The following is a 72,089-nucleotide window of genomic DNA, read 5'->3' on the forward strand; positions in this document are numbered from 1 at the left end:
TGTGTTTTGGTTATTATATTTCATGTGAATGCATCTGCCCAAATAAAATCAAACTAAGATGTATATTTTGAAATAATTAATATTTAAAGATTAGATTAATTATAATATACTAGCCTACGTAATATGAGTTTATACACTTAATATATCTTTCGATCTCATATTTAAGTTAATCAACTCATTTAGCTCGTTGTTCTGTGAACCTTAAAAAACCCTCATATGAACCAATTAATAATAATATCCAATAAAACATAGCTCAAACGTACTTAAAAGTGTGTGAAACATTTATATAATAATATGAATATTTTAGACCACATCAACTATTAACGGTGAACGTAACCGACTTCAGATGAGTTTCTAGCCCCATTTCCTTGTTATGTTTTCGGGGCTGTGTGCATACTCGATGTGATTAGCTAATACACTTATCCTAAGTGATAAGTGTATGTCATATATGTATTATGTGAAATGTATGAATGGTTTCTTGTCGGTACATGAACGATCTTCGGAATTGCATCTACTGCCAGGAAATGATTGATGTTATATGTATGTTGTAAGATAATAAATGAATGATGTATGTATGTGCGAAACTTACGATTATTGTATATAGAAAGTATGTTAAGCAGGTAAGGAAGAAATGGTACCGGACCCTAATAATATCCGAGGATGGAGGGTGACCAGACCCTAATAATATCCTAGGATGAAGGGTACCGGACCCTAATAATATCCGAGGATGCAGGGTACCGGACCCTAATAATATCCGAGGTATGTAGGGCGAATGCTCTTTATAACATAAGGATAGTTATGAATGTGTATGAAAGATTGATGGACAGGTTAAGTATGTAATGCGTACCTTCAGGCATGTGTATGTGTATGTACAGTAAGTTATGTGATTAACTAGAACTCACTCAGCGTAGCTGACTTTTAGTATGCACGCAGGCTAATAGGTTGAGGCAGCTCGCGTGATGGAAGACACATGGCATGGAATCGAAGATACTAGCATCTCGAAGAAATGTTGTGATGTTTTAAAGACTATGTTTTGTTTTAAATGACTATGAATGTTTTATAAGATAAGATTTGAAGGTTATGTAACGTATTATGGTTGAAGTTTAAATGTTCCGCGAATGTTTTTATTAACTCTGATATTAAGAACTGTGTTTATGAGTAAATCCAACACCAAAGTAGGGCTACCGGTAACGAGGCCTTACAATATGTGCGGAATACATAATCAAAGGTGAAAAACACAATAAGATATCTTTAACTCTTCTATTTTATAATTTCAATTAATAACAGTGAAGTATAAAGGAATATACCAAATATCAGTACATGTAGCAATTGGACCTAAAGGTATCAATGCATATGTCAATACCCCTATTTATAGGAAATATTGAACTTATACGGCGTATATGTTATTCAAAGTATATGTTATACGGCGTATAAGTACTTATACAATATGGCGTATAAGTTATACTCTGAAAAACTTATACTCTGGAAAAGTTATACACCGTATAACCATATACATTCAAAACATCAAAATACATTTCGATCACTGCTATTCTAATGCACGACCTACAAGACCTAAGCAATAGACATTATGCACTAACAGAAACTTCTGGTTGATCATGTACAGATGGAGACTGATAAGTAAAAGTACTATGAACAGATAAAATTTCATATTCTATATAAGATCGAACCAAATCTTCAGTTTGTATTTCAACCGAGAAAGAGAGAGAGAGAGAGAATCGAATTGACCATCATAATCAAATATCCAATCATGTCCCTTTCCAGCAGGAGGTGTAGTGTACCTTTGACAAACTACAAGGTACCATTCTTCAACACACCCAGAAGAAAGATTATAAACCCGTTTCTTAGGTGACGCATACCCAAAAAAGTAACCTCCAATGGCCTTTTTTTCAAATTTACCTGCACCTTTCTTCAACATAGTACAAGGACACCCAAATGGTTCTAAGAATTGAAGATTCGGCTTACAGTTAATAAGCAAATCATAACCTGTCTTTTTCAACTTTTTCACCATGAGAACCCGATTCAGTGTGTAACAAACAGTGTTCACAACCATGTTCCGAAATTGAACAGGAAGCTTAGAATATGTTAACATGGTTCTAGCCGCTTCAATTATGGCCATTCTTCCTTTCAGTAACCCCGTTCAACTGTGGAACCTTTGACATTCATCATTTTCTGTTTAACTTGTATTTGTTTTTGTATTGGAAACCCGACTCGTTTTGGTCTTTCAGATCCTTCGTTATTAATAAAATGTTGGGTTTTATGTTCGTTTATGTTACACAAATGTCGGATCAAGAAAACATCATTTTTGGTACGTTAAAATATCTCTTTATGGCTAAAAACGACTTAAAACAAAGTTAAAGGACTAATTGTGTCAAACACCTCTTGTTGTTTTGTGCATTGTTTGACAATTTTTAATCAATGAAATGCTAGTATACCCCTTATGACAAGTTTGGACCGACAAAACCAAACACTCGCTTAACGGACGTCGAGGTTCTTCTTAATAGAACTACACACTTAGTTAAGTTCTTTTGGTTTCATTGAGTTATCTCATAACATTTATTACTTTGAAATCTCAGCTTCGAGCTTGACCATTTATCAAGACTCGAACCGACAAATCTGAACACTCGTAAAATCTCGTTTTGGTATCTATCTAACAAAGGATCTTGCAATCTTGCAACCTTACCCAAATATTTACTTAACAAAGGTTAAGTAAAACAAATGAATATAATACCGAGACCCGATTTCGAGTAAACATACTTTTCTAAAACCATTACTTTAATTCTTATGTGTTTACAAACTTTAATTATTTATTTTACTTGCCAAGTTATTTTACTTTAAAGCTTTTAAAACCATCTACCAGTTCAAGACCCTTTTTAAATCTAGGTCTTGCCCGTTGAACTTACCATTCCCCGTTGAACTTACCATTCCCCGTTTTATCCCCCATTTTCTTTTTATACTTTCGGGGTAACATGCATACTAATTCAAAAACAAGAATGATTTATAACACTCTATCCTCAAACCACAAACTCTAGGGTGTATGATACTTAGAATACTTGCTCTATTGTGTGTTATATGTTTCATATGCTTTACGTGCACGAGTGTTTATTTTTATATTGTTGTGGAGCCTCATCAAGTATGATCATATGCACCTCTAACTACTTTAGCCTTGTGCTAGTAGAATAGGGTCTCATTATCTGAGTATATTGATTGTTACCGATTAGAAAGGATCTGTGACATTCGTTAATTTCAGGTTATCTTGTATTTGTTTTTATGTTGTAAACCCTCCTGATTTATATCCCGAAAATTTCAAATATATAAAATATTGGATTATTATGTTACTAAATCTTTCTCATTTGTTCAATTTGAAAAACCCCTTTCACGGATTCGAAAACGCATTTAAAACACTCAAATTACATCAAAAACGAACTTCCAGGACGCATAATGTAACACCCCGTAACCGCAGCGGAAACGTAAACGGGGTGCGACAGACTCGTCTGATATCAACCACATTGCTTATAAAGAAAACCGAATACATTAATATACTTCAAAATTACATTATCTCGTATTTCATTACCGTCTAGGTGATACACACATCATACAATACGATACATAATTCTATTTATTATAATGTATCCTAACATTCCGCACGCAAATCTTACACACATCAAGCACTTAGCACGTAAGCAATCACTTCATCTTAGTTGTACCTGAAAAGCATGTGAGAAAACGGGTCAACTACGAATACTTGGTGAGTTTCACAATTCGAGTAAACCATGATAAATCATTATCATAAAATAATATTATTATCGATGTAATTATGCTGAGCCCACAAGTGAAACCTCTGACTATCACACACAACCCCCGTGGCATATCCCCCGCCCACGGACCCGTGGCATATCCCCCGCCCACGGAACTGCCCCAAACCGCTATGTCTAACATTACATAGCAAAATAAATAACAACAAAATAGACATGTGCAACTGGCTGGGAAACATCAGCAAATCCATGCCGGACCAGTTGGGTTTGTCAGACCAATAGTACTATCCACACTCTACCGGCTTTCAGTTAATCACTCGTGTTCCGGGGCCTTAGAACGTTAGCAACTCAGACAATTACCATCTTAGTACATTTCCGTACGATTCCCGTACAATAAAATATATATAAATCCACGCAAATCCATGCGTTCAGTATGTACTTAAACATTTCAGTAGTAACATGCTTCCGCCCCGGGAAAATATTTGAAAACAATTCAGAAAAAGGGGCTCGTGAAACTCACCTTAGCACATGCAAGCAGGTAACAACAATCATTATCAGTTAACACGTCCAATCTGTAATATGATCCCTACGATCGTTACTATACACTCATTATTATTATAACTTTAACCAAGTTAACCGGTACATCTGGGGACACTGTTAACCCAGCACTGTACCGGTTCTGGGGGCAAGGTTAACCCAGAAACACTTCTCCGGACTAAGATTGTGATGTCGTTTAGAGTTCAACAGTCAAATTCTCTAATAGCTTGTTTTCCGCGTTTTGCGTGCCTAGCACGGTTACCCGTTTTTATGTTTCAAAAATGTGTTTGGTCACACACGACCCGAAAATAGTGGTTGACTGATAATTTAATCAAAGATGTGAAATTATAGCTCGGTTTAGATGCCTCGATTGGCCGCGGGACCCGTTTCCGTCTTTAGCGTACCGGAAACTGTTAAATCGGACAAAAATTACTCAAATCATCCGAATTATTTTCGGATGATTTATTTTTACTTGTTTAACTCAATTATATGAAAATAGTTCATTTTTAGGATTTTTATACACCAGTCAGCTCGCTTATGCGAACTTTACCGGTTTACACTTTTTAAAATTTAAAAGTTTGTTTTTGCACAAATAATTATCCGTTTAATCTCGGATCTTGAAATTTTGCACAAATCAATTTTTGACAGTGGGGAATTTTATAAAAATATTTTCAGAATTAATTTCTATATTTAAAATTTATTTGTCTATTTTTAAACACCATTTAAACACTAAATATGTCGTAAATACCAAACGATCTTAGAAAACTCCCAAATTTTTCCTGGATGTCCCCTGCCATCCACATAGTCCCCTGTAATTTTTCCAGAACCAAGATCTTCTTTTACATACCATTTTCACTAAAACCGAGCTAGAAAACCCTAGAACTCGTTTAACCGAAAAGCCTACTTAGACTTCTCCAACTGACCTCAACTTTTGTGTGTGACTTATAAATGATATAAAAAGCTTATCTGCAATTTTCCAGAATTTTTCATGATATTTAACTATTTTTCACCATTTTTGGCCAAAACCGAGCATTAAATTCACCAAATATTCATCCTTTATCCAAAAATTACCAAAAATTCACAGAACTCATATTTTTATATGTAGATCATCCCTGTAAAATTTCATGACCAAACTCTAAACGATCAACAATCTGTCCAAAAACTCCAAAACCGAACATAACGAATATACGTTTCGTTTTCCGCCACTACAAGCTACAAACTCGTCTTTCCGTCTTATCTACCACTAAACACAGAGCCTACAAACAACATACCACAATACCAAGCAAGTTACACTCACGATCAAGCCTCTTACACTATAGTTTCGGTTATGATTCAAAAACAAAGATTTAAACCGTAAAAATTCGTTCTTGGTTCGTTTAACCCCTTTCTTGGACCAAGATCCCCTGTATAACCCGTATACAACACTTGATCATGCAAGAATCGGTTTTCATCTTTGAAACCTCATTTTCTTGCAATTAAACTCAAGAAACGAAGATGGAAACGTGATTAACTCGATTCTTTACCTTGTTTTCTTGCTACAAAAGCTCGGTTTTGGATCATGATCTTGTGGAGAGGAAAGGAAGAACATGGAATTGCTTGTAAAAAAAATAAAATGAAATGGGGTGGATGGGGATTCCGACCGGAAGTAGTGAGGGGGTGGGGTGGGACCCACCTCTTCATTCTTAGCCACATGTTTGGATATCCGCAATCCGGATAATGTTTTGGATAATCTGGTTCAGTTCGTTTTTCGGTTAAATGTTTAATTTGGCTTAAAACGAGGCTAAAACGGTCGTTTTTTCGGCTTAAAATGAAATTTATATAAAAACGATTTAAGAACTTTAAAAACTTAAACCGTGACATTTATTAACTTAAAACATCATATCATTAATTATCGCACATCTTTTTCGGCTTGATCGATCGTCTCTTGCTCGGTTTGGTATTAAAGGTTTCGTTTAACGTACCGACGTACCATTAAATCGAAATTCTTTTTCTGTGCCGTACTTCACTTATCCCGAAGCATGAATGCTTCGTAAAATCACTAAATATTATAGATATCGTCTATAATTGAACCCTCGATTCATTCGGGTTTCAATAACTATCGATCGATTGATCGCATATTCAATGCGATGAATTATATATTCATGTACAATCAATACAGTGAACCATGTATTCTCGTATAATTACTATGGTAATTCATGTACCCGACATCAAATATGACGTAACTATTGTCTACCGGTTAGGGTATACCGGGTTTCGTCGGAATCGTTACATTCTCCCCCCGTTAAGAAATTTCGTCCTCGAAATTTTACACGCCCACTATCCCCTTCCGAGAGAAAGGTGGGGGGTTTTTCCTTCAGAATTCACCCTCGCGTTACTAGGTATAACCTGGTCCTCGCGGTGGATTCCACTTAAGCTTAATCAATAAAGCTTGGTATGTCCAAACTGTTTAGTTCTCCGTCTACTATCTCTACGAAATTATTTATGGTATCAAGCCTGTCTTCTATGAGTACCTCTATTACTAGTGCTTTCGTTGCCTCATCGCTTAGGCACTTTTCAATCCGTATACATGGCAAAACATTATGTATAGTACTTAGCCCCTAGAGTACTTTAATCGATAAATTAAATGACCAATCATGGAGATAGTCTCATGAGGTCCAATATATTGAGGAGCTATTTTCGGTTTTGCCAAACCTCATATCACTTCTCTAAGGTGATGCCTTAAAAATACCTTGTCACCTCTTTCCAGCGACAATGGTTTCCTTTGAATGTTGGCATAAATCCTTTGCCAATCTTGCGCTGCTTTCAACATATCTTAATTATTATAAATCCGATTGGTTGTTTCTCGAATCCATTCAAATCTTATGGCTCGATTGACGCCCATTTTCAATTTAACAAATTGGTGATAATTACCTCACCCATAGAAAGCTTCAAGCTCTCGCTGCTTCCTTCCCCGCCTTCCAATAATGGAAGTAGAATGACTACTTCGATTTGAGATCATTGAAAATGGTACTCCACGACGAGATACCATTTCACCATCAGGAATTTGGGCGAGAATTCATTGTGGTAATCGTCATGGATTGGGATGAAACGTGAGGATTGGTTAATCGATCCGCGATTACCCAATTTACATCATGCCTTTGATATACCTTGGGAATTTGCGTCCCGAAACCCATTATAATTTATTCCCACTATCATTGGCGAATTTTCTGTCGTTGTGGCGTTCCCTAGGGTTTTCGGTGTGCAGCCTTATCTCTTGCATAACTTAAATTTTTACCAACATACGTAACCATATCTTTCTCCACACTCGGTCATTAACAAAATCCTTTCAGATATTCGTATCATCAATGGTCCAATCCGATCCCGGATGTATGAAATATTTCGATCTATGCGCTTCGTCCATGATTAATTCACGAAGGTCATGGAGGGTCGGGATCCAAACCCGATTTTTGAAGTAGAGAATTTCGTCCACGCGCTGTTCGAAATTCTTCTCATTGCCGTAAAGCCCCTCCTTTTCCAATTGTTCCTCTTTCAACGCCTCACGTTGAGCGACTCGAATCAGGTCCGGAAGGTTCGACTGGACTATCATCTCTAGCGCTTTCACTCGCAATGGCTTAACCCGATCTTTCCTACTCAAGGCATCGACTACGACGTTAGCCTTGCCGGGGTGATCACGGATATCACAGTCATAGTCGCTTAACAACTCGACCCATCTTCATTGCCTCATATTCAGTTCTTTCTGATCGAATATGTGCTGCAAACTTTTATGATCGGCGAAGATGGTGCACTTCGTACCGTAGAGATAATGTCTCCAGATTTTAAGTGCGAAGATAACCGCTCCCAGTTCTAAGTCGTGAGTAGTGTAATTTTTCTCGTGTACTTTTAACTGTCGGGAAGCATAGGCTATAACCTTATTATTCTGCATCAACACGCATCCTAACCCTCTACGCGATGCGTCACAATACGCGACAAAACTATCGTCTCCATCGGGAAGACTTAAAATCGGCGCTTGGCACAATTTTAATGGTTTCTATCTTATTTGGATCTTTGTGAAATCCTTGTTGCTTTACAACATGACCAAGGGATTATGCCTTCTTTTTTTTTTCAAAATCACATTTCGAAAACTTCGCGTACAACTCCTCTTGCTTTAACACTTCCATAACTTTCCTTAAACGTCGTTCGTGCTCTTCTTTACGTTGTAAATATATCAAAATATCACCAATGAATGCTATGACAAATTTGTCAAAATAAAGTTTACAGACTCGGTTCATGAGTTCCATGAATGCTGCCGGCGCATTTGTTATCCCGAAAGGCATAACCAAGAATTCATGATGGCCGTAGCGAGTCCGAAACGCTGTTGTTGCAACGTCCTCTTCTTGGATTTTTCATTTGGTGATAACTATATCTAAGATCAATTTTCTAAAATAAATCGCCCCTTGCAGTTGGTTAAACAGATCATTTACTTCGAAGAAGTGAATACCTATTCTTGATCGTCACTTTATCCAATTCTCCCTAATCAATACATATCCTAACACCTCAGTCCTTCATTTCCCAAATAACACTGGTGCACCCCATGGTGACCAACTAGGTCGTATGAATCCTTTATCCAACAATTCTTGTAACTGATTGGATAATTCTTGCATCTTGGACGGTGCAATTCGGTGGGGTGCTTTAGCAACAGGACCAGCTTGAGACATTAAATCGATTCTGAATTCGACTTGTCGGGTTGGCGGTAATCCTGGAAGTTCTTCTGGGAAAACTTGTGGAATTTCGCGTACCATCGGAATATCTTCTATATGTTTTCTTTTAAATACTTTGGCAATCGCGTTTGTTAAATACACCACATCTTCTTGTCGTAAATATTATAACATCTCAAGATGAGATTAGAGTGGTAACATAATACCGTACACTTTTCTTTGTATCTAATCGCTTCATCGTCCGAAAGAGAGCTTCTAATCATCTTCTTTTCATATTTGATTTCAGCTTCATGTTGAGTTAACCAATCCATGTTAACTATTACGTCAAAACTTCTTAATCTTTACGGGTCGTAGGTCAATAAGGAAAGGTTAATCGTTCAGAATAATAGGACAATTCCGAACAATTTAGTTAACCATTAGGGATTTACCGTTAGCGATTCTACAGTATAGAGTTCTATAGTTTCACTAATCGGTATCTTTCCAAATGATAGGAGGTCAATAGGAACTAACTTCTATCGATGACCGTAAAAATATCACTGAAGCCTATTGATTTAAAACTACCACGTACTTAATACCACCTTTGGATCGTGACGGGCTTTATTCGAATTACTCACAAAAGCACGGCTCCTTGCTTGATCAGAGGTTGATGCTTGTCATGAGGTTCGTCTTCTAACGACACCTTGGTTCAACTTTGGGCAATTTCTCTTGAAACGTTCTGTATTGCCACATTCATAGTAGGTACAACTGTTTGGCGTAATTTGATTTCTTTGGATGGATTGTTATTGGAGCTGTTGGGTTTAGAGTGGTTGTACACGAATGGGTTGGGGTTGCCGGTTCACATGGCTTCAATTAATTCTACAATTGGGGCATTATGTCCATCTTTACCACACCTGTGGCCTACTATCACTCGACATTCTTCTTCCTACCGATAACCATATTTTCCACATTTAGGGAAGGACCCTTCATGTGGTTCATGTTTTCACACCAGAACTAGTCTTAGTATAATTCTGGGTTGTAGGATATACCTACTTATTCAAAAGCCTATCTTGCACTATTCCTTTATCATTTCTCTTCTTAACACTCAACGTCTCACCTAACGTCCTTCCATTCCGCTTCCCATAGAGTCAAATATATCAATGCTGGCTTGCGACACAACCCTTCCAAAGGTTGTATATTTTACAGGATTGACTATACTCCTTATCGATGGAGTTAGTCCCCAATATAGTGCTCACTTTGCTTAGTTTCAGGAGTAATTAGCCATGTTACCAGACATGACAATTCCTTCAAACGATTAGCGTGTTCTAAGTGATCAGCACACAACATTTCTATCTGCCATAGCTCAGTTTCCAATCTCTGAACTTAATTACTTGAATAAAAGTGCTCTAGCACAGGGATTTTAAATTCCGACCATGTCCTCTGAGTAATAATTTTCTAACTATAATTTCGTACCATCGTGTTCCATCACGATACAACATAATCTACCAACATATCTGTAGCATATTTCACTACACAATGTTCTAGACTCTTACCAATATCCTTAACCATTTCGATCTTTTCTATCCACTTGCTAATCTATTCCTCCCTTTACCATCAGTAAACTATTAATAATTTCCTTAACACAACCAACAAACATATCCTTCATACCGGATCTAACTCATTACGACTACTATTCATGTTTAGTTTATAACTAATACTTGTAGTCATAATAGTATTCGGTGGGACATTATCACTCTTAGTAATACCACTAAGAATTGAAATATTCATATTCATGTGATTGCTCGATCTATAATTCTGCGATCACATTTGCATCAACACTAGCAGTGATCTGTGATACGACATTCGGTATCATCATCTGCTATCTTTGAGCAATTCATGGAATCATATCAATCTCCATCATTGGAGTTACTCTTTTTATGCCATTCTGCCGTACTCATCCCGTAAGCAGTAATCAATACTAATCTCACCGTATAACTCGTTACCAGCTCAATCATAACAGCAGGTACACATACACACCAAATATTATCATACAAATTACACATACCAGTATCTAGTATATATATATGTCCCACAATATAATAACATACGGACTTAACCTGACGTCGGTTAACGTTTAAATATGTTTCATAACCCTTGTCACCAACCGACATATAAATCTTTCTCAACAAAGATTAATGTTTAATATACTTGATTTCAATATCCTTCTGCATGTCAGCATAACCGATACATGCTCGCCGTGAGCACCAAACGACTACGTACCACGAGTTATAATATCCGTGTCCATTCGTATATTCGGCATACACGGTATACCACCTACGAACGAACAACCAACTATGCTATAATGATTCCAACACCTCTTTGTGTATGGGTAATCATTCTATTCGAGTATACATGGGTATAGGCATCTAACGGATGTAAGGTTAGCATAGGGAGTTGCAAGGTTCAAGGTGATCGCGCACATGTGTTACCTTCAAATATTATCAATTACTATTATGGGAAATTCTATCACTTGCTCAGTCAATGTCCTCATGCGTTTTAGGTTCGCTAAAATCGGTAATTCTCGATCTGGAGGTGGTATGTCCCATATGTTTGAGAGTGAGCAATACATATATATATTTCTATATATTATTTTTATCTGCTCATTTATTATCCATTTTATTATTATTATTTTATTTATTTATTTATTTATTTATTTTAATGGAACAAGAATGGGTTCAGGTACGGATCCATCCGTACGTAAGGGTCGGCGGTTCGGGTGAACATAGGGGGTTATTAGGATATACGGTACCGGTGTTGGTAGGGTAAGGGATTTATCACTTTTGGTTGGGAGTGACGGTTACTAGATATTTCTGGTTAATGTCAAACGGGAAATCTAACTTGGTACTATCATAACTTTGGCCCGATAAGTCAGACTCATTATCAACCGATGCTCTAGGAATTTCAGCATCCTCGGTACTTTTATTATTTCATCCCCCCGGTTCCTTATCCGAGTCCTATTTCTCAATACATGTACCCATAAGATACGTACATATATATATATATACACATTAGCACGTATAAATAATATTATATACTTTACACATATGTTGCCATTTTTACCTATTAATGTACCCCGTGACTTCCCCTGAATTCCCTCGTGCGGACAAGTCTGTTATTATGTTCCGGACCATAATAACTCACTTGTCCATCCAAGTTCATCCAGACCTCGTCACTATAAATTATTAGTTGATATTCAGATCCTATAATACTTGAGCTACTGGTTATATTTTAGGTATCTTTTAAACACATCCAAAATCTTTATAACCAATGGCTCTGATACCAACTTCTGTAACACCCCGTAACCGCAGCGGAAACGTAAACGGGGTGCGACAGACTCGTCTGATATCAACCACATTGCTTATAAAGAAAACTGAATACATTAATATACTTCAAAATTACATTATCTCGTATTTCATTACCGTCTAGGTGATACACACATCATACAATACGATACATAATTCTATTTATTATAATGTATCCTAACATTGCGCACGCAAATCTTACACACATCAAGCACTTAGCACGTAAGCAATCACTTCATCTTAGTTGTACCTGAAAAGCATGTGAGAAAACGGGTCAACTACGAATAGTTGGTGAGTTTCACAATTCGAGTAAACCATGATAAATCATTATCATAAAATAATATTATTATCGATGTAATTATGCTGAGCCCACAAGTGAAACCTCTGACTATCACACACAACCCCCGTGGAATATCCCCCGCCCACGGACCCGTGGCATATCCCCCGCCCACGGAACTGCCCCAAACCGCTATGTCTAACATTACATAGCAAAATAAATAACAACAAAATAGACATGTGCAACTGGCTGGGAAACATCAGCAAATCCATGCCGGACCAGTTGGGTTTGTCAGACCAATAGTACTATCCACACTCTACCGGCTTTCAGTTAATCACTCGTGTTCCGGGGCCTTAGAAGGTTAGCAACTCAGACAATTACCATCTTAGTACATTTCCGTACGATTCCCGTACAATAAAATATATATAAATCCACGCAAATCCATGCGTTCAGTATGTACTTAAACATTTCAGTAGTAACATGCTTCCGCCCCGGGAAAATATTTGAAAACAATTCAGAAAAAGGGGCTCGTGAAACTCACCTTAGCACATGCAAGCAGGTAACAACAATCATTATCAGTTAACACGTCCAATCTGTAATATGATCCCTACGATCGTTACTATACACTCATTATTATTATAACTTTAACCAAGTTAACCGGTACATCTGGGGACACTGTTAACCCAGCACTGTACCGGTTCTGGGGGCAAGGTTAACCCAGAAACACTTCTCCGGACTAAGATTGTGATGTCGTTTAGAGTTCAACAGTCAAATTCTCTAATAGCTTGTTTTCCGCGTTTTGCGTGCCTAGCACGGTTACCCGTTTTTATGTTTCAAAAATGTGTTTGGTCACACACGACCCGAAAATAGTGGTTGACTGATAATTTAATCAAAGATGTGAAATTATAGCTCGGTTTAGACGCCCCGATAGGCCGCGGGACCCGTTTCCGTCTTTAGCGTACCGGAAACTGTTAAATCGGACAAAAATTACTCAAATCATCCGAATTATTTTCGGATGATTTATTTTTACTTGTTTAACTCAATTATATGAAAATAGTTCATTTTTAGGATTTTTATACACCAGTCAGCTCGCTTATGCGAACTTTACCGGTATACGCTTTTTAAACTTTAAAAGTTTGTTTTTGCACAAATAATTATCCGTTTAATCTCGGATCTTGAAATTCTGCACAAATCAATTTTTGACAGTGGGGAATTTTATTAAAATATTTTCAGAATTAATTTCTATATTTAAAATTTATTTGTCTATTTTTAAACACCATTTAAACACTAAATATGTCGTAAATACCAAACGATCTTAGAAAACTCCCAAATTTTTCCTGGATGTCCCTGCCATCCACATAGTCCCCTGTAATTTTTCCAGAACCAAGATCTTCTTTTACATACCATTTTTCACTAAAACCGAGCTAGAAAACCCTAGAACTCGTTTAACCGAAAAGCCTACTTAGACTTCTCCAACTGACCTCAAATTTTGTATGTAACTTATAAATGATATAAAAAGCTTATCTGCAATTTTCCAGAATTTTTCATGATATTTAACTATTTTTCACCATTTTTGGCCAAAACCGAGCATTAAATTCACCAAATATTCATCCTTTATCCAAAAATTACCAAAAATTCACAGAACTCATATTTTCATGTGTAGATCATCCCTGTAAAATTTCATGACCAAACTCTAAACGATCAACAATCTGTCCAAAAACTCCAAAACCGAACATAACCGAATATACCTTTCGTTTTCCGCCACTACAAGCTACAAACTCGTCTTTCCGCCTTATCTACCACTAAACACAGAGCCTACAACCAACATACCACAATACCAAGGAAGTTACACTCACGATCAAGCCTCTTACACTATAGTTTCGGTTATGATTCAAAAACAAAGATTTAAACCGTAAAAATTCGTTCTTGGTTCGTTTAACCCCTTTCTTGGACCAAGATCCCCTGTATAACCCGTATACAACACTTGATCATGCAAGAATCGGTTTTCATCTTTGAAACCTCATTTTCTTGCAATTAAACTCAAGAAACGAAGATGAAAACGTGATTAACTCGATTCTTTACCTTGTTTTCTTGCTACAAAAGCTCGGTTTTGGATCATGATCTTGTGGAGAGGAAAGGAAGAACATGGAATTGCTTGTAAAAAAAAATGAAACGGGGTGGATGGGGATTCCGACCGGAAGTAGTGAGGGGGTGGGGTGGGACCCACCTCTTCATTCTTAGCCACATGTTTGGATATCCGCAATCCGGATAATGTTTTGGATAATCTGGTTCAGTTCGTTTTTCGGTTAAATGTTTAATTTGGCTTAAAACGAGGCTAAAACGGTCGTTTTTCGGCTTAAAAATGAAATTTATATAAAACCGATTTAAGAACTTTAAAAACTTAAACCATGACATTTATTAACTTAAAACATCATATCATTAATTATCGCGCATCTTTTTCGGCTTGATCGATCGTCTCTTGCTCGGTTTGGTATTAAAGGTTTCATTTAACGTACCGACGTACCATTAAATCGAAATTCTTTTTCTGTGCCGTACTTCACTTATCCCGAAGCATGAATGCTTCGTAAAATCACTAAATATTATAGATATCGTCTATAATTGAACCCTCGATTCGTTCGGGTTTCAATAACTATCGATCGATTGATCGCATATTCAATGCGATGAATTATATATTCACGTACAATCAATACAGTGAACCATGTATTCTCGTATAATTACTATGGTAATTCATGTACCCGACATCAAATATGACGTAACTATTGTCTACCGGTTAGGGTATACCGGGTTTCGTCGGAATCGTTACACATAACGAACCACGCAAGACGAGCTCGGCCAACCCACCCCACCCCGAACACGTCACGCCGCGCGTTCAGGAAAGGGGGCTGGTCACACAACGCCTAGTGACATCTGCAACATATCTTCGAATTTTTGTGTTGTTTTGTGTCTTGTCTTGATCCCTTTTGCATGCAAACTCTTGTTATTATCACACATACTTGACCATGACCATTACCCTATATAAACACCACTAATACCTTCATTTCTCCCCTGCTTCAACTCTAAAATCTCTCTCAAATTCAAAGATCTCATGGTTATTTTCTTAGTTGTTCTTGAAGGTTTGACTTCCAAAGTCAAACTGAGTAAAGTCTTACAATCTAATTTGTTTATATGGTCTTATTAATACTTGAATATGGTTGAAAAACATATATTTAATATACACCCCTTGTTACCTTTGGTGGTTACTTCTCCGGTCTCGGTCGGTGAAGTTTCGGGCCTTGTAAGGCAAGGCTACATGGAGGACTTTCGTAGTCCTTGATATATATATACATATATATATATATGACTTGTTTATACATAATAACCATGTTTAACTTCTGCTCATTTTATTTTGTATATCATATTTATGAAGTTCCATGGTTATGGGTTTGAAGAGACTAGCCTCGGTTTAACCGTAAATAGCTCCGAAGTTGTTTACTAGTTTTGTTAAATAGTTGTTTAAACATGCTTTATGTTGGATTTAAGTTTCTAAAATCATTTTTATAAGTTCTATGGCTTTGGGTTTGTAGAATCTTACCTCGGTCTTAACCCGAACCAAGATCCGAATCGAAAACTGAACTTTCGTTTAAAGACTTTATTGTTAACCTTTTGGTTGTAAAACTTAAGTTTCATCATTTAAAATTACTATACAAGTTCTTTGATATTTGAGCATGTGGAAACCATCTATGAACTTATTGTGAAATAGAAACCGAACTAAACCAATTTTCACTCGCTTAAGACACACAAGTGTGTTTTTAGCTATCAAGACTTGTATAATCTTTAAAAATACTTTATAAACCGATTTTAATTATTTTCTTATGTACTTGGAAATGTTGGATCCAAATTGATCTCATAACAAAGTTTGGACTGACAAAACCGAACACTCGCTTAACGTACGTTGTTAGTTCTAAAACAATAGAACTACATACTTGGTTAAGTCTTACTTGATTTTTATGAGTTCTCTCATAACATTTAATATTTTGGAAAGTTAACTTTGGGTTTGACCATTATCAAGACCCGAACCAACAACCCGAACACTCGTTAAAACCCGTTTTGGTATGTATATTATAAAGGGATTTGCATTCTTGCGTTTTTACCCACCTTATTACTTAACATAGATTGAGTAAATATTAATGTTAGATACTTTAACCCGGTTTCGAGCAAACTTATATTTTTAAAGGACTATTGTTATAAATTCCTAATTATTTACATTTTAAACCTTAAACTTTAATTGTTTACATTTCTCATCATTTATATTTATTTAAAGACTTCCAAGACAACTTTTCTAATATAAGACTTTTTCCTTTAGGCTTTGCTCGTTAAACCCGTCGATCCGGTTAAACTCCAAATCATCAATCTTTCAAGTTTATTAATTGAATGTGAGTACTTTCATACCTCGTTTTTCATCTTTTGCTTTGGGGGTGATATTGCATACTTATTCAAACTAAATGCTTTATACTTTAGTCTTAAACCACAAACTTTATTGTATACTTTACTAAAATAAATGCTCGATTTGGTGTTCTATTCCTATATGCTTACATGCTAATGTGTTTACCGCTTTTGAAGAGTTGATTAATAAATCCGTGAACTATCTGGTATTCTCTTATAGCACGGTGTCGTTAATGTATTCTTATTAACGATCTCATTCATAAATCCTTGAAGTATCTGGTATTCTCTTGTAGCACGGTGTCGTTAACGTATTCTTGTTAACGATGTCAGTCACAAATCCGTGAACTATCTGGTATTCTCTTATAGCACGGTGTCACTAATGTATTCTTATTAGTGACCTCATATTATCCAAATTATTGCTATTATTTATTTTTTCGTATACAAGTTGTGGAAATTTCATATTATATACAGATTGTTCAAAACTATGAATTGCTCACCAACCTTTGTGTTGGCAAACTTTATTTTATGCAATGTTACAGGTTTTACTTTAGTTGATCGAGGACTTGACGAAAAACGTTATCAAGACTATTAGGATATTAGCAAACCGAACAATATATATTTGTTTACTTGTATTCAATTTGTTTTGTATGAACAAGATGTGTTGTTTATTGATTTATGAAATAAACGAGTTGATTAAATATTGTCACTACAATAGTGTCTTGTGTTTGGGGCAATTCGTTGCACCCCGGCATGTTCCGCTGCCTTTGGTCGGGGTGTGACAGGATCCTCATTTACATATGATTTATATACCGCAATTGTTTCTTTTATTTATAGTCTCATATACGTTTGTGGATTTCGCCTCATATTATATATATTCAAAACTATGAAATTGCTCACCAACATTCATGTTGACAAATATTATTTTATGCATTGTTGCAGGTTTAATTATTGGTTGATTGGAGTTTGAATATGCTATCTTATTTGAGATCGTTTGAGTTATTAGAAGAATGAACAAAAAAATTCTTATATTTGGTGTTATTTGTATGAACAAGATGTGTACTTTTGGTGATTGAATGAATTTAAATTTAATGAGTTGTTTAAATATTGTCACTATAATAGTGTCTTGTGTTCATGGGAAATCCGTTGCACCCGGCATGTTCCGCCGCCTTTGGTCGGTGTGTGTCAGAACCTATGTAGCAGTATATTCATGATGGATACGCCTTTGAATACAGAAAAAATCCATCATGTTGTTCTTAAACTCAGTGCCATTATTACCTCGATTACGCCTCACTTTCAACCTGTAAGGTGATTATATCTTGTTGATCTAATTTTTCACAAGAACGGTAGTTTTATCCTTCTTGCTCATAAATAACACCCATGAAAATATAGAATAGTCATCAGTAATGACTAAACAGTACAAATCTCCAGCAATACTCGCTCAATTCATATGACCAAACAGATCCATATGAAGGTAGTTTGATCCTTCTTGCTCATAAATAACACCCATGAAAATATAGAATAGTCATCAGTAATGACTAAACAGTACAAATCTCCAGCAATACTCGCTCAATTCATAGGACCAAACAGATCCATATGAAGGCGTTCCAATTGGGTAGATCAACTTTAATGGATGTGACTTCTTATTTTGTTTTCCTTTCTTGCACGAAACACAGTGATAATTATATGAAAGTTCTTCAATGAAACACCATCCACTAAATTATTTTCCATCAGACGAGTCATATTAAGAATGTGAATTTGACTCATCCTTCTGTGCCAAAGAATCATGTCCTTCTCAGTTTCTTTCGATACAAAATATGTTTCTGTTGATGAAGCTGTTGCAGTAGATGTCATGTCAAGACTATAAATATCATTCGATCAAGAACGATAACCATGTCTTCAGGAATAATAAACCCCGGTTCAAAAACACACATTCTTTGTTAGTGAACAAGGTTGTATACTTTTTATCACAAATCTATGAAACATTCAACAGATTCTGATCAACCTCGTCACAATAGTTCACTTTCTCAAATGTGATTCTCCCGTTTGAAACCTCACCCTCTTTAGTAATCAACGCGCCTTGATTACCAGTAAACGCAACATAACCCCCTTGAATATATTTTACATTTGAAAGGAGATTAATATTGCTCATTATATGCCTAGAACATCCCATATCAAATATCCATTTATCTCCTGAAATAGTCTTCGATGAATTCCGTAGATACAAGTAAACGATCAATTCAAAGAAGTAACTGAATCCTCAGTCTTGGGTTGAACTTCTGGTTTCTTTCAACATAAAACAAATCTTGGTTTCCATGTTGGAACAACATCAACATGAACCTTGACACCTTCATGCTTCTTTTTCAACCTGTGTTGATGTAATTTTTGGAATTGGCTATACCTTAAAGTTTCCTTCCTCTTAAACAAATTATGTTCAATAGAAATTACACAAGTGTTAACATTTTTGCAAATAGGTTTAACTAGCTCAACCTTTTTGACTTCAACATCCTTTTCTTATTAATAACCCTAACCACTTTCTTTGGATTAATCTTAGTAAACATTACTTGAGTGTCATCAATCTTGATTTATGTAGGTTATCTTTTCAATATAACTTTAATCATAGGAACACAATCCTTGATTACAGGTTTCTAACACAATCTTACCCTAGATTCACAGACCTTTGCAACATAACCTCGTTTACCATAAGAAAAACATGTTCTCATATCTACCAAAACTTGTGGTGAATGATATTTGTCATATGAATCATCAGGTTGAAAAGTCACAACCTTCGCATTTGAACTTCTAAACTTGGTTTCATGTTTCTTTTTGTAAAACTCCAAATTTGAACACTCAGAAAAACATTGAAGTGAAGCTATCCCAGATGACTTCACAAACTTTATAGGTTTTAGAAAATTTGATTTACTATTCATTTGAAGTTTAGGTTGAATCACTCTTGATTCCACAAAAGACTTTTCAAATTCAGTCAAACTAGGTATCCCATAATTAAACCCTCTCTCAATTAATCAGGTTTCACTAAAGTCAATGGGAATACTTCATCAGCAAACAATTGATTCATCCCTTTGAGTTTGTAATAAACGTCATGGAGAGTGTCCAAATTTGTGTAGACTCATCGCCTCGACGCTCGGGCTTTACCAAAGCCCGAGAGCTTTACTGAGCAACGCCACCTCATTGGTACACCTCAGTTTTTAAATTGTATTTTTAGTTCTGATGCCATAATGCACATAACCAAAACTGACCGAATTTGTGTCGACTTACCGCCTTAAAGAAGGGACGTACAATGTTTGGCTTTTGCAAACGCTCGAGTTTTACCAACCTGCCCGGCGCAACACACCGGGTAAAACACTAGTTATATATAAATAATAAAGTTGTTGGAGTCTTAACAGTTTACTTGTTTAAACCGACTATTTGCAAATAGTTTAGATAGACAAAATAGTCATTCGGACCAAACAACATTTACTGGTTTAGCACTTACTGGTTCAAAATCTTTTAATTATTCAGACCTGTTCCCAGTTCAACATTTAAAGATTCATCATTTATCAAAGAGCCCCTAATTGTCTTCCTCCCACCAATCTGGATCACCAAATGTGACTTGTGAGTTAACTCGAATGAACCGAGTCAAGAAAGGTGATGAAGTGGGATAACATTATCCAAACAAAGGATATGGTTTCCACATGCGACCACCAAATTGGCTAGAGCAACTAAAACAACTTCCAATCTTAAGAAAAAGATGCGAAAAAGACATGCTCCAATTAACTAAAAAAACCTGTCAAATTTCATTTAATTAATTACCTATTCATCATCAAACTAGTACCAGTTTCTTCATACATTTGCAAGGAAAATGGCACGCTGCAGCATGGCATCTGCTGCTATTGGACTTGTGGTGGCACCAAATGTGACATCCAACACAGCCATGGTTATCTCATTCTTCTAAATTTCCAAGGAGTTCAAGACTGGTTGTGAAAGCGGCTGCTGTCAAAGAAGCTGCACCTAAACCACCTCCGATTGGACCCAAGAGGAGCCAAGGTAAATAAATGCACTAGGATAATTAAGTTTTGAACCTACACTAGACATTAGCCGAAGACAGTGAGTTGGGTTGGGTTGGGTTGGGTTGGGTTGGGTTCGGTCCGTTTAACCATGACATTAGTCATTAGTCGTATTGTAGAAAACGATTCGTATAAGAGCTCGTATAAAACCTTATTTTATTTTTCTGCCGGCCCGTATGACCTTATTAGAAGATCATATTTTGTATAAAGTATTTTGTGTATATCCATAAGTAGGCATTGTGAATGACAAACTGTGAAGTATAGATAGAATTACAATTGATATAACAAATATTTTATACAAATTTAATATGTATAACCTGGTCCGTTATTTATAGTTCGAGTTTGCATTGAAGGAATGAATGGGGTTTAGTTTTTTAACAATACCTATGCAGGTGAGAATTTTAAGGAAGGAATCCTACTGGTATAAAGGTGTTGGATCAATTGTGACGGTGGATCAGGTAAACCTAAAATCTACACTACTACATGCGCGGTGTATTTGTGTTGGGGTGCTGGTATTTACAATTTAATGCATATTGCAGGATCCCAAAACTCATTATCCAGTCGTCGTGCGGTTCAACAAAGTCAACTATGCAAATGTATCAACAAACAACTATGCTTTGGATCCCAAAACTCGTTATCCAGTCGTCGTGCGGTTCAACAAAGTCAACTATGCAAATGTATCAACAAACAACTATGCTTTGGATGAGATCCAAGAAGCCATTGTAGAATTACATAATTTCCTTCCGTTACAATCTTTTGCTCATTTTTTTTGCTGATAAATTTGTAAAAATAGTTTTTCCAAGTGCTTAAATTTGATCCAATATATCTGATTATCTGAAACAAGTAAATGCCACTAAAAATGATGTTATTAAAAAAATTGTTCTAAGATTTACTTATTATAAGAATACAAATAATAGTACTTTTTACGTAATTATAAATTATATTTATATAATTAATAGGCTTGCAAGCCTAATCAAGCTCCATTTACAAAACTCAGGTTTGAGCCTAAAATGGGCTTCGATTTTAGTCTTTAATGAGGTGATCTTACGTAGCGGATGAACGGCTCAGCTCCTTTACAACTTTAACTATTTACATTATAATATAATTTGGGTAAGCTTCTGTAATTTATTAGCAGACACCAACAAATTTCAGTTTTGCTACAATTTTCTATAGTTATTTCAGCCAGACCCATTTTTACCTGGTTTTCAGCCCCAGTGACGAAAATTCGTGCCATATATATAGCTTCTTTACTTTTACTAAAATTCACTATAAACATTAGACAAGAAAGATATTATCTCATATGAATTGTTACTACGATAATTTTAGGTTCTACAGAATTCATAATGTAATCTTTCACCTGCTATACAAAATAGTACAAGCAACTGATCTCTCTTTCAGCTTGCAAGGCCGCTGCGTGCGTGCATATAAATTTTGGTTTTTCTGTTGGTTTGAGCCCACCCCGACCCATGCACACCCCTAAATTAGGATATTGCTGAATGAGTCAAGCCTTCATAAATTTAGATAAATATATGATTTTCAAAGTACTCTTCCATCCATGCCATCAAGAAGGCCAGACCACATTCCTTTAACCGGAGGTAACTGTGATACAAAAGCATTCCAAGGTGGGTAACCCACACCACTCCCACGAACCCGACCATCCAGCCGTAGAGATAGATACCTTTAAAGTAAAAACAAACAAAAAATTGTGACATTTGAACATTAAGTTTTAAAAAATAGGTTGAAATTAACGGGCATCCACTAGTCAAAACAAAGTCTGTTTGTATATTAATCGACAAAGTAAATTATATTAGAGAGGGGGAAAGATGCCATTAATTGTCCCTTCAATTAATATATAGGAACAGGGCATATTTCATGAAACAGAAATGAGCTTTAGACTTTTTTCATGATTTTAGCAACAAGCTTTAAAACTGACAAATATTATAAACCAGGTTACAATTGATTAATTTAGGGTAAATTGTGAAAACGGCTTCATATAAGATTCAAAATTTTTAAATGCAGGCATTTTCTATCTCATTATGGGTAACAAAAGTTCAAATTTAAGCATTACATGGGAACCACTTAAAAAAGGTAAACATGAAATGCAAAATTTAGAAAGGAACAGGCTATACGAACGCTTCTGACACACCGCTGACAACTTATACGACTCGTAAAACCTTTTCTATATAGTTATACTGATGCAGGAGCATCTGGCCCGTTAACTTGGCCCGACCCAAATGTTTATTTTTATTTATAAATAGGATTGTTATTTCTTTTGTTTAGTCAGTTGATTGTTTTTGAATTAAATATTGTAAGCTTTTAAGCTTGTTCACCGAATCATTCGGTTTGAATCGTTTGAATGAAATCAATCTGTTCTTGAGCCATTTGATTGCTAGTCGAAACTGCATCATATACGACATGTATAACCTTATACGGACTGTATGAAAATAAAACAAGGTTTTATATGAGCCATTTTACGAATCCTTTAAGGTGGTCTGAGAAAGTTACACGGCGGCCCTGTATAACGTTATACGACCCATATAACTTTATGTAAAGTGACATATTTGACTGAAGTGTGTTGTGCAAAGGTTATAAAATAGTATTTGAGAGTGCAGAATATTAAAGGCAAAACAAAAGAGAATATGGCTTACACAGGAGATTCAGGTGATACATTGGCAAGCTTCTTCTGGTCATCTAACCAACTGGTGTGTATGAAAGTAAGTCAGATCATGTCTGGTGTTCGTATTTGTATAATCATATTTAGAAAAAAAGAGAAAACGAAGACACATACTCGGACCATTCGGGTGTAAGAACAGGTAGAAGCTGCCAAAGCCTTCTTCTTTTGTTAGTTACCTCCTTCATATCTTCGCTTTCATCAAACTCAAAATCAGGCACATTTCCGTCACTACAAAGAGGCACCACAATCACCCCTCGCTCGACAAGCTGTTCGGTGAACGTCTCACTAAGATAAAAAGCCTCTTTGATAAAAGAAGAGGGTCCAGCCACGATCACAAGACGTGCAAGTCCTCTAAAGTCACCAACAGTAATAACCTTTCTTTCGTCTACACGCAGTTTAAGGTTTGATAGGTTTTCTTCCCTTGATAACCTGGCCATTTGGGGGTTTTTGATATTGTTTTCCCGGTAATATAGGAATGCAAAGAGGGATGCAGCTCCTATGTCTATACCAAGGCCTTTGGCTATGTCGGTAACTGCATCTGCTCTTGATGGGTTAGCTAGAGCGCCAATGAGTTGTGTGATGGCTATGAGTCCACCAAGCGAAGCTTGTGCAATAAAAGCAAGGTAGAAGAACATCCTTACTGATCTAAAAGGTGTTAGAACTTCACTCCTGATTCTGGCTGAAGAACTGAACAAGAGATTATATATATATATATAAAAACATAGAACAGAATAGAATAGAATAGATGATTGATTACCTGATTTCTGAAGAGGATGACGGTTTAGCTGTGGAGCAAGTGACGAGTCGTCGTTTTGATTTGTTCCTGATTGTACCCGTACGGCTGCTGCTGCTGCTGCTGCTGGTGGTTAATTTGTGGCCGTCGATGTGGAAGGGAAGACCTAAGCATTTGGATGTTTGGCGACGGCAGCCGCTGGTAACCACTGCCAGTTGCGCCACCGTGGACATGTCGCCGGAGGTTATGTTACTAAATAATTAAGTTAACTTCCATCAGTGGTCTTTCTTTTTCTAAATAAATATATAAATGTTATTATAGTTTTGACACCAGACTAGATCGATTTCATTTTTGGATATTTATTTAGGATGTAAAATTTCAATTCAGGTAACTCGTTTATTTATTTTCAAAACATCATGGACTTTAGTTTATTTCAGTTACTAAATCTCATTATATTATAATTGTAATTTGATAGGTATTACCAGTGATTTTTAATCATGAAAAAAAATTATAAAATATAACAAAACCTCATACCTAGAAAAACTAGGTTACCATTTAGTTTCCGTAAGGCTACTTATTATGACGACGCTTTAAACGTCAAATTATAGGCAGTGTGCTTTAACTAACATGCCATTTTAACATTACGTTATGGTTTAAAGCCATGTTAAAGCCCCAACGTTTCTTTGTTAAAGCTCCATTACCATTTCCTTGTTTACCACCCAGGCGTTAAAACCCGGTTATCACGCCACATCACTTTTGTCGCCCAGCCCCTATTGAAGCCCCACAACTATCAGCCTATGAGATGGTCATTATCATGCTACTTATCCTTTTAATCAAAATTACAACATAAAATCACCAAAACTTGTATCAAAATTTTTTTATCAAGTTTAACATGCCAACAAAATTTATGAAAATATCATTTTATTTATGTGCATCAAAACAATCGAGCAGTAAATTCGTGAGACTAAAACAATCGAGCAATATCGATTTAGGTGGTTTTTGCCTCGGCCAGCAAAGCTTCAAGTCCCCCGTTCCCATGTAACTTGAGAGTATCTGCACCAGATCACATATCAACATTATACAATCAATTTGGCATATACAAAACTCAACATCCAAAATACCTGCTTTAAAAGAAATAGGTCGAAAACCCGAGTTTATCTAGCCATACAACCTCCTAAGTCGCTTTATTAGACTATTATTAAAATAATACAGTTTTGTAGTCAGGTCAACGCAACACGTAGTAAAACTTGTCTGTTTTATCTAAAAGATTATAGACTATTGTTGTAATAATAACAAATTTGTACTCGTATTACAACGCATAAATAAAAATATATAAAAAAAGTTCAATAAATTGTATCCCCTCGGGCCTCGACCAACCCAACCAGCCTAATTTTGCCACACTAGATTCCCACATTTATTGCAAAAAAATTGCTTGCATAATCTGATAATCAGGCAGAAGGATAGCCAAAGACTGTGAAAACAAAAGAAATGGTAAAGAAGGTACCTGTACAACCGCCTATGTGCTTGCCCCCTTTAACAAAGAATCGCATAAATGAAAAAATTCAAACAAATTAGAAATGGTATAATGAATGTTATCGTAAACCAATTTATTTATATATTTCATTTAATATAAACTTCGTTAGTGTTGTTGATACTGTAAAAAGATGATGGACCGTCAGCACTCACTGAGTTTTTCCAGCAGTAGTCACTCGGTGAGTACTGACCATTCCTATTTGTATAAACTATAACTTCACTCGACCCACTTTTACTAAAACGGCTAAACTTGCCACCTTAGTACATTCTATATCAGGTACGGTTGTGCAGCTTATGCCAGTTCGTTTCAAACTAGAACATGCATAAGTTATCAATAGAAAATTTATGAGACTCTTAATGCATATCCTACATACCAATAAAAACATTTGGAACGGTATGTTGGCCAGTAAGTTGTTCAAGAACCTTCTGTATCTGCGGTCCTTGTTACCCTGAAATTTAAAAAATAAAAATTATAAGTTGCGGTCCATATCTTACTTACTGGGAGATATAGCATTTTTAACTCCAAACATAAAGTGCAACTAACACTGAAAAAGTAATGTATATATGCTAATGGCTAGGCCTCGTTAATTGAGCACGATAAACAACAAGATGAATACGCAGATGGTTGTGACCAACCTGATGATCGACTCTTATTATTAATTAAAATCGTAAACACTTCTGCCAAAATAGCGACCCACTTATAAAGACTCAAAACGAAACCTGATTAAACTCAAAACACCTAATAAATAGATAGCCCGAACTAACCTATGATTATCTTGATCGATTAAATAAACATAAACAACATATAAACCCCAAATAAAACTTAATAAAGTCTAAACTGACCCTAAGAGCTCAAACCCAAATTAAACAAACTAAATGACTCATATGCCCCTAACCCATTCGGTTAGTTCCGTAGCAGCCCTGCAGGCCAAATCCAACCCGTTTTATGTCTTCACATGTGAACCAAACACCAATCAAGTCCAGCAGTATATTGCATCTTTAACTCCAAATCCTAACATGATCACGTTTATGCACCCTTCGACATAAGAGAGAAATGCAGTTACTTTTACCTCGTCACATTGGTTAGCACGGTGTTGTTGGGTGACGAGGAGTTGATCCAATAGTTGGCAAACTCTTATTTGGACCAGTTGGACGAAGAGTAAAAAAGCTGAACGAACCCAAACTTCAAAAAAGCGTAACTTGGACTAGCAGTGGAGTTACACAGGCCATAAACAGCATATGAAAAGGTTTCAATGAGCCTGGTCATCTGACAAACAGCCATATGTGGTTTGGCACAACTGTCATACCCGATTTCCTTCATTTTAAGTCTCTGATTTCCTGACTCAAGATGTTCCCAAATTCTTCAAAACTCACATTCACAACCTAGTTTGAGATCAAAACTCATCTTCACGCCTATTTTGGTTCAAAAAAAAGGGGGGGGGGGGCTAGCTTGGAGGGGACATTTTGGGATTTTGAGAAAAGGGAGGATTAAAAAGGGAATCTCTAACCTGACATGGGCTATTCTCGGAATTTTCCCTATCTAAAATATTATACGAAAAATAAATGCATACTACAAATGGTTTGTTAAAGTGTATCGATACAAGCTAAACAATCAACACAAAAGATCTAAGGAGTAATCGGCATCATAATTCATTGTTTCGTAAGAAGTTGGTTACAAGAAGGAGATGGGAAACAGAATACTATTACAAAGAGAAGGAGATGAGAATTTTCTACAAATTCATTCATGCCTACACTATCCTTCTACTCTTGATTTATATCTTCTGTTGATCCTTCCCGATCCTTTCAACTTGTTTGGGCCTTCTGTTAACTCTTGAAAAGATCTGGTCCATTGTGGCGGTGTTGACATTAGATGGGTATGATTAAAACTTTGCTACTTGACAATTAGCATGGCTGCATCTAAACTGAAGCTTAAACCCTAACTGGATTAACTTTTAAATCCAACTACCTATACAAATCATTCTGATCCATATCACAGTTCAATATAACTTGTAATTTCATATATCAAAAAACCCCCAAACTGAATCACAATCCAACACTTACCAATTTGGTCCAGTTCAACCACAAGCGGCTGCACACCGAGCTGATTGAACAACGATTTCACCTCAGCAGAATACCTGAAATTTAAACATTTTTTTTTAATTAATGCAATATTTATTTCTTAAACTTCATTCATCCCAAACCATCCGTTGTTTGAATAACAAAACCGATCCTACCAAAACCGAAACTTAGGGCCATAAATATAAAAACCCCTAATTAATTAATTAATTAATTACGAACACCAGGTTTTGGAGTAAACAACAACTGGGTTATCAGTGATTGTTTTCTTGACGGTGTCTTCTAAACGAGATTCCAAGGAAACGGACATGGCGTGGATGTTATGATTTCTGATGGTTGTTGGTAATGTTTTGTGATGATGAATATGAAGGTTTTTGGTGATAAACTGAAGGGAAGGAGAGTGTGGGAGAGAAAGATATGTGAAGAAGGTTCTGGTCAGTAGAGAAGTTGCTGCCATGGATGCTGCTGCTGCTGCTGCTGCTGCTTGCATTTTAGTCTCTGTGTTTATGTTCTATTTCATTTCAATTGGTGTGTTCCCTTTGCGTGTTGCGCGAGAAACTCAGTAAATGGCTTGAATTTTTAAAGGATGATATACAAACGCATCACAATTACTATTATTTCGATAAAAAAAAGTTTATCTAAATATATAAAAAACTTGATTGGTATCGGTTCAATTCATTACTATATCAAGATGGTACTGCAATTATATAGCATGCAATACAAAAAATATATATTTTATTGCGAATATAATTTTGTTTTCAACTAAACTTATATACTTTATTGTGAATACAACTTCGTTTTAACGGCACAACTTAGATGAAATAAGCATGTCGTAAGGGCATACTAAAAATCTTTAAAAAAAAAGAACTTATATACTTTATTGTGAATACACATTCGTTTTAACAGCGCAACATAGATGAAATAAACATGTCGAAATGGCATCCTAAAAAATCTAGAATACACGAAACTTATGTACTATACTGTGAATACATATTCGTTTTAACGGCGCGACATAGATAATATAAACATGTCGTAACGACATACTAAAAGATCTAAATAAAACTTCGTATGGTGGTCATTTAAAATGATCAGTAACTTAGTTATACATATATAATACTCTCACCGTCACATTAAAGATATACATATTTCCTTTTTTATTTGTCTCATTATAAATGTCAACTTTCAAAATTTATTAGCCAATTTCCATGTTTACCTTAAACACACACAACAAACATTAATAAACAATATTTATGGACCCAATTTCTAAGGGCATTATTGTCATTTTGTAAGCAAAAAAAGTTATCATTTAATCCACTTTAAACTTTGTGTTTTTCAAATCATGACATTTTTAATGGGACGGGGGAAGTAACAAATTAGGGAGCATATTATTAAAACCATGAATAATTTAGGGGTAAAATTAAACAAAGTTTAGAAAAAAAGAATGCTTTGGATCAAATTAAAAATGTTTAGAAAACTTTGAGGGGGCTAATTTAAAAGAACTTAAAGTTAAGAGACTAAAGTTACAAAAATTTAAAATTTACTGTAGCAATTTAGCTTTCCTTTAATATATAATTGTTGTGAAACTAGCATAATAGCAAAATAATAAGAGATGGACATCTAGGGAGATAAAGAGAGATATCATTAATTAATTAGGTGTGTATTACAAAGAGGTACAATTAGATATATATTTAAAATATGAAAACTTCGAGAGAATGTTAATATATATTTGGTGTTGATTACCATAATATTAATATATTTATAATACCCCCCCTTGGTTATCAACTTAATACGCTTGAAGATATTGTATCATTAAAAAATTTGCTAGGAAAACCCAGTGGGACAAAAACATAGGTAAGGGAAAAAGAGTGCAACGCGTATTGTCTCCCCCTGATTTATATATCCGTTAAAATGGTAAATATCGATCTTCTGTGAAAGTTTACCCAAAACTTTTGTAGTTAATCATTTGCGTCTCCGTCCCTTGACATTTGAATCCTTAAGTTGAATAATGTTGTATTGTAACAACTCGGGTTTTTCGAATTAATATTTTTATTAAATACCCGACCCGTTTCGATGTTCGGGTTAATTTATTAAAATATTGTGTTTATCGAGAAGAGTAATTATTAATATATTATGGTTTAATTAATTATATAAAATATAATTATAACTTTCTTACTTTGGCAAAAATTACCCAAACATAAACTCTTAGCCCTTATTGCTTCCATCCTCAAACCTTAGGGTCTAAAGTGAAAATTATGTTATAATCCATATACAATCTGGTTACCGAAGATCCAACCCAAAATCCAAACCCTAATCCCTAACCCGATTGCAATTGAGATTCCTTGGACCTTAATTCTAGTAGTGTTTATAGAAATTGAATCAAATCACGTATTTTACTTACCTATTGCGGTCTAACCGACAATTTAATTTAGTTAAAACGATCAATTGGATCTTGTTTCCTCGTAATATACATGCCGACCTTAAACCCTAAATTAATACACATATAATCGTTTATATTACTAATACACTGAAGGTTTCCGTTTCGAACACGGGCGGAGCCAAAATTTATGTACTGTCTCTCAGCCTCTCGTTTTTGGTATCTTTTGTGATTCTTGGCATTGCTATTTTTCTGTTTAGTACCGGAACTTGTAATCTAACTATGATGCGCTTCGCAACATGTTAAAGAACTAAACATGAGGCTTACGATTCCCTGAAAATAAGAATAGTAAAAATGATCAGAACTGATTAGATTGTATTTTATTAATGATGAAAGCTTATTACCCCACTAATACTCTGCTGACCAATAAAATATGAGAATAAACAATTTTTTGTTATAGACAAGTATGTTGTTATTGACAATTGACAACTATGTTGTATTCATATGGATTGAGATAATCCTTCCAAGCTAATGTAACATAAGTTGTCTCATCTACAGTTAATGTTGTTAAAGTCGCACCATTATGAAAAAGTTGTTCTATTGGTATACCTTGTTAAACAACCAAATATTATTTACATGTGTCCTTTGTGTTTGAACACCCAACCTCCAATTTATTATTAAACCACATTTGTCACCACATCAAATGATGTGGAAAGTTTGCAGGTTATATCACTTGAACCAAATAATGCAGAAGAGATTTCAACTTGATACATATCTTTATGTTATAATTCAAGCTTGATAGGGATTTCAACTGGTTTACTCATACATTTTCGAGTTTGAGACAACTGAATTGACACTTGATTCTACTCAAACTCGACTCGTCAACATCATTAGATAATACAAATACATCACAATAAACTTAAATTATTGTTTCTCAATATACAAAAATACGCAAAGAAATTATTTCCAAGTACCTTAAAAAAAGGAAAAAGAAAAAAAAGCCTCATCATCCTACATTCAAAATGCCCAAACCTTAACTCTATATTTGGACTCTCTTTAGGAGAGGGCTATCCTACTCTACTCTTCTCTTCTACCTATTTCTTTTCTTTTATATAAAACGCAGTAACACAAAAACTCAAATCGCATATACTATTTTAGGAAAGGTGGAATGCATGCATCCAAACATTCCTTTTTTATTTGACTTAATTCTTGTTTCCAAACATCCCCAATATCTTGTGCTATTTTCATGGCATCTGCAGAAACACCTGCAAGTCCTCTTCTTGTAAACCCTGCAGCATACAACCCATCTCTTCCTTTCCATCCATTTGAATATTGTCTTTTTGGGAATCCGTTTTTGTCAAACAGTTCACTCTCCTGTCAATCCAAAAGTCAAAATTCAGTTAGTCAAATCATAACAATTTCATTAAAAAAAAAAACAGAGCAAATTTCAATCTTTTAACTACGTACCTGTAGCCAATAAGGAACATTGCTGCAATACCCAGTTGCCAAAACAACTGAATCAAATTCTTGAATATCTCCATTAACGAACTCGACTGACTTCGTATGAAATCGCTTAATTCCGGGGACAATTTTGATGTCACCGGAGCGAATTCTTTTGAGCGTACCAATGTCAAGAACAGGGGTCTTCCCATTAGCGTTCTTGAGCTGTAATGGGCCTAAAGGTGGTCTTTTGATCCCATATTTTTGCGTGTTTCCAAACATCAACCATGCTAAGATCAGTAACATGCTGTCTACTAGCCGCAAAGGAAGCCATTTCATCATCATGACTGCCAAGTCGAATGTCGATTTTCCGAGTATTTCTCGTGGTAGTACATGAACCGAGCTTCTAACCACCATGGATGGCTTTGCATTGTGGTTTGAAAGATCAAGAGAGAGTTCCATGCCGGAATTCCCACAACCAACGACCAAAACTTTCTTTTGACTATATTTCTCGCCGGACTTGTAGTCTTTTGCATGGATGACTTCGCCGTTGGTGAACTCGTGTAAGCCTTCGATTTGAGGCATCACCCCTTCGGCGTTCTCCCCGGTCGCAACCACAAGCATCTGGCACATATACTCGGTCTCACACCGGATAGAGCCCCTTGTGGATAACGTTTTAACCCGCCATATGCTACATTGCTCGTCGTATTTTGCGGACTGGACGCACTCGTTAAAATGTGGGTTGATGTCGAATTTATTTGCGTAATTCTCGAGATACGTAATGAATTGTTTTTTAGTTGGGTACTCGGGGTATTCGTCGGGAAAGGGTAGATATGGAAGCTGGCAGAATTTTTTCGGGAGGTGAAGCTTTAGGCGGTTGTAGGTTCGTTTTTGCCAAAGAGAAGCAATGCAGTCAGCTCTTTCGATTACTACGAAAGGGATGCCTTGTTCCCTTAGACAAGCGGAGACTGCTAGCCCTGAAGGGCCAGCTCCAACTATAACCGGGCCGTTGACCCAAACACACCGACGACCCGGTATAGTTTGCTCAGAGAGTCCAAACATTTTGGAGATCACTTGTGATGCGAGAAAATGATATTTGGAGAGAAGCTTGTTGTTGTTAGAATGAAGTTATGAAGAGGAAAAGAAGGTGCATGTATATATAGTATATAGGGCCATGAGGTGGGGGTGGCGTGTGATAAGGGTGGTGGGGGTATTAATATTAATGCACATTAAAGTGGAATTATTAATTGTTCATATGAAAAGTATTACTCTTTATTACTTATAACAAGATAAAGTTAGAAATCACATAAATGATTGAATTCCTATTTATTTAGTTTTCATACTTTTAATACGCAGCTTTTGTTACTAATTATTTATATGATCAAGAATTTAATCATCATATGATTGTGTACTGAACTAATATTCTACCTTAAAGTGATCTTTTGGGATTCTTCGATAATTTATTCTACTTTCTTCCGACGGCGGAAGATATAAATATATACAAAAGTGTATACACAAACAAATCGAATCAAACAAAAAATAGTTTTTCTATGTAAAGCATGCAAATTGTTTTGTGCCGTTAAACTTATTATTTTGATCGTTAAAGTTGTTACTATGATAATATTATTGATAACAATATGTCAATATTGTTAAAAATAGAAAGCTAAAGTGGTCATAAAGTTAAAACTTAAATAGACTTTATCATTGTTTTTTTTTTGGTAATTAGCATGAACGGATGGATCGATTCTAATAGCGCCGTGAATGAATTACCGGCCTATAGCGGTAATTGGGGGAGAAAAGGAGAGGGGGGGGGGGTGGGGGGTTGGTGGCAGCCGATTCTCAGAGAACCTGGAGTGATGGTGGTGATGCGATGGGGGTTTTAATATGAAAAATTAAATGGTAGCAAATTTACCAATATATCTTTACACTTAACGTCTAAATTTTAACGGAGAGATTCAAAGTAGAGAGAAATGTCCGTCATATGGGTGCACATGGCTTAAGTTCGAAAGTAAAGTTGCAAAGTGCATACATATAAAAAATATCTCTTAACTCAACAAACTATCCAATTACAATGGTACATCAAAATCACTACTAATACCACACTTTTATCTAAGTACTCTCTCACTGTAAAATATATAAATATATATACTTGGTATGCACACGAACATATTGATCCGAAAGAGACTGAGATTGAAAGTGATAACTGGCATCTGAAAATGAATATGCTTAGGTGGATAATGAGCAAGATTTGGGGAGCGTGCTCACGTGGAGCAGGAGTAGGTTAAAGATGGACCCTTGACCAGTGCGCCATCTGGTTTGGGGTCCTGGACCAGTTTAGACTTTAGGCTTTGAAAGCGAGTGTTTTTTGATACCCCAATCGAGCCCATTCCTGCCAACTCATGGCCTCATGCACTCCACGTGTGGGGACCCCGGACCACTACTAAACTTGGTCCCTTAGTTTTGATTTTCTAAGTTAGTTCATTATTATTTATTTAATTTTCTACTTAAATCAATGTTCCTTTCTTCATCTAGTTTATTAAACATAGATATTTTTGGTGGTTGATGTTAAAACTTTTAAGTCTTATTTTAAACCGACGTAGTCCATTACAGGTTCCATACGTGTCTAATAACTTCAGGTATTCAATATATACTATTTATTATATTTATTTAAGATTATATAATGTAATATATTTAAGATTATCTAGCTTGTTTAAATGTCTAGAATTTATGAGTTTTGAGTTTGAATATGTTAAATTTATGTGTAACTTGAGCAGGGTTAATATAGTTTATTTTTGTATAACTAGATGAGTTAAGCGGTCATAGTACGTAAGTGTATCAAGACTTATAATAAACATAAAGAGTTGATCTTGGTTGAGATCAAATATCGTGAGCTTGAAGAAGGAATCGTTCACATGATTGTTTACGGGTAAATGGGTAATCAAGAATGGTCTTCTTGATGAGTTTAAGAAAGTAAGAAGGTGGCTAAGAGCCAGATCTTGAAGAAAGAAGTAGTCAATAGCCTAATCTTGAAGATAGAAGATAGATAAGAGCTAGATATCTTGAAGATAGACAGGAGCCATGTCTTCAAAACATAAAAGAAAAGTAGTCAAGAAGCAATTCTTATAGAAAGAAGGTTGAAAGTAAAATGATTTATAAGAAAGAAGTGTTGTTCAAGTTCATTCGTTTATTATATAAATGAACTTCCGTCGAACGATTCACAAACCTTTTGTTGAATGTGTGGTTCATTTATATTCAACTTCGATGTTAGATTGAAAGATTTTTGTTTTAAATTTGTAATTGTAAATGCAAAGCTTCGTTGTACATATCTTATATGTAGTATAAACGTAAATTTATTTTTCCACCTGTTTATGTACCTATTGCTTAAGTTTAACTATATATTTTATTTTTTTGAAGCATGGTGTGTATCATACCGATTCTAAAGCTAGTATAAAATATATGTTCTCTCTCTCTCTCTCTCAAATAACTATTTTTCACATAGGATGAAAATCTTGAGGGCCTATTGTCTTCACTAAGTATTAATTTTTTTACAGTACGGATCGGGTCGGGTCATATATAATAATAAGGCTAAAACCAATTTTCATATCCAACTTTTAATTTGAGAAATTGCTTGTAACATCCCAAAAATTCGATTCAAATTTGACGAATTAGTAAAGTTGAAAGATCAAAAATATTCTCAAGATAAGTAATGAGAAAATTAGATAAGGAAATAAAAGCATCTAATAAAGAATTTCATTCCACATATAAAGAAGAAATAAAGTAGAAACATTTCACATGGGTATAAATAGGAAAGAGAATTTCCTCCTACATGAAAAGATTATAAAACTTAAAAGCTCTTTATAAGAAAAATAGTTTCCATAGTAACATACTTATATGCCAAGATGCACCCAGTGATCCTAGCAGAGGGTGTTTCACACCCGGCGCGCACAGGCGAGAGGCACAATGTGGCACTTTGATGACACATTTTGCACGCTCGCATCGCCGTTTAAGAACCGCCTTAGTATTTTTGAAAAATGAAAGTTAGACCAAACATGACAAGTTACCAAAAGCAAGGGATCCAAAGTGAAAATTTTAATCCATGAACCCATCGCGCTACGTGATGAGCTCGGAACAAGGCCATCGTGATACGCGATGGACCATTATGACTCATCAACACGTGTCGCACCGGGGTGACACGTGGTAGACGCTAGACTAGAGCCAGCATGACACGCACCATTCTTCTGCCATCGTGATACGTGACGGGCCAAGGAAAGGGTCCATCGTGATATGCGATGGAACCCAATTTCAGCTATAGGGGGTTCACGACACATTCCTCTTCACACTAAAACACACATTCACTCACACATAGGGAGTCTCGTTTTGCGTCATGGTTCTCATAGTGCGTGCCAAAGCCCCGACGTTCCGATGGTTTTAACCCCAATTCCAGACATAGAGTAGAAGTGCTGCTCGTACAAGCTTAGGCGTATAAACTCTGATACCCGTGTAAGGTAGGAGTTCTGTCTACGTCATTATTTTATTATTATATCATGGCTTAGACCTTAGTCGGGGTTCTAGCCTAGACCTTGATTAGATTTATAAACGCAAAGGTTATAGTTAAGATAATGTTTCGTCATAATTAAGAAACATAGAATTTTACATACATGAGGATATAGTTAAAATATTGTTTCTTATTTATTAAAACACATAAGCTTTTACTTACAAAAGGTATAGTTGAAATGCCTTTTTACAATTAAGAAACGTAAAAGTTTTTTATGCAAGAGGTATAGTCAAAATAGTGTTTCTTCATGACTAAGAAACACACGAATATACATACAAAGATTATAGTCAAATTGACATTTCTTTTCGAAGAAGAAACTTATCATAGATGTTTCTTCATTAAGATGATACTCAGCACATGATTGGTAAATAAATAGAAAGACTTTAGGTCTAAATATTTTATTTAAACAAATGATCAATCAAGGTTTAAAGTTATTAAAACCAGACTAAAGGTTTGTATCCGAATCAAGAGACGATCCGGGTATTTATAAACCTATTTGTTTATAGGTTAAACATCATTCATTCACAAAGGTTTTCAAACGGGATCACCACATCATTTAGAACACACAAGCACAGGTGAATACGTTAAACCTTTTACAATCAGTCATTAAGATAAATGGGTTGTTTATCTTAACAAGTCAGTCAAATATATATATGAGATTACGTGATCTCTAACATATAAAGATTTAAGGGATTATGCGATCCCTATTTAAATACAAGAGACTCAGACCGAATACACAGATTTAGCACAGATAACAAATAATTAGAGACACTCATTGTGTTGGATGTTTTCTATATGAAGATGGTTCAGTTTTTAATTATTACAATATTGCAAACAAGATCAAACAATATTTGTAAATCAAACACTTGAGTATTTATTATCCGAGAAATTATCAAAATACATTAATATTATATTAATACAACCAAAGTCTTCCGCTAAATAACCCGCAACTCTGATATATTTACAAAACAAGTATCAAATATTGGTTACACTTTTAGACCCTAAGTCGGGGCGTGACATTGCTTCACAACTACTTTTAATTTTAAGACAGAATTACAAATTTTGTCCTTTAAAAAAAGCTAAATTACGGTTCGTGTCCTTTTCTAAGTTTCTTTGCAGACGGTATTCTTTAAACATTTTTTCCTACACGTTATGTCTTTTATGCTAACTGGGTTAGAAAAACGCAGTTAAATACCCCCACATGAGGCGCATGTGAGGGCATTTTTGTCTTTTCGTCTGTACCTGCAAATTGATAATACTTCTCCTCCTTTCTCTCTCTCTCTCTCTCTCTCTCTTTCTCTCCCTCTCTCCCTTTTCGTCTCACTCTCCCATTGAAACACAACCCGTCACTACCATCATCAATTTCTTAAATTCCCCCGATTACTTGTCATATCTTAGTTTCAAATCATGGCCAACACCACCACTGCCTTGAACCATTCCAGCGTCGCCGGAGATGTTGAGTTCCGGTGCTTCGCCGGAGTTTTCTTAAGAACTCGAAAAGCGTGTGCCGGAAAAGCGTCGCTGGTATTGGCAAGTTCAGACGAAATCCGTTGAGCATTATAAACCTCATCCCCTAATCTTCCTTCAGCACTACCATTCCAACCCCATCGACCCCATTCCTCAAATTCGCTCGACAAACCCTAAATTAAACCCTTGGATTCCCTCACTTCTACAATCTAGCCAAAAACCCTATACAATTTTGAATGATTTACCAAAAACCATCAATGGAAACTAAGTTGATATGTTTTTTTAGGGTTTAGGTGTATTTAGAGAGAGACAGAGAGGTTCAGGAGAGAGAGAGAGAGAGAGAGAGAGAGAGAGAAGGGGGGATTTGCAGAGGCGGCGGCGGCGCTGTGTTACTGTGGCGGTGGTTTTCCGGTGTAGAGAAAGAAAGAATAGAGAGTGTATGTAGTTGTGGTAGTGGTTTTGATTTTGGTTCTGGTTCGATTGTGGTAGTGATACAGAGTCGTGGTGAAGGTGAAGGTGAAGGGTAGGTGGATGGTTGGAGATGAAATGCAGAAGAGAGAGAGAGATGAGAGAATGTGTGTTTTAGTGTGTTTGTGTGTGTGAGAGAGAGAGAGAGTATAAACTTTTTGCAGGTACAGACGAAAAGACAAATATGCCCTCACATGCCCCTCACGTGAGGGTATTTAACTGAGTTTTTCTAACCCAGTTAGCGTAAAGGACATAACGTGTAGGAAAAAAATGCTTAAAGGACACCTCCTGCAAAGAAACTTAAAAAATGACACGAACCCTAATTTGTTTTTTTTAAAGGACAAAATTTGTAATTCTGTCTAATTTTAATTTTAAATTACATTAAGGGTTCAAAGTCTTGGAATTGAATCGTCATTTTTTTAGAATAAATTTAAATTCATAAATATAACAAAATGGTATTTTTGTACTAGTGATCCCTCATCCTCTGGCCTGTGTGTGTATATTGGTGTCATAGTTTAATACCGGCTTTGGAGAATTGCTTTACAGCTTGAGTAGAAGGTGGTTCCGAGTTATATATAAATAACTTTAATCGTTGTGGTTGGCGCCGATAAAGCGTGTGTTTGAACACCTACATCCATTTTATTTATATATAAATAATGTAATCTGCTAAATTAAAAATATTAATTCCGAAAGGCTGTGATATAATGTAGTGCATGTCTATGATCACGCGGAGTCACGACAATTAAAATGTTAGTTTTAGCCAAATGTGTTATAGAGCGGTGGAGGTGCCAGATGGTGGTAGTGGTTCAGCCTGCAACAAGAGATCAATGGTGCTGTGCATGAAATCAATGTGTGCTTGTGATAGTGTGTAAAAGATAAATATGAAATATCTCGATATTATCGGAAGTAACATCGGTTTAACAAAAACAATTACTTCTTCGTTTTCTATTTGATTATAGGTTGTTTGGTAGCCTATTAACGAGTTCCATTAAGAGACTATATCTGAAACGGTATTCGTTTGGTTACGTCCTCTTAATGCTGGAGTCTAGTAATGACCAAGTTTTAAAGACATCTTGAATAAAAGGTTATATCTTAATTATTTTTAAGTTTTTTTTAAGTTCTTAGTTATTTAAGCTCTTAATAATTTTAAACAAATTATTAAACAACCCTTGAATAGTTTTTATATACTTTTAATGGAAATTTATATTATTACCTTTTCAAAGAAGATGCCTTCACCAACATGCCATTAACTAATGCATTCCTAAGACTTTGCTAAACTATAAAAATGTATTTCTATACCCGATCTCTTACGTGTTTTCTACAACCATTTTGATTTTATAAAACTGTACAAATTGTATAATGTCACTTAAGCTTAGCATTTTGTATTATAATATTTTTTTTATTAAGCATTAATAAGCCATTCACATTATTATATATTATATATATATATATATAAATATCAAATGTTGGTGTCAGAACTCCTTTTAAGAAACCAACTACTTTAGTATTTATGAACTTAGTTTCATCATTGAAACACGTTAGTTAGTGATGGTGTGTTGGTTGAGGTGTGTTTTGCTAACTTTCTTTAGAGTAAGGTTGCCAAAGTTCAAATCTTAGTGGTTGTTTATATACATGAAATTTTTTTTAACCATTAATTGTTTTAAATTTGGAGGGTTGTGACATATTTTTAAAAGGCCCTTTAACTTAGATTTTTGTAAAGGTTTTTAATTCGAGGAAATTGAGTTTTAGATTTAGTTTCGGTATTGTGACGAATTTAAGCGACGTCAACTAAAAGTGCAACGCCTCATCGCCGCAACACCTGTGTTATTGTTTATTTAGTTTTGGTACCGTAACAAACCTAGCCAATACCGGTATGATAATGAACCTAATCTTTACCAACCCCATGTATGTCGACTCACCACAACACTCGTGTTTGTTTGTGTTTTTTTAAATATGTCAATTTTTCGACATTATATTTTGGGTTTAGTTCCAGTGTTGCGGCGAACCTATAGATACTGACCGAATTTTCGTCACAACGCTTGTAATTTGCCAACCAAATGAACGTCATTTTACTTATATTTTTGTATCATTAGCTATACGTTGATCGTATATGGGTCGCTTTTATCATAAGTTGTACGTGTGCTGACACTATTTTGGACATTCACATAAAATTTATGATTTAGTGTAGGTGTCGTAACGAACTTAACCGATACCGACCGAATTTGCGTCAAGCCGTCGCCACAACGCGACGGGTTTCAAACCTAGTTACTATTAAGTTTAATAGCGTTATTATAGGGTCATTAACATAAGTTTTTTATTGTTTTTTTACAAATATATTTTTTATTCAACTTATTGTTACTAAAGAGGTAAAGAACCAGGGACGGATCCACGGGAGGGTCAGAGGGGTCAGTTGACCCTCCGGTGGCCAGGTCTACGTTAACCTGTATATCTGTATGGAAGAATGATTTTTGGTAGCTTGACCCTTCAAAATGCATCTACAAGATCAATTAATTAAACCAAAGAAAAAAAAAGAGTGAAATAGAAACTTCGAAAAGCTCCGGCGGCGGTTTCCGGTGAAGAGAAGGACCAGAAAGACATGTGAAGAAGAAGAAGAAATGGCTGTATGATTTTAATTTACATATAAAACTATTATTTTATTAATGTGTAGAGACTATGAATATGACTGAATGTGACCCTTCATACCCCTCTAGTTTTTATTCTTTCCATAATGTTTATTCTTTTATTCTTTCCATAATGTTTAATACAAAAGTAACATAAATTTGGTTCTCACAATATTTGAAATTTAATTATTTATCGTTAAGTTTTGATCTAGGATTTTTTTAATAATCAATTAATAAAGTCTGAATATTCATTGAGCTAAAGATATAACTTTCGTCAAATATTTAATTATAAATATATTTTAGTTATAGTTATTTAATAGAGTTCGTCCATCTACGTTAAGTTACATATGTTCGTTTGTGTTCATAAATTTGTCATTTATACTATTAATGAATGGGGATAGACAAAAACGGACACTTTGTTTTCCTAATTAACGAACAAGGAAAAAAACGCATGTCTTGTTCGTGTTTTCTTTTTGTTGGTTTACAAGCCTAATTACGACCCCCAATTAAAAAGTTCTAGTTCCGTCACTGTAAAGAACACTTTAGTGTATACTATTTTTATTTAAACGATTTTACGTTTTCACTTTAGATATATAATAGAATTATTATACTACCTTTGAACTTTAATGATTCTTTTTTTAGGCGATTATGATTTTCCTCTTAACTTCAATATAGTTATCAATTTAATAAAACTTTTATATTCTTTTTATTTTTAGACATAGTTTTCTCTCTTTTGTATAGTCTAATTCTTTTTAGCCAATTCATTTTTTTTATTTAACTTATTATAATTAAAAGCTATTTTTTTTAACTCAAGATGTTTGATTAACAGTGTTTACTTTTTTAATTCACTTATATTGATGAACCACTTACAAATGTATTATACGGTTAAATTAATTTTGTATTGATCATGCTTCTAAACATAATACTATTAAAGTAGCTTGTAGCTTGTTAATAAAACTTGAAAATAGCTCGCTGGAAATGACTTGTTTAAATGGTTTAAATTATTATATTTCAGTCTATTCTTACTCTTTCTCATCCCACATTTTATACGCCAAATGTCATACCCTAAATTATACAGTCTAATTCTCCAACCCTAGTTATGTCATACTTAATCGATTTACTGACGAGTGACCTATTTTCTTTCTACAATATTATTTCACTTATCGTTCATGACTTTTAATGTTTAAATTTATTCCTAAATTCATCTATATATTGCTCGTTTTAATCTACTGCTTGGAATTTCCGTGCTTGTTTTAATCTACTTCGGCTAATTTGTTAAACCTTGTCCGTGTATATATTATGTTGTATCTCAAAACTTTATTTAATCTTAATTAGTTAAATTATATTAAAATGTTATAGAGTAGTTTGTTTGAAGCGTTGTTGTCCACCAATCCAATTTTGTAGAGCTTTATATATTATTAGGTTCAATAATCATGTTAAGTTACGACGGTTCAAACATGATTCTAAAAAGCTAGTTCGATTTAAATGTAGTTGTAAGCAAGTCCGGTTGGAGTTGATCATTGGCGGATCTAGCCAATAATTTCAGGGGAAGCGTAAAAAGAATTAACCGTTAAGACTTTTTTTACCGGTTTATCATTTACCGGTGCCTAACTACGTGTTTCACGCGTAGCGGAGCCCAATATAGGGTTTCGCTTGTACAGGTTTCTGGTTACGCGTTTGGCGTGTCCCGGGTCTGACTTCATGAAACAAGAGTACCGACGTCGGTTAACCCGTTTGCAATGACTTATCAAAACAAGTTGGTTTATAACGGGTCGCCCCAGAATAACCCAACCTTGTTTGCTTATCGAGTTGTAAAATTATTCAAACTTATTAACATATTAATACGAAAATTTTATTGATATTTTTTGATCATATCAAACGCATATTGCTAATGAGTAGTTGTAGTGTTTACGCAACAAAAATATTACTAAACACAATGTTTAATTAAATAAGAAAAGAAAAGATAATTGTAAATCAAGAATAACAAATAAAAAAAATCTAAATCAGTTAACTAATCTAACAACAAAACATATCATTTAAACATATTAATTTTATCTTTTCAATTTAACTAGAATATTTGATTAACAAGTAATGTGAAATCTTTAACTATAAGATGATTTAAAATTCAAATCAAACTAAATGGTATTATTTGTAACTATGTTGAACTAAAAGGGGTTAATAATATATTTGTTTATAATTTATCTATTTTTTTAATAAACCCACTTTCCCTATTCCATCTCCCCCACTCATCTTTCTCTCTCTTCCATGGATTCCAAGTTAATTGCATGTTTTTGTTAGAGCATTCTCATCCCGTTTTCTATCTCTATATCCATATATATTATATAATTACATTAAAAAACACAACATTTCTCTCTCCTGTTCAATTAAATAATATTTTTTATACATTTTTCATTACAGTTTTCTTTCTTCATCCTATAATTTACAAAAAAATCACTACCTTTTACCCAAATTTACAAAAATCACTAACTTTTCTCTCTCCATCCACTCACAACCACTCACAACCACTCACAACCCCACCCTATAATTTACAAACCCTCCTCACATAATTTTAGGGGATGGATTGGGAATGCTCTTAACATTGAAAGGTATAGTTGAAAGATTTTAAAACCTTTTTAGGGGTAATAATATAATTTCAGGGGTAATATAATATATTAAAAGTAAAAAATAATTAAAAATTTTCACTTCTCCGGAAAAGTTGAGGGGTAGCACTGTCAAGTAAGTCCGCCCCTGGAGTTGATTGTGACTCGACTCGTGAACATCCTACATAATCATGAATATAAACTAACAAGAGATAATATAAACTAATAACTTAATGGACTTGGTAAGGTCGGTAAGTCGGTTTGAATGAATAGGATGTGAAGTCATCTACTAGCATTGCACCAATTCATTTTCCAGTATAATATGGACAATTGTTTGAATTCTTATTTTTATTTGATTTTAAAACACTCAACTTGCTTAACTCTTCAATCGAGACGGTGCTACCACATGAGTGCCCACAAATTTTTGGTTTCCAAGTGTTACCTTCATGTGTGCATGACTATGAGTGAGAAATCGGGTTCATGATCTAAATCTTCCTCAAATTTACAAATTACCCACAACTAGAAAGGACTTCATATAAACAAGAGATACATGCATATTCCTCTTGAAATACCAACATAAACTTATTTCTTTTGCTTTTATATAACCTAAAATTCATATTTTCAGCTGGCTTAACATCCCGATTTTTTCAAAACCCTAAAAGTAATAAATATCTAGTTATTAGAAACGAGAGAGAACTGGAGATGGATTAAGGTATATACTCAATGTCTTGTTTACATTATATAGTTACAATATCATGAATGCTAATAAACACTAGTCTAAGTAATTGATTAGGGATTAAACGTGGTAATAAAATGGATGTTTCATAACACTCCCCCTCATACATATTATCACTCATTATACACTTTAACAACATATTTCAGGATGATGTTAAATCGGTACTTCAGGACCCGAGAAAAAAAAAATGAAGCTTCTAGATCAGTTATGCTACAAAATTAAAAACATTTAAAAAAAACTCAGTGGGACAAAACTTAGTAAAAGGAAAAAGAGTGCAACATGTAAAATGCTCCCTCTCAAACCAATACACGTCTTTCAATATGTAGAATTTGATCTTCTATTATGATTGTTTGACTTGATCTTTGATGTAATATCCTAATATCTGAATTATGTAACTTGCATTGTCTTCATATAATCGTTTGGTCCTTTAGAATTAATAAACTTCAGGATTCTTGTACATTTTGTATTTTTAAGCTTAGATGCATGCGTTTCTTGACTAGCATCATATATTGTTGTACGCTCACCATGATTTGATAATGTTATAGTCTATTATTCGTAGAAAGTAGTAAGAAGCAGTATGTGAACACGTAAAAGTGAGTAAGATCATGTTTAGCATATCTAAGATGTACCCATCATATCAATCAATCAATCAATCATGCCCAGTAAAATCCCACCGACAGCAAAGCTATAAGTAGGGTCTGGGGAGGGTGAGATGTAGGCACACCGTACCTCCATCCAAAGGAATGAAGACGTGGCTTCCAGAGAGACCCTCGGCTCTAAGTACATGTGTATGAAGCAAAATAAAGGAAATCAAAGTTTAACAGTTATATACAAACTACTACTAATTATAATAATATTAATAATAAGATCACAGTTTAACAGCTATATAAAAGCTAATAATAATTATAATAATAATAATAATAATAATAATAATAATAATAATAATAATAATATATGTAAGGGAAATACCATTATGGTATACGACCTAAATAAGTTAAGTCTAAGCCCTAAGATGTACCCATCATAAGCATACCCAATTAGATGAGACTTATCATTTTTATTTAATAGAGATATAAGTCTAGTTATACCGTTTCAATGTCTACGTGTTTAAGCTATATTTCATTTACACATATACTAAGAATGCAATATCATTCTATATATATTAGTGCACCATTCACCTTTAAGTACAATACTTCTAGACCAAGTACTTCATCTTCCTTTTATATGTGACTGTAAGAATCATTGTGTATGTTTAAAGATTATACCATCATGAATGTACTTACTGAATAAATCCTACACATATTAAAGTGTGATAACATCTTCTGGATGTAGTTAGATTGATGAGCAAATATACAATTACACATATACTCCAACTCAAGGTCGAGTTATAATTATGTTGTGTCAACGTCTTTCAAAATCACTCTCTAGAGTTCCGACAGTTCCTCTCGATAATGAACAAATCATCACTGTAAACTACGATTTTAGTGAGCATTTTGAGTGACTTTTTATATATACGCATATGTTTAAACTTCCAGTCGAGGAATAATTTGGATGTGTCCAAGTTATATTTATTTAAAAAATTCACTCTTTAGTAGTTCAAAAGTGTAATAACTCGGGTTTCCATATAATATATTAAATACCAATACCCGACCCGTTTTCGTTTTCGGGAAATTTTAATCAATAAAATAGGGTATTTATCGAGTTATTATTATATTATTATTATTATTTAATTAAACTATTATATCTTTTGTTTAAATACAATATACACCCTTAAAGTTTAGTTCTAACCTATTTGTATCCATCCATAAAATTTAGGGACCAGATTGCAAATCTGGTTTAAACAATATAATATATTATTAAACCCAACCTTGAAACCAAACCCGTGACACGTATTTGATTAACCTTGACCCGTTTAATATCTTGGACCATAATTCTCGTTGCATAATTGAAATTGATCTTTTCAGATAGTTTATACGCGTATTTCGAACTACACCAACAATATAATTAGGAATATACGATCATGATTGATATGAATTACTTAATAAACAAACCATCATAAAGACATACCCTTAATAGACCATTATAACACAATTAATCATGTATATACACTCTGATACTGATCGCAAATCAAAACGTTATCCTTAATTGGATTATACATGCCGCAATTGTCAGCTCCGATCCAAGAACATGCCGCGATGCAGTGACGGCCGTTCACCATCAATATGTAACGAAAATTGGAATCCTTGATGGTGAATCCTGAAGGGTTTAACTTTCTCACATCATCTCTTATATTTTTTTTCATCTAGTCAGGTGAGTAACCAGTCCCCTCTTTGTATTTGTTTTCCAAACTTTTAGGGACTTATGCGTACATTCTATCAAACTTCATTTTTTTACATTGTACTATTAAATGCAAACTGTTAATATTTGAGCTGTGTATCAACTGAATGACAACTTGCTATTTGTTATTTGTTTATATGTTTATTTATCGCATTCAGAGAGGTTCATCATTTATCATATTAGTCACATTATGTCATAGTGGCCGACGTCCAATCGCATGACAATGGTTTCACCGACAACTCAGTTATGGTAACCAACACCCGATTCGCATGGCAACAGTTTTGCCCGCTCATCATTACTTGTTTACAATGTTACATGCTAGGGTTTGATTGTATATACTTACATATACCAATTTTGCTCTTTATTTACATATTAATATATTGTATTTTAAACTGGTGATTTTCTCACTCAACCTCGTGTTGACAAAAAATATATTTTGTACGCATTTGCATGTTTTCAGGTTGGATTGTTTTGCAAGATGAACATCACGCAGAGATGCATTTTAGGATTTAAAAATTATTCAAGATTATTAGATTAGTTTTAAATTTCTTTATACTTGATGTACTCATTTGAAAATTGTTTATATAAAAAAATAAAACAAATATTGTTATATTTTAATTTCCATGATAGTACCTTGTGAGCTGTGACAATCACTTCATGCCCCGGCATTTTCGCCTTAGGTTGGGGTGTGACAGATTGGTATCATATCTGAAGGTTTAAGATATGTCATTAGAAAAGTCCTAGAAATATGCTTAGGACTCCATACGTGCCTATTTGTTTACCTTATGTGTTATATATTTATTTGTTTATAGCTTACGTAATTACCTGCTAGAGTAAATGCATATTTAATTGTTTAATTAATTATTTATTTTTATTGTCATGCACACACAACTCCGAAGTTATGCTTTATCTTCAAAATATTTTTTTATGACTCCTCTCAAAATATTTTCATTTAATCTTAGTTGATTGTTTTCATTATTGGTAAATTCTTTGAGAATTCCCTAGATTTGTTTTTGCTCTTTTTCACTTAAAATTAGGGAGTGTGACAAGATTTCCCCGCCAAAGTGGAAATTGTCATACGATCGACACTTTAAGCGTTTAACTTAATCGGCTAAACGGTTACATTCTTTATTATGCTTTATTGCTTTTAAATGTCTAGTCAGGTGGAAAACCATGGGACACCATGGACACGCGAACTGTTCATTTGCACAATTCGTTTTTTTGCGATATTTTGTTGGAGCATTATCATCCGTGGTGATACACGAGATGCTTCAACTACTCATGTTTACATTCATTTATTCATTATTTAGTTTGCTAGGTTAAAACGCCATGTAACGCTCATGGGCCGGCAAACTTAATTTTATTGTTGATATTTTATTTAGATGGGCCAATAAAATGTCATGGACAAGCACATGGAAAGCCTAACACCTCGAAGAACATTCGTTGCTTGTTGATTTGTTTGTATGTTTAAGTTTATTTGAAACAATCTATGATTTGATTTAATTACTCAATTACTCAATTACTCAATTAATCAATTACTCAGTTTCTCATTCACATTTGAATCAAGATTCATTGATTCGACCTATTAACATACTCAAAAACATTTTAATTCTCATGATTGGATACAAATTATTCCTTCATCAAGACTCATTATCACGAGTCAATTTAAACACTTTATATCTTACTATTGGATTGGTTTTCTCATAATCGTCTCATCACATTAACAAGTTAGCAAAAATGATAAACATTTTATTTTGGTTTTCTTATACACATCTCATCATTTTATTAAACTAACAAATAATTTCAATATCGTTATTACACAGTTTATTAAACAAATGGTTTTCTTATACTCATGATATAACATATTCAACTACCAAGCCTATTTCAAATAACTCATCAAATTCATAAAATTATCAAGAATATTTCAAGTTATCATCTTCAAACACTTAGTTGTTAACATATCAATTTTCTATGTTTTGATCAAACTCATTCGCTCATAAAATCATCTAATTGATTATCATTTAAATACTAACATATCCTTAAGTTATGAATGAACACTAGCATAACATATTTAAATATCATTTTCTTAATAACTCATATGAAACCTACACAAACATATCAATCCTCTCATTAAATGTCACATTCATTTATCATAGAATATTTTCTCACTATCAAACAACATCAAACATTTATTTTTCTATAAACACCTTAGGGCCACATGTATAGTTAAGGAGATAGCTCATGTGATCTCTAAAATATAAACTCAATTTCAAAACATTAATATAATCAATTCAATCTTGTTCATAAACTTACTTGCCGATAATTTCAATTCATTTACCCCTACCTATCCTCATAACAACAACAAGTTCAAGTTTACCAAACCTTCTCCAATTATACTTTGTTTTGCAAACCGTTTAGTTCAATCTAGTCAAGCCATCTCGAATCAATAAACCTCAATTACTCTAGTTTTTTATAAATTCAATTAATCAGCGTGTTTTAAATCAATCACATCAATCATAATTAAGTTTTTCAAAAAAGTTTTTTACTGCTTATATCCTTCATATTGGAAGCTATTTTATAAAAACTCTTTGTTTGATTTTGGTTTTGGAAGTGTTTATCTCATACAATAAAATTTATCTTATCTTTCAAAGAGACAACTGCCTATGATATCGTACTTCTAGTTTATTTCTTGTTATAATGTATCAGAATGCGTTTCAATCTTAGCTATAAGGAATTCTTTCCTTTTCAACTTTCAAGATTTATATCTTTTTATCAAAAGACGTTTTAGAAACTTTTATACTTTATTAATCAACTCAACAGTTCAATTCATTTTTAGAAATATTTTATATAAATAGGATCTTTTGGTTTACAATTAAAATGTATTAAAACTTTTCTCACTACGTTGTGTCTTTCTAATGTTTTGTAACGCATACGATGGGACGAGTTATGCGGACCATCCGATGATCTAAGTAATTATGGATGCATACGTAATTACCAAAGTCCTCGCATGGAAATCAAAGTACGTACAATCATGTGTCATAATCTAGAACTGAAAGTAGTTTTGGAGTGACGGTATGAATGTTAAGATGATAAGGACATGGTGGATACGCCGTTGGTACATTCTATATATAAGTGCCCTTCTAGGATTGTCATTTGTAGCGTTGCGCTAACTACTCGAAGTTCCACATTATGTTATACTTTAAATTATATTTGCACTTTTTACTATCTCAAAATTTATCTATTCTAATATTATATTTGTTTTAATATTCTCTAATTTCGGGACGGAATTCCCAAAAGTAGGGGATATTATAACAACTCGGGTTTCCATATAATATATTAAATACCAATACCCGACCCGTTTTTATTTTCGGGAAATTTTAATCAATAAAATATCGTATTTATCGAGTTATTATTATATTATTGTTTATCATATATATTTAATTAAAACATTATATATTTGAATTAAAATACAATTTACAACCTTAAAGTTTAGTTCTAACCTATTTTGTATCCATCCATAAAATTCAGGGACCAGGTTGCAAATATGGTTTAAACAATATAATATATTATTAAACCCAACCCCGAAACCAAACCCGTGACCCGTATTTGATTAACCTTGATCCGTTTAATACCTTGGACATAATTCTCGTTGCATAATTGGAATTGATCTTTTCAGATCGTTTATACATGTATTTCGAACTACACCACAATCTAATTAGGAATATACGATCATGATTGATATGAACTACTTAATAAACAAACCATCCTAAAGATATACATCGATATACCCTTTACAGACCATTATAACACAAATAAATTATGTATATACGTTCTGATACTAATCACAAATCAAAACACTATGCTTAATTGGATTATACATGCTGCAATTGTCAGTTCCGATCCAAGAACAAGCCACGATGCAGTGACGACCGTTCACCATCAATATGTAACGAAAACTAGAATCCTTGACGGTGAATCCTGAAGGGTTTAACTTTCTCACATCATCTCTTGTATTTTGTTCTTCTAGTCAGGTGAGTAATCAGTCCCCTCTTTTTACTTGTTTTCCAAACTTTTGGGGACTTATGCGTACCTTCTATCAAACTTCATTTTTTTACATTGTACTATTAAATGCAAATTGTTAATATTTGGGTTGTGTATCAACTGAATGACTACTTGCTATTTGTTATTTGTTTATATGTTTATTTATCGTACTCGGAGAGATCCATCATTTATCATATTAGTCACATTATGTCGTAGTGGTCGACGTCCGATCGCATGACAATGGTTTCACTGACAACTCAATTATGGTAACCAACGCCCGATTCGCATGGCAACGATTTAGCCCGCTCTTTATTACTTGTTTACAATGTAACATGCTATGGTTTGATTGTATATACTCACATATAAAAGTTTTGCTCTTTATTTATATATTAATATATTGGATTTAAAACTGATGATTTTCTCACTCAACCTCGTGTTGACAAAAAATCTATTTTTTACGCATTAACAGGTTATCAGGTTGGATTGTTTAGCAAGATGAACATCACGTAGAGATGCATTTTAGGATTTAAAACTTATTCAAGATTATTAGATTAGTTTTGTAATTTCTTTATACTTGATCTACTCATTAGAAAATTGTTTATTTAAATAAATTTAATAGATCTTGTCATATTTTAATTTGCATGATAGTACCTTGTGAGCTGTGAACAATCAGTTTGCGCCCCGGAATTTCTGCCTTAGGTTGGGGTGTGACAGACAGTTCCTCTCGATGATCTTTAGATCAACACTGTAAACTTCGATTATATGAACTATTACGAACAAATTTTGATATATAGACGTGCCTGATTTTATCAAAGTTATACCTCTCTTTTAGCAATATATAAAGAGTTGATTATACCATATACGACTAGATTTCTTGAGATTATATCAAATAATCTAGAAATACTGTTTTTAATGCTTCAATAATTTTAATCCATTAGGGATTTATATGTGAATGTCATTTCAAGTGTCCCATATAATCAAGCGGTGACGACATTCATAAGTTTTATCTGAAGTATTTTTGAAAATGCATGGTTGATTAAATATCAAGGAATTATCGTATCCACTACAATGAGTTAAATAAAATATTCCTCATATTTAACTAGTATGGTTTGAGAAAATCCATTTGTGTTAAAAGTTGTGCCTTATTCGTATATTATTTTCATTTCCTTTTGTAACATCCCAAGATTTGTCGGTATTAAAATGATTTGGGTTTAATTAAATTATAGAAGATAAATGTAATTATCTAAATTATGAGGGAAATAAGTGTCATTAGATGAAAAGTTAAACATGAAACCATACCCTCTTGCTATAAATGTAGCCACCATCTCATTCATACCCATCCTAGCCTCCAAACTCATTTTTTATACAAATTACAGTTTTTGAGAAAACAACCCGCAAGGACACGATGATTCCCGAATATCAAACCGTTGGATTGGTCTAAATTTTAACTGAGTGTTCATGGAATAAAAATGAAGATTTCCACCGACATATCTTTGAGCAAAGTTCAAGAAGTCCGGTTTTTATCAGAACAGCTAAAAATGGATTTTTCAGGAAATTGTTCAGCTTTTCTGGCAAATGTAGCGGCGGTTTCCGGCGACGACGAGCTGATGGTTTTGTAGATCGGGGCGAGACGGTTCCATGACCACTTGAATCACTCAATTCCGAGTTCGTTTGATATGGTTTTGGTTTATTCGAGTGATTTCGAACATAAAATATTAAATGCACGTTTTTGTTAAAAATGTTTACTTTTCATGTACGGATTTGCATGAAAATTGGTAGGATCATATAATGGTTCAATATTATTGATAAATTAATGAACTTTCTAGTAAATGGGTTAGTTAGTTTGTCTCGGGTAAAACGAGCAGTGTTCGGTTCGTGAAAAGGACGGGTAAACGAAGTCGGTTTTGCATGAAACTTGGTAGGATAGTAAATCAGACCTTATTATGTGAGAAAAATGTTAACTTGAATGAAAATGAGATATATGGAATGAAAAGGGACAAACGGGTAACGTTTGAACCAAGTTAGTGCAAGGAAACAATATGGTTAAAGTCCAAGGCTCATTTATTATGGAAGACGGGCAAACCAAGTCGAAAAGAAGGATGAAAAATGATGGGAATAAAATCAGATTCAAACGAAAAGTAATCGAATCAAATGGGCAAAATAATCGAACCGAGTGGGCAAAGTAATAGAATCGATTGGGCAAAGTAATCGAATCAAATGGGCAAAGTAATCGAATTAAATGGGAATAATAATCGAATCGAATTCGATCCGATTAGAATATGACATTCGATTAGAATGGTCATTTGGTTAGAATGATCATTCGATTAGAACTGTCATTCGATTAGAATCTGCCATTCAATTAGAATGGTCATTCGATTAGAATGATCATTCATTTAGAACTGTCATTCGATTAGAACTGTCATTCGATTAGTATTGTGTTTTGATTAGAATGATGATTTGATTAGATGATATAGTTAGAGGTATTTAATTGACACTTATAATTATTACACAGTTAGTCGCGCCTAACTGAAGAAACGTGTTACAATCAATTTCGAAAGAAGCAGGACCCAAGTGAGTTTCTAGCCCCTTTCTATGTTATGTTTTCGAGGCTGTGTTCATACTCCTATGTGCTAGTTAATAGACTTACCTTAAGTGGTAAGTGTATGTTATATGAACGTTTTATAAATATATATGAATGTGAAATGATGAATGAAGAAAAGGTTAGGAGTATATATGTAGATGATTATGAATATATATATATATACCTAATGCATGTATGAAAAAGAACTAGACGAGTGCCCGCGCGATGCAGCGGGTGTTTGAACCTGTTAATCACGTACAAATATAAGTGTTTATGGTTCGTTAAAACCTTGAATCGTTTAAATCGGTCATTGGTTTGACTTTTTTTTTCTTTTTCTTTTTTACTTTTGGTTTGTTGGTCGGTTTCAAAATTTTCAAAACGTAGTGAACCGATGGTTCATGGTTTATATCGGCAACCGGTCATATGAAACCAGAAAAGATTGTAAATTAACCTAATTGCAATATGATTCATTTTGTAATCTTTGTTGTTATTATTTCATGTCTTAGATCTTCCATTAATATTTACCATTTATGTGGCTAAAATTATCATTTTTATCTATGATCATCTCAAGTATCATATTATGTTGGTTTTTAGTTAAAATTGATGGTACATTTAAATTATTAATTATTTTAAACTAAATTTATTATTTAAGTTTAGACTGTGAAACCAAACTAGAACCAGGCCGTTAGTAACGTTTCGGTTTCAACTTTCAATGGTTGATTTTGGTTTTGGACGACAAAAAATCAGTATTAACGGTTGGACTCACAAGTTAAATTTAAAAACCATCAAAATCGACATTGAACACCCCTACGTAACATATTAATTTATTTAAATGAAAAAAAATTACAACAATATCATATCCAAATTAAAGAAAATAAAATGCTCGTTTTTATGGTGCAATTTGTTTATAAAAATATTAACGTATGAAAAGACTATAGTCGTTTAAATATCATGGGTGGGAAGTTAGTTTACAAGTTAAATTAAAAATATAATATGGTTAAAGATGAGGGACCAAACTTGTAAGTTGAATGGATTGTGTTTAAAAGACATGTTTACCCTTACTAACACATGTACATCATGCTTTAAGTGTTGCAAATTACTTAAAAATGGGTGTCTTAATTTTCCCTTGTTTGGTGTATTATATATAGTATAGATGTATGGTTATGTGGAACGGGAAGAAGGGACCAGACCCTAATAATATCTGAGATAGAAGGAACCGAACCCTAATAAAATCTTAGATAGATTGGACCAGGCCCAAACAATATCTGAGATAGAAGGGACTAGACCCTAATAATATCTAAGATAGAAAAGAAGAGAACATACCCTAATAATATTTGAGATAAAAGGACGTAATCGTTTTCATTGATTACATTTGTTGCTATAGCACATGCAAAAAATCCATCAATACGTGTTTTGTTTTGGTTCCACATTATACTATTGTGTACATAATTTATAGAGATCTTATTTATATTTAATACTAGTGTTCCTTTTTAGAACTTTGTATTCCTCTTAAGAGGCAATTTCAAATTATATAATCGTATTTGTCACTAATTTGACAACAACCTATTCTAGGGTTTTTGTATTAGTCTCTTTTGAGACATTGACCTCTTATAGGATCATATAGATAATATCTTCTGGATGTTTTGTATGTAACCTCTTTTGGGGTTACACCAAATGCTTTGTTCTGCACGTATTGTTTCGTGTGTATTATCTTTGGAACCGATTTGTCTTCCACGATTCTTTGTATGGTAATCTTCTATGATTAGTACAATTCGAGAAGTTTGTGTTTGTAAATGCATTAAGTAATTCATTTGTTTTTCATTGCAAATGTATTCGCTCTATTAGACTTCAGATTCACATTGATCACTTCAGGGATCAAAATTTGATATTGATGTTGCATTTCATGATATTTATCATGTACCGGACTTTCCTTATTCTCCCCCTCTAAGTCTAGGAATATTGTCTCATAAGGTTTGAGAGTCAACATATTATGTTGTGTTTTAAATAACTCTCCTGTCAATGTCTATAGATTTTTGGAATGACGACGAGTAAAAGCTAGTGTAAATGCCAAGTCGTTTATGCAGTCCCATTTTAGTTCTTTGTGGTGGTAATAGTACATATACCGCACAACATAATACTTTCAAGTGAGACCGGTTTTTTTAGCTTTGGAGAGTAGGTGTATTGGGGAGTACTTGTGCTTAGCAGTTGGTTGTAAACTTATTAGTGCAATAATTTACTCTCATGTAGAGATGGAAATTTGTATCTCATCAAGAGCAGTTAGCAAATAACTATAACCGTTCAGCTAAACTCCTTTATATGTGAACATGAACTACTGGATGTTCAACAATTATCTCGATAGACATATAATAGTCATTAAAAGCCTGGGGTGTGAATTCTTTTTTATTATTATTGTATGCTATAATTCTCATGTAAGATTTAGGCTAAAAGCTTCAGTTATGATGATATAGTGATGCATCACTATAGACCATAAAATATTGAAAATGGTCCACATGTAGCTTAATAGGGACATATATATAGTATTCTTTGTAGGTTTTTTTTATTTTTTTTATTTCAGGGGCTTAAAGAGTCATTTCTCAATATAATCCACTACACATATGATAAGTGTTTTTATATTGGGGCTTTTAGATTACTTGGAGATTCGTGTTGACACTTTTGATTGCTCATCACTATATGATGCTACATGGACGACCTATTTGGTCATGTCATATGGTGAAAGTATATTTGGCTAGTAACATCTGCTTACTTGTCATATTTGATGTTATGTGATTTATTTTGTGCAATATAATTTTAGTATGGTAAAAACCATTAGTTTTTCAATATGATCTTCTGGTCATATTTGTTTTACGTAATTTGAAGATATTTAGTATCATTTTTTTCATGATTCCATTATGATAATGGTGCATCCGAACATTTTTTTATTTAAATATAATGATGATACTCTTTTGAAGCATTCAACATACTAGAAACTTCTAAAAACAATAAGTTTCTCAGCTGGAGACAACTGATATAAAATTAAGTTGCTTTGCATACGTAGTCTAAATTTGTGATTACTTGACATCATTAAGTTCCACATCCGTCATGTTAATGACTTGTTTTGAATATGTGAATACGACGTATTCACATATGCTTACCCATAAGAGATTAATGTCTCAAAAGAGACTAATACAAAAACCCTAGAAGAGGTTGTTGTTAAATTAGTGGCAAATACGATTATATAATTTGAAATTGCCTCTTAAGAGGAATACAAAGTTCTAAAAAGGAACACCAATATTAAATATAAATGAGATCTCTATAAATTATGTACACAATAGTATAATGTGAAATCAAAACAAAACACGTGTTGATGGATTTTTTGCATGTGCTATAGCAACAAATGTAATCAATGAAAACGATTACGCACATAAAAAGTGTGTGAAAGCACATACACATATATGATTTGTTAAAATGGCAACATGCCTTAATGGCTTAGATAATTCGCTCGACAAGCAAAACATTTTCGAACCTGAAGTTCGAACACCCATAGACGTCAAACCAATTGGTTATAAATGGGTGTCTCTATAATAAAAGGTGTAAGGCCCCGGTTCCGGTGCCCTACTTTGGCGTTGGATTTACTAATAAACACAGTTCTAATTATTAGAGTTAATTAAAATTTTCGCGGAATATAAAAACGTCAACCATTCATTATAGAACATTCAAAATCTTGATTTTAAACTTTCAAATTGTCTTAACATAAAACATCATAACTTTTCTTCACGAGATTCCAGTCAGATCAGTCCATGCCATGTGCCTCCCTCAAGCCAGCTCCTTCATCTTATTTACCACTAGAAACTCCTGGTATGTCATGTTGCACAAAAGAAATCACATAACATCAAATATGACATGGACTAAGCTGACTGCCATCTCGTAAAGTTTCACATATCATCATTAAAATTTGTGCTTACTTGACATCATTAAGTTCCACATCAGTCATGTTAATGACTTATTTTGAATGTGTGAATACGACATACTCACATATGCTTATAATAGTTTATGCCATGTTCATTGTGCTTCCAAATTTGATACAAGAATTTAAGAGCTTTTTGTGATGAAAAATTATGAAGCTAGTCATGTTAATGACTTATCTTGAATGTGTGAATACGACATACTCACATATGCTTATAATAGTTTATGCCATGTTCATTGTGCTTCCAAATTTGATACAAGAATTTAAGAGCTTTTTGTGATGAAAAATGATGAAGCATTACAAAGCGTGAAAAAAAGTAGCATTATAATTTAAAAAACGTTAAAGCATATGAGTTGTGGTCAAATTATTTAGCTATCTATATAATTGTCTACCATGAAATTCTATGTGTCGCTCTCAGGTTGTTCCCCCCATTCTTTAGAGCCACCAGATTGCTTGATTTATAAATAAAGGCTTCTCATGCATTTGACCCGAATTCACGGGTATGGGTCTTACCAAACCTGGATAGTCTTTAAATGGGTTATAACATCTCATATTTATGAAACTCTTTCATAATCAAACAATAATTTTTGCGGGTCACGGGTATCACCAAACCCGGATAACTCCTAAACGGGTTATAACATCTCATTTATTTGTGAAATAACCCCTTAATCATCAAAGAATAATTTACATGGGTTATGAGTCTTACCAAACCATAATAGCCCTCAAATGAGTTATAAGATCTCATTTATTGGTAAACAATATCATTAAACCTTAATTTAATTTATCTCCTTTACATGTTCTCTGTTGCTGGTCTATCATCTTCATCGCCGGTTAACTTCCGATTCTACCCACCATTATCAACTACATTAACATCCCCTTTTTCATTAGACAAATATTTGTGTTCATGTTTGTTCACTTAAAACAATCAACATGCTCGTGTCCGTTTATGTTTGTTCGTTAAAAACCAAAAAAACCTACACATCTCAATTGAAAAAACTCAAACGCTAAAAAATATATTAACAAACTAATACACATGTATTAAATTAAAACTAAACTACGTTAAATAATAAAATAAATCATCATAAAATAGCAAAATGATTAAAATAAAAACTTGAATAAACCCCCGTAACACGGGAGGATCAAACTAGTAATTAATAATCTGATCAAAGTTAATTGATAGAAGGTGTTTAACACTTTAAACCACTAATTAATATTTCGGTGTTCGGTTTCGAATCATGTTTCGAATCATTTTATTTTTGTTCAGATTTGGGTGTTTACTTCGCTTGTTGGGCTCCCTATTTGGGCCCAAGTTGTTCGCTATATAGTTGATGGACTGATATTCGTTGCTTACCAAAAATTTCATGCCGAGATCGAGGTTTGACCCGGAGTCCCCACTTAAATGGTTCTTATATTCAATTAACTTGCTGATGGTTTGTTCTCCCTTTTATTTACATGAACTACCATTATTATTATTATTATTATTATTATTATTATTATTGGAAAATTTTACAGAATAATAACAAACTTTTTTTATTGAACTAATTTGGTTACTCTAACATTTTTTTTATTTCAATTAGGTTACTCACAAACTTTTTATGTATCAATTACGTTATTGTAACATCGCGTTTTCTCGTTTCGGTTAATAAAATAAAAGATGAGTTATTAAGAGTCGGGCTTGTATTGGGTTAAGTAATATGGGTAATGGACTTAGGTTAATAAGGAAAGGAGGAAATGACCATGGGCTTAAGCCCATGACCCATGATATAAATACCATAGTTACCATTAATTAATTTATTCTCATCCATTCCATACACCACCCAAAACACACACTTAAGCTCTTTCTCTCTTCCTCTCTTTCTCTAAACCGAAACCAAGAAGAAGAATCGATCTCGGCCCGAGGTAATGATCGTATGATATTGTATGAATCCAAATCCGCTAGATTAATCGCGAAACGACCAGCCGACACCCTTAATCATTAAAGTCACGAGATCCGGGTTGACTCGGGTATAAACCGATCAAAAGATGAGCTTAGGGGTCAGCCTAGCTCAGACCTGGATCGAACGTGACGAAAAACGGTGGAAAATAACTTAGATATTGCTTTTTCGGCGAGAACCCGTTTTCCGGCGATGACGGCGCCTGAAAAACAGAGAATGTTTCTGACATTCTGACATTCTCTGACCTAACCCTAGTTCGTTAGCGAAGACATAACAAATTAGCAAGCAATTCGTTATGCCCATTCGTTAATAAGAGATAATGAATTAGAAGCAATTCGTTATGCCCATTCGTTAAGAAAAGATAACGAATTACAAGCAGTTCGTTAAGCCATTCGTTAAGTAATTCATTAACGGAGAACTGACGAATGACCCCCAGTTCGTTATACAAGCCAGTTAGTTATAAAAAGCCAATTCGTTATAGAAGCCAATTCGTTATAAAAAGCCAGTTCGTTATAGAAGCCAGTTCGTTATAAAGGTCCATTCGTTAAGAAATAAAGGAGTAAATTCGTTAAAGAAATGGATGACGGACTAGATAACGAACTAAAGTTTGAAAGAATGACAGAAAGGCCCCTTGGACCCTGCTAGGGGTGCCGCCCCTAGAACCCTGCTGCCAGTGGCGCTGCCCCCGGATCCCCGTTCGTTGAGGGTTATAATTAATCTAAAAACGCGATATGGATAGTTATGATTAATTGATAGGTGTAATTGTTATACAGTTAGTCGCGCACAGCTAGAGAAATGAATAACCATTGACGGTGAACGTAACCGAGTTCATGTGAGTTTCTAGCCCCATTTCCTTGTTATGTTTTCGGGGCTGTGTGCATACTTAATGTGATTAGTTAATACACTTACCTTGAGTGGTAAGTGTATGCATGAATGATATATGTAATATATATTGTAATGTGAATATGAATGAAAGCATGGTACGTGAACGAGCTTCGGATATTGCACGTATCGCCAAGGGAGGTAAGTGTCAGAATATGTAATATTGTATGGATGAATGATAAAGCAGGGTATGTACGAAATAGTATGAAAGTTTGGTAGAGCGAAGGTAGGGAATAGACCCTAATAATATTTGCGAATGTAGGGAACATACCTTAATAATATCTGCAAATGAAGGGAACAGACCCTAATAATATCTGCGAATACAGGGAACATACCCTAATAATATCTACGAATGAAAGGAACAGACCCTAATAATATATGCGAAGGTTATAGGATGAAATGCATGTATATATGAAAGTATGAAGAAAGGTAAAAAGCTAAGTATGTATATGTGTCTTCAGATGCGTATGTATGTAAGTATGTGGATGTATTGTATGTTACCAGTATTAAATAGAACTCACTCAACGTAGCTGACTTTTAGTATGCACGCAGATGAATAGATTGAAGAAGATGGCTTGAGAGAGGGACACATGGCAGGATTGAAGGAACTGACATCCATAGAAGTTTTGTCATGACGTTTTAAATAAATCATTTGTGTTGTGTTTTAGACAAGTATCGAACGTTTGTAATGAATGATTGAAGTTTTGTATATTCCGCGAAAGCTTTAATTAACTATGATATTTATAACTGTGTTTATGAGTAAATCCAACGTCAATTTAGGGCACTGGGACCGGGGCCTTACAGTTACTCACAAACTTGTTTGTCTCATTTAGATCACTCAACTTTTACCTATGTACCAGTCAATGTTTTTTTTTACCATTTTGGTAGCTTATTATGCAGGTGTGGCATTTTAGTTCACATTATTATTCTGTTTTTTAGTTTATTTTATAATTTGACTAAATTAATATTAGATGACAACTTTTTTTAGAATTTTAGCTATACGTATGTACATTAAAAGTTAAATGATAAAAAATAAATAATTGTATGAAATTTCAAAACTGAAAACTAATTTATTTTAATTAAAAAAATTAAATACTTATGCTTTTCGAGAAAGAAGACTAATTTTTTTAAATTATAATAATTAAAAAAATGTTTTATTATTTTTTTGAAATTGTTGAATTTATTTATTAAGAAAATCCATGTCACTAATTTTAATTTCCTATCATCAGTCCACGTCATTATTAACAATTTCTTAAAATAAAAGTATTTCATGTCATTATATGTAACATCCCGATTAAAGCGGAATACGTCCGGGTGTGACGTACAGATTGTTCAAAACACATGTGACACTATTAAGCGACAATAATAACATTGATTCATTCAAATCCAATTATGCAAGTTGATCAAATGAACAAATACAAAGAAAAGAAATAAAACAAATGTCTTGTTGTTTATTATTTAAAAAACTTAACTTCTAGTATCTTCGTCATTTCATCCTCTAATGAAGGTACTTGTAGCATATATATAAAATGAAGTCAACTAATTGAATAGTTGGTGAGTTCACACAAGTTTGATACAAGTACATAAAAATCATACAAATCCATGAAACTTAGTGTAGTAATAGCGCAAGCAATGTCTTTTCCATTTGGTAACAGCCAAATGTACTCGGAGCGGGGGTCCCTATTCCACTCATAACATCGAGGTCTTGAGTGCTTAGGGGATGCATGATCATACTTAATGAGGAAATCATGAACACGTAATCTTTGAGCAAGTAAGCAAATAAACATACAAGCCCATGTAACGAATTGTAGTATGTTAATAATGAATAAACGAAATTGAATTGTTGATAGGATATATATATGCTACACCTAAAATAGTTAAAAATGGTAGGGGGGGGGGGGGTTGAGAAACTCACATTTGAGATTGGATGACAACTTGAAAATAGTATGGTAAGGGCGTTATATGAAACCAAAAGTTCGAATCTCACGAACTAAAATAATAAGAACACGCGAATTACTATATAATTAATGGAAATAACATGTCGTGTTTAAAGTTCATAAATTATTGTTTGTATATATACTTTTACACAATTTAACGTATATTAATATTTAAGTCTAACGGAGTTTAACAATATATTATTATTATTATTATTATAATATTATTTAAATATGATTATTAAATTTTAAATATAATAATATTTACGGAATTCTTGCGTTACCGGTATATTTTAGTATAAACGGTTGACGGTTTAGTTTAAAGTTACAACGATATTATATTATATTATATATATACATATTTATATATTTATTTTACATATATTGTATTATTTTTACTATTATTATTTATTGTTGTACTTTGATTTCCTTATATTGCACCATACATATTAGAGCTGAGGGTCTCTCTGGGAGCCACCTCTTTATCCCTTTGGATAGAGGTATGGTGTGCCTACATCCCACCCTTCCCAGATCCTACTTATAGCTTTGCTGTTGGTGGGACTTCACTGGGTATGATTGATTGATTGATATATTTATTTTACGAGTTTTAACGAACTTTTCAGGTTTGTAAAGTTTGGTTGTAAAGGTTCAAAACAATCGAAAACAATTTTAACTTAAAAAATGATTTTATTTGATTTTTGATGATTTATAAAAGTATATATGATTTATTATAATTAATAAACATGATTTAAAAAAATGTAAAAAGATGTTGTGGTGAGCCAGGTTCGAACCTAGGTGTTCATGACCACAACACACATACACAACCACTAGACCAAATCTGTTTTGTGTTTTGTAACCAGAAAATAATATATATTAACAATATCCAAACTTCATCTTCTACACTACCAAACCAAGGTTTCCAATTCTCCTAAATCGTTCCATGTTTGCCCGATTTATGTTAGGGGTTTTGTTTGACGGCTTGAAGTGATTAAAATACATATATTACTTACTTGGTTTGGTGTCGGAATGATGGAGAACAAGACTCGCCGGAAAAGTAAACTTTGATGATCAAACTAGATATTTAGAGAGTTTTGTTTGTATAATCTAATCTTTTCAGCAAGTTCATATGAAGATTATCGTCCTATTTATAGCCTTAATTGGATCGTATTGTATTTAAATCAAGTTATTAGAGTTTTATTATATTCCGACGGGTTAAGCGATTAATACGTGTTAATGGGGTTGTTAATGACGAAATAAATCATGTAATAATGTTTATAATTAGTGGAGACAATGTTTGGATGAACATATTGAATCGAAGTTTAAACGTGTAAGGGTTGCTGGACAAACTCGTCAGAATTCCGGCTGGTGTACTAGAAAACCGAAGAGGAGGGAAGGGGTAGCGGGGGGGGGGGGGGGGGGCTGGGTATAATATATTATTTTTTTATTATAATTTAAATTATTTACACTTTTGGCCCTCTAACTTTATAAATATATAGAAATTAAGTTTTTAAACTTTATTTACCTTTTAAAACTTGAACTTTATTAATATATATAACCAGATAAAACTTTATATACTTTAATATCTTTGGTTTGTTTAAGTTTTATACTTGTATAGTTTTAAACTTTGATTATTTTATAAACTTTTATAGCTTGGAGATGAACAATACGAATAAATAATGAATGGATACAGACATTAATCATTGAAATTGATATAAATTGGTAACTTTCAAAAACAAATACATTGAAATGACAAAACGGGTTGGTTTAACGAATATAAGTTAAAATACGAATATGAAAAATTGACAAATGTCACATTATAGTGACCTACCAATATAGTCAAAAAAACTTGGATGAGTAGACAGATGAAACTTGAGTTATTTAAACGAGAAAAAAGAGTTTGTGAGTAACCTAATTGAGACAAAAAAAGTTTGAGTAATTTAATTGGTAAAATCATAAAAGTTGGTTACTATTCTATAAAGTTGCCCCTATTATTATTATTATTATTATTATTAATATTATTATTATTATTAAATGTGAACACCTCGGATCTCAGATCTAAGGCTTAATAAACTATAAACGGATCTAGTCATGATGCTCTATATTGATTATATGTTAATGTTATGTGTTAGTATTAGTTATATATATATATATGTGTGTGTGTGTGTGTGTATGTATAATATTAAGGTGAAGCTTGAGAGAACAACTGGACAAAGTTTTGATAATATTAAACTCAAAACTTAAATTAACAGTGGATGAAACCACTATATATAGAAAATGGGTCTAGTTCGTTACACATTCCGTAACGAACTAGCCACCCACTTCGTTACAATACTTTAAATAAACACATATAACGAAACACCCCCTGATTCGTTAAACATCCTTAACAAGTCAGGAGGGAACTTAACTTATAGACTAGTTCGTTAAACATCCTTAACGAACTAGACGGTTACCTTAACGAACTAGCTTAATATCTTAATATCTTTTACATTAAATACATTAATGATAATTACAAGGACTCGAGACGCAAAACCGTGTACTAACAGACACCCACTCGTCTTGAACTCTTTGTCTTTAATTTATTTGAAGCGCTTGCTCTGCCAATCTCTGCAGCTATGAATACCATGTTCATGACACACACGAACAACACGTTGAAACTGCATTGCTCGGTCATAGTCTTCACGGCGCTTAAATAAAATCTTATTCTTGAAAAGCACATGTTGTCGGTCTCTGTCAAGTTCATGAGCCGCATCGGATCGATGATCTTTATCAGCTCTGTCTTTAATCCTTTACCCAAGACAATAACGGCATCGCCAGCTCGGTTGTCGTAGTACCAGCGGTTGAAAGATAAGAACATATGTTGATTCAGCGTCTTCACAGGTGCACGCTTCATTGTCTTTGGCGGCTTTACCTTAAGGACCAATTTTCTCCAACCTGTCCTTGGATCTATCACATTGATACGCTTGCGAGTTGGAACCTGTGGCTTACAAAATATAAACCCATGGTTGACCTCGAACAGCAGATGTTGATGAAACCAATCTGCGATTCGATCTCCCCCATTGTTTATGAATGGCCGACACGCGAGGGTCCGAACATCCCAATGCGGTAATGAGAGAACATCAGTGATCTTTTCATAATATTGGATACCGTTCTCCCATTTGACAATACAGACTTTTAAATCAAATTCATAAAGCCATGAAATAATGTCACCTCGCACTTTAGACACGGTCTTAAAGGACGTCATCTGATTAGCTTGAGCACGAGCGATGGCTTTAATCTTCTGCTCTTTATCAACATAACGATAAGCATCAATAATCTTTCGGGTTTTCTTATCTCGATAACCAAACCATCTCTGAATGTCAGCATCATTCGGGTTTTCGATAAAATCTAATCTTGTATCGACAACACTCTTGCCCTTTGACCTCTTTTCCAAGTGATCGTCAGCTGCTTTAACCGTTTCCTTAGTAAATATAGGAGCACCCTGATCAACAATGTATGTTTAAATAGATCAGGGTATTCCTCAGCTGTCATATCCTCAATCTCCACCTCCTCGTCTTCATAAATAAAATCCGTGTTGATCTGAATAGTTGGATCATTCAAGATCTCTTCATCGTTTTCAACTTCCACATCAGGCTCAGCTTCTAACACGGTCAAATCATCATCATTTAAGCCAAGAAGTAACGAAATCTGCTCTCGTGTTAGTGACCTCTCTACAAATTCTCCTTCCTCAATCTCATCCTTATTCACAACACTTCTAACCACCACCGATCCATCAACAAAGATGACGGTGTTAGCTTCAATCATCTTAATGGGTTTGGCGGCTGTATAATCACGATACACGATAATCTGCTTTCTTGAATCATCAGTAGCACTTTTACCAGTACCAGAGGATGAGCCGTGAGCTTGTTTCAACTCACATCCTCTAGCACCCGACGCATCAGGATCTTCATCATCATTTTTAATTCTTTTCAGTGCGTCATCCTTGCAAGTCAGTTGCAAGATAAGTTCCTCCTGCTCTTTAATCTCCACCTCCTGAGACGTAACAATCTCACGGAGGTCCTTCGTTTCCTTTTGGTAGAAGGAAATATAACTTAGCAGCTTCTTCTGATTCTCCATTAAGCGCTCTTGATTCATACGATCATCAGACATTCGATTTTCATAAAGATGAAGTAAGTTCAAAATCATGTTCGTCTGCTGATCCTGAGACATTGCATGAAACGATGGAGGGATAGGTTGAACTGGACCTTGTGGACGATTAAGTCTCATAAACGAGATGTCCAATGGTGGTGGAGTCATCATCATCGTTGTAGGAGAGACCACCGAGGTAGCAGTTGAAGGCCTTGGCAAAGTAGATAATACTGACTGTGGAATCATGCCAAGCCTAGGATCCGACGTAAGCGTGGTCGTCAAAGTAAGCTCCGGGGTGCTAGTCAGTAAGCGTCACCACCGGTCGTTGAGTAATAGACGGCCTTGGAGGTGGAACTCCAATTGAGATGCCAGCACCAGCCGACACTCGTCACTTAGACGATCATTCTTTCACCAATTATTTCCCTTTCCTTTTATGATGAGCTGCTATAGAACTAGCTAGAGCAGCTTCAAACTCAGCTGGTTGTAACACATGAACATTACCAGCACCACCATTACCACCATTACCACCATTATTATCATCACCATTTCCGTCGTTCCCACCGGCTCCTTCCTCACGCTCGTAATCCGAGTCATCATGGATCCAGCGATCATCGGGAGGACATTCATAATCTGGATTCACCAGATGACCGATCAATCTTTTGGTACGTGGATGAGGAGTCTAAGGATACGACTTCATCCTTCGTACTGTATCTGCTGTCATGTGTTCCAACTTCAATTTATCATCGAGACGTGTTGGATCCAGTATCGAATCACGTATAGCATCTTGAACGAACAATTGAATGAAGCGAGGATACATCAAAAACTTTGAACGATGCTTCACAACAGTACAATTTTCTTTGAGATGATCAAAAATCATTTCAGAGAAGCTGAAGGATTTGTTCAGAACTAAAGCCACGAATGCTGATTGAAGACTAATGCGACATTCATCGAAATCCCCTTTACGTCCACCAAGGCAATGTATAAGTACATGTAATAAATACTTGTATGTGGGATACAAGTATGCCTTGTTATACATGGAATCATCAAGTTCACCGGAATCATATAATCGTCCAAACAACACTCTGATACCACTTATGAACACCTCGGATCTCAGATCTAAGGCTTAATAAACTATAAACGGATCTAGTTCATGATGCTCTATATTGATTATATGTTAATGTTATGTATTAGTATTAGTTATATATATATGTATAATATTAAGGTGAAGCTTGAGAGAACAACTGGATAGAGGTTCAATAATATTAAACTCAAAACTTAAATTAACAGTGGATGAAACCACTATATATAGAAGATGGGTCTAGTTTGTTACACATTCCGTAACGAACTAGCCACCCACTTCGTTACAATACTTTAACTAAACACACATAACGAAACACCCCCTGATTCGTTAAACATCCTTAACGAATCTGGAGGGAACTTAACTTATAGACTAGTTCGTTAAACATCCTTAACGAACTAGACGGTTACCTTAACGAACTAGCTTAATATCTTAATATCTTTTACACTAAATAAACGATAAATACATTAACGATAATTACAAAGACTCGAGACGCAAAACCGTGTACTAAGATTAAATATATATGTACCCTTACAAACATTAGAAATATCATATGTACCCAAGCAAAACCAAAAGTATCATATATGCTATTAAAAAATAATTAAAATATCATATATTACCTTACCAAATAGTTAAATTAAAGTATCATATATACCCTCATTCATTAATAACAATTTAATAAATGACCATTTTACCGTTATTTTCTAAAATTTTAAATTTCATATGCCAATTTTTTTTAATGTATTGACCATACTACCCCTTTTTATTACATAATGTGCTTATACCCTATGTTATTATTTTAATTTTAATTGACGTTTCTCATTACAATCAAATCGTTTCTCGTCACTTCTTCAAAATTGCAAACCCTTCAAAGGTTTACCATATTCAATGTACTACATTGTGAACCTTTTATCACATCTAATTGAACCAGGGTAGTGTATTGAGTTTTTTAAATTTTTTTTAATGAATTGAGTATATATGATATATTAATAACTTTGTAAGGGCATATATGATAATTTTAGTTTTGTATGTATATATGTGTAACATCCCCAAAATTTTGATCCAAATTTGACAACTTAGTAAATTTGAAGGATCAAAATATAATCAAGATAAATAAAAGGAAAACTAAGATAAAGAAATAAAAAATTATTATTTTTATAAGTAAGGAAATAAAAATATTCCATAAAGAATGCAATCCCATATTAAGAAATGCGAAAAAGATACCATCCCACATGGAAAGATGGAAGAAAGTGGAAGCATAACATGGGTATAAAAATAAGTAAGATAAAACTCATCCCACACAGAAAGTAAGAAAGAATTGGAAGCTCTTTATAAAGAAGGGTGCGAAGCACCCGACGCGCACGGGCTCGGGCGAGGAAGATGGCGATGGAAATGGGCCAAATGTGGCGCTTTGATGGCGCACTTCGTACGCTCGCATCGCCGCGAGCCGCTTGAGAGCCTACTTATTGTTTTTGGAAAATGAAAGTTTGGACAAGACATGACAAGTTATTAAAGTAAAGGGATCAAAAATGAAAATTCTGATATCTTAACCCATCATGATACGCGACGGGAAAAGCCAAGGAGCCATTGAGATACGCGATGGATATCTCACCAAATCCTAGAAACGGTGGTTTCGCGACACGCAATGGCCCTTAACCTTAGACCATTGCGATACGTGATGACCCGGTCAAACTACCGTTGACGCGTGTCCACCACGTGGCGACACGTGGCAAACGTGGCATGCCACGTTCTCTGAATATAAAGAGTCATCGCGATACGCAATGGGATAAAATTTTGGCTATAAAAGGGAGGGCCACGACATTTCTCCCTCACACTAAAATCTTTCTTTCTAAAATTACTTTCTCTCCCTCGTCCCAATAATTATATCCACGTGAACCGACTCACCTTGAAGTACGTTCTGAAGACCAGCACAAATAGTTTCGCATGACGAACCTCATATTGTGTGCCAAGCTCCTAAGTTCCGCCGATTTAAGCCCTATTATGCGACATTGAGTAGAAATGCTGCCCGTACAAGCTTAGGCATATCAACTCCGAATACTTGCGTAAGGTAGGGGTTCTGCCTAAATTATTATATTAATATTATATTACATGGCTTGGACCCTAGTTAGGGGTATAACCTAGAACTTGATCAAGATTTATAAATTCAAAGGTAAAATAATGTTTCTTTAAAATTAAGAAATATAATATACATGAGGATATATTTAAAATATTATTTCTTCATGGTTAAAATAAGCTTTTACCTACAAGGGTTGTAGTCAAAATAGTGTTTCTTCATAACTAAGAAACATAAGATATTATATACAAAGGATATAGAGAATTGACGTTTCTTCTTGAAGAAGAAACCTATCATAGACATTTCTTCTTGAAGAAGAAACATAACACAAGATTGGCAAATAAAGAGAAAGATTTTAGATCTAAATATTTTATTTAAATAAAATAGGAAAACACACTCCTATCCGTAATATAACCTCGTACAGATGTCCGATCGTCAATCTATCCGATAATCATTTCAGCCTCGAACTGGTAAAGGAAAAGGATATATGGGAACCTCTCTACTCCCAATTCCCATATCTAGTGATGAAAATTCATACCAAACAGCAATGGAGGAAGACTCAGATTTGTTTGATTCTGATATCCCACTAGCTCAGATTATTTCAAATCACAACACGTGTGGGGCCGAATCAAGTAGATCCATGAAACCAATGATGTTGAAAGGAAATGAAGTAATGACTTATCCATAAGAAAATCCTTATGGACAAGAATATTTTAATTGTTCAACAATTTAACACCCTTACTTTGCTCGCACTGAAAGTGACAACAAAACATGGATTACATAAACAATGTATGACATTGAAGATGATTCAACTCATTATGAAATCAATGTCATTAAACTAGCTGAAGCAATGCTCAAGAAAGAAATGGATACTGAGGAGAAGCAAAAGGAAAAGAAGAAAGGAGAAATACCATGAAAGACAACAGGATCAAGAAATTGATTGTTCGATGGAAGAAATAAGAATCTTAGTAGTTGTAAACAATGCAGTTGTAATAAATGTTGTGCAATCTTGTAACAACATAAATAAAAGATATATTTAAATTTCCTCAAAATTATTAATGTATCTTTTAAAGAATTATGTCAAGAAAAGATCGCACAAACTCTCAGAGTAATAATTTCAGTACATCTGAAAGTGAGAGAATACTAGCTAAGAGATTAAGGAAAGGTTCAGGTGGAGAAAATCCAAAAGATGATTAACTCCTAGTTAATGACACATAGAATATCTAGCAAGGATTAAATGAAACAGACCTAGAGAGATAATTAAAGAAATTCTCATGGTCTATTTGTACACAAGGTTTGTACTAACCATTTCAAGAATATACAACAAGAAAGTATTGATGCCTCTCAAGAACCTCATCGACTATCATCATTGAGATATTTGGAAAATGATATAGTGGAATTGTCGTTTCATACGATTATCCCAATCTCATTTCTCAAACAAAGAATAAACAATGAAATTGTGCCTTGTACGAAACAAATGACCACAAGGAAAAAGTAATTTGAGGTTATGTGAAAAAGAAAAAGAAAAGACAAATATAAGTTCTCCTAGGAAGACGAAAAAATCGTTAAATATTTTATAGAAAAATAAAAATATTTTGCACTTATATAAATTGTTCAATGTCATAAAACTGTTTCAAATATTTCATATAAATAAGAAATCTCTTTCATAATAAATCAAATTCTATTAACATAATGTCGAACCCAAACAATTAAGAGAATAATGACCAAGCTTCAATTCAAATAAGCAACAATGATATGATGCCTCTCAAGAACCTCATCGACTATCAATATTAAGATATTTGGAAAATGATATAGTGGAAATGTCATTTCATACGACTATCCCAATCTCATTTCTTAAACAAAGAATAAAACAACAAAATTGTGCGTTGTACGAAAAAAATGACCACAAGGAAAAAGTAAATTGAGTTTATGTGAAAAAGAAGAAGAAAAGACAAAAATAAGTTCCCCTAGGAAGATGAAAAAATTGTTAAATATTTTATAATTAAATAAAAATCTTTTATACTTATATCAATTGTTCAATGTCACACAACTGTTGCAAACATTTCATATAAATAAGAATTTTTTTCGTAATAAATCAAATTCTGTTAACATAATGTCGAATCCAAACAATCAAGAGAATAATGACGAAGATTCAATTCAAATGAGCAACAATGATATGACAAAACCTGAATAGGAGATTCCTGAGCAGTATCTTGTCAAGATTCAAGAAATGATTCATAATGCAATGACTCTTGCCATCGATGCAATGAAAGGGGAAACACATAAAAGTAAATCTCAACATTCAAACTATACCGTTAGTACTCATCCATACTGAAATCCTTCTCATCATGAAGAAAGTGTTTAAAGCTCCAACGCTGAGAGCAAATTCAATCGTAAATTCAGGAAACAATTAGTAATCCAAGGCTGTAGTTTCAAAAACTTCAAAGCCTATGGACCAAAAGAATTCTATAGCGATAAAGTTGGCATATCAGCTTTACGATGGATTGAAGAAATTGAGTCCATTGCTATAATCGGCCAATGTACTGAGATTCAAAAGATTTTGTACTCCTCCCAACACTTAAAAGGCAAAGATTTGGATGATGTACATAAAATTATACATCTTTTCGGTATCAAATAATCTCTAAAAACTGCTATTTCTATCAAATAACATAGCACAAATGACTACTTATCATAATAAAATGTAATTTCAGGTGAAACCAAGCCCCAAATGAAGAAACA

General features: G+C 34.1%; 4 protein-coding genes across 4 annotated transcripts; 1 reads left to right on the forward strand and 3 right to left on the reverse strand.

Moving 5' to 3' along the window:
- The first annotated feature begins 20,912 nt into the window (after positions 1-20,912).
- On the forward strand, positions 20,913-21,899 carry LOC143623845 (uncharacterized). Its single transcript, XM_077094658.1, has 4 exons — positions 20,913-20,993; positions 21,358-21,362; positions 21,494-21,581; positions 21,663-21,899. The coding sequence occupies exons 1-4, from the start codon at positions 20,919-20,921 to the stop codon at positions 21,897-21,899; spliced, it is 405 nt and encodes a 134-aa protein (XP_076950773.1). The 5' UTR covers positions 20,913-20,918.
- A 513-nt stretch (positions 21,900-22,412) lies between these two features.
- Positions 22,413-24,816, reverse strand: LOC143623858 (protein LOW PSII ACCUMULATION 1, chloroplastic-like). Its single transcript, XM_077094666.1, has 4 exons — positions 24,555-24,816; positions 23,912-24,484; positions 23,772-23,822; positions 22,413-22,801 (listed from the first exon to the last, which is right to left on the reverse strand). The coding sequence occupies exons 1-4, from the start codon at positions 24,761-24,763 to the stop codon at positions 22,660-22,662; spliced, it is 975 nt and encodes a 324-aa protein (XP_076950781.1). The 5' UTR covers positions 24,764-24,816; the 3' UTR covers positions 22,413-22,659.
- Positions 24,817-25,413: 597 nt separating this feature from the next.
- LOC143623859 (monothiol glutaredoxin-S12, chloroplastic-like) lies at positions 25,414-28,664 on the reverse strand. The gene is made up of 5 exons (XM_077094667.1): positions 28,358-28,664; positions 28,125-28,198; positions 26,438-26,512; positions 26,035-26,061; positions 25,414-25,583 (listed from the first exon to the last, which is right to left on the reverse strand). Exons 1-3 carry the CDS (start codon positions 28,627-28,629, stop codon positions 26,508-26,510), a joined length of 351 nt encoding a protein of 116 aa, XP_076950782.1. The 5' UTR covers positions 28,630-28,664; the 3' UTR covers positions 25,414-25,583; positions 26,035-26,061; positions 26,438-26,507.
- Positions 28,665-31,656: 2,992 nt separating this feature from the next.
- On the reverse strand, positions 31,657-33,064 carry LOC143623860 (putative indole-3-pyruvate monooxygenase YUCCA5). The gene is made up of 2 exons (XM_077094668.1): positions 31,981-33,064; positions 31,657-31,887 (listed from the first exon to the last, which is right to left on the reverse strand). Exons 1-2 carry the CDS (start codon positions 33,013-33,015, stop codon positions 31,663-31,665), a joined length of 1,260 nt encoding a protein of 419 aa, XP_076950783.1. The 5' UTR covers positions 33,016-33,064; the 3' UTR covers positions 31,657-31,662.
- Positions 33,065-72,089: the final 39,025 nt, after the last annotated feature.

The sequence above is a fragment of the Bidens hawaiensis genome, unplaced genomic scaffold (assembly GCF_021521415.1).
Source record: "Bidens hawaiensis isolate Kalapana, Puna unplaced genomic scaffold, B.hawaiensis_p1.1 tig00003570_1, whole genome shotgun sequence".
In the NCBI taxonomy this organism is placed as follows: domain Eukaryota; kingdom Viridiplantae; phylum Streptophyta; class Magnoliopsida; order Asterales; family Asteraceae; genus Bidens; species Bidens hawaiensis.

What these genes read in the sequence shown, in the direction of transcription:
- LOC143623845 (XM_077094658.1), top strand. Translation starts at nt 20,919, where the DNA reads ATGGCACGCTGCAGCATGGCATCTGCTGCTATTGGACTTGTGGTGGCA. An exon ending in CAATTGTGACGGTGGATCAG is followed by an intron (nt 21,582 to 21,662) that starts GTAAACCTAAAA and finishes TGCATATTGCAG; the next exon opens with GATCCCAAAACTCATTATCC.
- LOC143623858 (XM_077094666.1), bottom strand. Translation starts at nt 24,763, where the DNA reads ATGTCCACGGTGGCGCAACTGGCAGTGGTTACCAGCGGCTGCCGTCGC. An exon ending in TCATCCTCTTCAGAAATCAG is followed by an intron (nt 24,485 to 24,554) that starts GTAATCAATCAT and finishes TCTCTTGTTCAG; the next exon opens with TTCTTCAGCCAGAATCAGGA. An exon ending in GTATCACCTGAATCTCCTGT is followed by an intron (nt 22,802 to 23,771) that starts GTAAGCCATATT and finishes TTTACTTTAAAG; the next exon opens with GTATCTATCTCTACGGCTGG.
- LOC143623859 (XM_077094667.1), bottom strand. Translation starts at nt 28,629, where the DNA reads ATGCAAGCAGCAGCAGCAGCAGCAGCAGCATCCATGGCAGCAACTTCT. An exon ending in TACTCCAAAACCTGGTGTTC is followed by an intron (nt 28,199 to 28,357) that starts GTAATTAATTAA and finishes TTTAAATTTCAG; the next exon opens with GTATTCTGCTGAGGTGAAAT.
- LOC143623860 (XM_077094668.1), bottom strand. Translation starts at nt 33,015, where the DNA reads ATGTTTGGACTCTCTGAGCAAACTATACCGGGTCGTCGGTGTGTTTGG. An exon ending in ATGTTCCTTATTGGCTACAG is followed by an intron (nt 31,888 to 31,980) that starts GTACGTAGTTAA and finishes TTGGATTGACAG; the next exon opens with GAGAGTGAACTGTTTGACAA.